General features: G+C 41.9%; 1 protein-coding gene across 1 annotated transcript; it reads left to right on the forward strand.

The window, feature by feature from the left end:
- Nucleotides 1–5357: 5357 nt before the first annotated feature.
- On the forward strand, nucleotides 5358–42825 carry GPR149 (G protein-coupled receptor 149). The gene is made up of 4 exons (XM_048864882.2): nucleotides 5358–6872; nucleotides 7918–8110; nucleotides 12010–12488; nucleotides 39261–42825. Exons 1-4 carry the CDS (start codon nucleotides 5907–5909, stop codon nucleotides 39831–39833), a joined length of 2211 nt encoding a protein of 736 aa, XP_048720839.1. The 5' UTR covers nucleotides 5358–5906; the 3' UTR covers nucleotides 39834–42825.
- Nucleotides 42826–57719: the final 14894 nt, after the last annotated feature.

Genomic DNA, 57719 nt, shown 5'->3' on the forward strand with positions numbered 1-57719 from the left:
TCTATCTTTCTTTATATTTGTGTAATTCAGTGGTTCAGCAAACATGAGAAAACAATTTTAAACTGGCCTGCTGATATTCTGCAGCCTAGTCATGGGTTCTGCATAAAGCTGATACTTTATAGGTCTGCACAATACTGCTGTATCTGTTACCAATGAGCACAGAGGACTTGATTCCTGACACAGCACTGATTTTATTACAGTAGCGAGCATCCATAGCTGGAAAGTAGAGTGACCCTTACACCCAAGTCATTATGCTCCAGGGATTTGTGGCCTTTGTGCAAATTGTCCTTTTGTTCATTCCAAATCAGCACCTGGTGCTTCCTCCAATAACGGACATCTATCCAACACAGGGCAGCTGCAACATAAGTAACACTTAATAGGCAGATTGGAATTTATAAACTACCAAGTGATATCCCACAAGGTGGCACAGGTATAGGGAAAGTGATAAAGAACTTGCAATTTGGCAGGTTAAGTAATGCATGCCATAAATTAAATAGTAAATGTCTTAAGCAACCTACAGAAACAGCCCTTGCCTGACCGTAGTCTGAATCCACAGCACACCCAGTGACGGCTTAGCAGCAGGGGAATTTGCCTTCTTCTTGCTACTGTGTTTTTGAAGCCCAGGAAGATCTTCAGCTCGGACTTCTCTTTGCCATCCTGTGGCACAGAATGTCAGCAGTCCCTTCAGACGTGAGCGAGGACTGCTTGTGCCAGTGCATGCATAGTGTGGCTTCTCTGTCCAGCTCTATCTCTCCCGCCCAGAAGCTTGTCCTAAGATGGATGCCAAAGAACCACCTCACTGAACCTGCTTCGCATTACTAGGAGCTCCCAAGGGACCTGCACTCTCTGATATACACAGATGCCACTTAAGAGGTTAAGAAAGCGATGTGGGTGGTATGAAGATATGTATACTGTTTGTTTAAAACCATAGAAGGAAGCCAGGATGCGGAACAGAAGCTCTACAATGAAGCAGAGAGAGCAAGCGTGCAGTTTTAGGAATAATACTGTTTTTCTTATTCCAGCAAAGTTACTTCTTCAGTGTTACAAACAGGGACTCATTCTGTGAGTCTTTACCATTGTTCCATGACATTGTGTCAGAAGTTGACACATTTTGAACAAGCATCAATAAGAGGAAAAGAAAATGCTAATGTTCATCCTTCCATAAGACTTTCAGTTTTATAAAGCCATGGAGTGACCTGAGTGGAAGATGTGCTTCACCATATTTCAAAGAAAGCTTACCCCAGAGTGACGAGGTGCATATCCGCTCATTTAATTTACTGAGTGGTGAGTGAGGCTGAAAATACTTATAAATTGTTTATCTTTGCTGAGGAAGGGGATTAAAAAATACCTTGACATTGTCTTAAAAAGTCTAATGAGCGTTTCATTCCAAACAGGAATGGAAAATACACGAATGGGGAGTGCTTTTACCAAAGGGTCCAGATGGCCGGAGATAGTGTGAAGGCCCTCTTTGAACAAACAAAGCCGTGTGACTTTGCATTCAGTCAAGAAGTCCACATATGAGATTGTTTGGTAGGTGAGATTTTAAACAAGGAACTCTGAGAAGCTGAAGTTGACAGCTGAGCTAGCTCTGGAACAGCTATCACAATTACTGTAAATGCACATAGCAGAAGCATGATGCAAGAAGCAGCAAAGAAAAATTTACCAAGAGGAAAAAGAGAAGTACCATCAAGAAAGCCTCTTAAGAACACTGAGTTCCCTTGGCAGAAATGTGACAAGAGAGAACAGTGCAGATGAAGTCCACCCAGCCAGCGGGAGCATATGCAGAGAATGTAAGTGTAACCCCCATTTCTTTTTATTATTTCATGGTGGTCAGCCAAAAACACTTACTGCTGTAGTTACAGCTGCTGTTTCTACTGGCTCTCAGACAAAGTGGCAGTAAAGAGCCTTGAATGGCTGCAAAGAAGTAGTTGCTATTTCAGCACGCTACAGGGAGTGTGGGAAATTGTTAACCATGCTCAGTAGTTGTTTTGAAGCTGGTGCAGAAGCTTCATTAAGGGCAGGCTTTCCTGCATGTGCACACGTACCCCGAGAGAGAAGCTGGAAGCTCCTAGCCAATCAGTAGTGAGTTATGTCAGGGGTACAAAACCTACAGCCTTGGTGAGCACTGGTCAGATCCAGCCTAGCCCTGCAGGGACAAGCTAGAGTTGCCAGGGATAACCCAGACAGAATCCATGGGTTGGATCTCAGTGCAGTTGCCTGTAATTTTAAAGAAGTCAGTGGGATTGAGACTGGGACCACACCATAAAGGAGGATCCCAGACTGGATGCCAAATGTCTTCAGCAGCTGCACTACATCTTGAAACCAAACACCGTGTGTGAGCCTAACAGCTACAGTCATTGTCCATTTGTTTTCTTCCTTATTTGAAGTGTTGTTTGTGCCCAATATTGGGGATGATGAAACAACTGGTTATATAGTACAATCAAATGTTTTATTTAATTGCCAGTGTAATACCCTGGGTGAGCTTACGTTAAAGCAGAAGATCTCCCATTGTCAGAAATCCCTGTATTTATTTAGTGTCTGGGCCCTGTGTTATGCTCTTCATTTTAAAAGAAAATAAATTTCTAGTTAGGGTACACTGTAACTGCTGTGCTGCAAAAGAGGTGTATTTTTTACTGTTATTCATAAAAAGGAATTTGAAATTATCAGCTGGGTGCACGCACGTAACTGTCTTGTGATTAAGGCTACGATTTAGTTAGGGGTATTTTTAGTAAAAGTCATGGACAGGTCAGGGGCTGGGACTTTTTTTTTTTTTTATTGCCCCTGACCTGTCCATGACTTTTACTAAAAATACCCCTAACTAAATCATAGGCACTGAGGGTGGGGATGCTCCAGCAGATGCTGCTGCTGCTGGGGGGGCTCAGGGGCCCCGCTGCTCCCCCTCAGGGCAGGGGGAGACGGCACCCTGGGCCCCCGCCATGGCTCCGGGGGGTGGGGGGGACACAGAAACCTGGGGCACCACTACTACCGCTGCGGCTGCTGCTCTGGGCAGGGGGGCATCACCCTGGGGCCCTGTCCTGCCACCACCGCTCCTTTCCCACTGCTGCCCCCCCCCCACTGCTGCTCCACCCCCACTGCTGCTCCTGCTGCTGCTCCGGGCCGGGCGGGCAGGGCCACGCCCTGGAGCCCCGGCACTGCTGCTGCTGTTCTGGGCGGGGAGGGTGACCCAGGGCCCTGTCGCTGCTGCTGGAGGGTGGGGGGACCCAGGGCGCCGCTGCTGCTCCCAGACTGCTGCTCCAGGGCAGCCTGGGACCAGCTGCCTTGGGGCCACCTGAGCAGCAGCCAGTGCCCAGCTGCTCAGGCAGCCCCTGGGGTCAGCCTAACAGGCCGCTGCAGAAGTCCCGGAGGTCCCGGAAAGTCATGGAATCTGTGACCTCCGTGAAAGACTCACAGCCTTAGTCATGATAAAGACTGGTACTGGATTCCTAAGGAGAGAATGAAAGTGAATCCTGTTATAATTTCCACTTTTGGTTTTTGGAGGCTTCCTTTAGAAAATCCCGCTGTAGTCTCTTGCAAAAATAGAAATTCATGTTCTATGCAAAGACTTTGTCAGCTAGAGGAGTCCGGTAGCACAGAATTGATAAGTAAATTGACCTACCTGCCCTCTACATAGGTTACAGAAGAATGAAGGCTATTGAGAGTGTGTCAGTTGAAGTAAAAATGACGGCCCATGCAAGGGTGGGTGGTGCCTATTTCTCCTCCTGTCTTGTGACAGTAATCCCAGACAGACTTGGCCTGTTAATCTCAAGGTTTAGAGAACTGTAGTTGACTTAAAGTTGATTCAGGGTAGAGGCAATTGTGATTTGTAAATACACTTTTAAGGAAAGGAGTCCTAGCCTTTAGTTGGAGCAGCCCAGGTAGGACAGATAAATTGCAATCCTGTACTTTGACAAAAGCAAGGTGTATGCGGCAGATCTAGCGCCTTGCCTGACATAACTTGAGGGTTGTAGAGTGGGGTGTCTGTTAGCCACTTTTTGCAGCTTTCTGATCCTCGGGGTACCAGTTCAGTCCTGAAGAGCAACTCAGGGCATGTCTACACTCCTTATGGTGGCGTGTCAAGTACATTCACTGCACTCACCCCCTAGCATGGGTACAAATAGCAGTGTAGATGGAGAGGCACTACTTAGGCAAGTAAAGCCATGCCAGAACCTTAGAGTATGTCCCCTACATGGCTCTCTGCGTGCCCAAGCAGTGCCTACCACCTATTTTTAGCAGTGTAGTGTCCTGCTCTTTACTGCGGTGTACAGCTACATGTAACCTACACGCCGCTGTTAGTGTGGGCAAGACCTTAGCGTAGTCTCAAGATTGTTCTGAGTTGCTGTAGCCCTCAAGGGGCTGTTCAGTATCTGGGGAATCACTGGACAGCAGCAATACCCCTTTCTCCCAGCCATGCCCTCCTGTGATGAGCAGATCATCAGCTGGCCAGTCAAGTCGTGTTTTCATCTGTTTTGCCCTGCTAGAGCAATACAAAGCCTGTAGAAGAGGCCCTTGCTGGCATACATCACAAGTGAAATGAATGTGGGGGTGTCAATCACATTTTAGTGCCAGTCTACAGCAGTCTTAGCCTTAAACGATAATACAATTAAACAGAGACTGTCTGTCGTGCTATGGATACACCCAAAGCCAGTATTTGAATAGCAGCACTGTTGCTGATCAGAGTGGAGAGGCAGAGCTCTGCAAAAAGGTTGCATTCCACCTGCCTGCCTCCGTTGGCTCTTTACAATACTGTCAATTTATCAGTTTAATCAGCATCACATTTACTAAATGTAAAATATCGGTACATATCCAAAGGCACACGATCTGCTGGTTTGCCTGTACTTAGTCAAAAGACAGTAGTCATTCAGTACTTGATGCTCTTTGTATTTGAATCTTCTATGGAATAAAAGTTTATGTACCCCCCAAACTGATGCTGATCCATAACAAAGCTAGCACACAACTTGCCAATTTTGTGCTGCTGATTGCTATCTGTCTGTAACAACCTTTTGTCAATGTTGTCAATGTATAAATATATAGTTACACACATACATACAGTTGGAGTAAGAATAAAAAGGGAGAACAGGATACACTGTCAGTTTCATCTTTTATAAAAGGCTTTTGCAGCTTTCTCCCTCTCTGTGCTCAGACTACAGAAAACATAGTAAGAATAAAAGCAGCTCTCCAGCTTGTGATGCACAGCTGTGGAGCAGCCCTGGGCTTTCAGGGATGACATTTATGGCTGACATCAGGTCTGAGTATTTGCATTGGATTTTAGTGTCAGCATTGGAGGTGGGGCTTAGCAAGGACTCTGTTTTGTGTTTCTGATCTAGCTAAGAGGCAGCTCTGCCTGGAAAGATACTAATTTCCCCCCTTTCTGCTATCCTGCTTGGATCTGACTCCTCCCTCCTGCAGCTCTGAACAGCGCAGGCTGAATCAAAGAGCCTCTCATTCTCTACTATGTTTCTCCCTGAACCAGTTTGGCTTGAGCATACCTGACATTCTGCCTTCATTTCAACTGAACTCTCGAGTAAGGCACATTGTCTGCTATCTGTCAAAAGTGAATGGTATTTTATTTCCGCAAGAACCCAATTTAATCATCCTCTTGCACTTGGAAGGATTATAAAGAACCAGCTCAACCCCCAAAGTCTGTTTTAAGGAGGAATTGCTTTTTTGTCAGCATCGTGCGCTCTTTGGTACATGTGTTAATGTTTCCTTTGATTTGATGGAGCCTGCTTTTTGGGTGTGAGCTATCTTGGATTTAGAGGACACACACATCTGAATGTATCCTGATCAAGTGTCAAAAAGGAGATTCTATGAAAACAAAGAAGAAACTTGTGATGTGGAGCAGTTCCGATTCATCTGACGAAAACTTGCGGAGTCGGTGAGAAGGCAAAATAAAATCCCTAACAACCATGTCGGTAACATCTAGTCATTTCCCACTGAATGGGACAAGCCTCTTTACTGAAAATCATGGCATTAGGGATATAACCAATGGACAAAGAACTTTGAATATCTTTCTTTTTTGCTTGATGTTTATAATTACGCTCACTACCCTGCTGGGCAGCATTTATTCACTAGTGTCCTTACTGAAAATTCAAAACAAAACCACACTTTCAATGATTGTGATTTCCTTGTCTGTGGATGATTTGATAAGTGTGGTGCCAGTCACTATCTTTATGCTCATGCAGTGGTCAAGCGAGGCACTCCCCCAGCCTCTGTGTACCACATCAGCGCTGCTTTATTTATTTCAGGGCATTTCTAGCAATCTGAAAGGTACTCTTATAGTTTCTTACAACTTCTACACGATCAACAAAACTGTGATGTGGAGTCAGTGGACCTCCAAACAGCCAGTGAGCATGATATGGGCCATTCTCACTATCTGGACTGTCAGCTTGCTGGTGTGCATTTTGCCTCTCTGTGGTTGGGGCACCTATGTTCCCACCTCTTGGGGTTGCCTCACAGATTGCACCAGTTCCTATGTCCTGTTTTTATTCATTGTCTACTCGCTGTGCTTCTGCCTTCTCACCGTGCTTTCTGTCCCTCTAACTTACCAACTGTTGTGCTCAGATGAGCAACAGCGTCTTTATGTCAATTACCAGGAAATCACCAGAGGCTATTTCACCCCTGGGACGCCCCCAGTCTGTAGCACCGCCCCATCCCTTTCTCTGGAGGACCCCGTGGATAAAACCCTGAAGCATTTCCGAAATGCCTGTCCCAGCTCGGAGATAGTATTCAGGCAAAGCCCAGCTGAGCGCTGTGGGCTGGACTCCCATTGCACAAACAGCGTGCAGAGCAGGAGCTACACTGTGGAGTTTGCTCAGAAACGATTCTCGCTGATTCTTGCGTTGACAAAAGTCATTCTCTGGCTTCCAACAATGGTAAAAAGTCAGACTTCTTTGCATATTTGTAATGATTTATTTACACAGGGAGAGAGTTCGTGTGATATTAATTGAAACAGTCATCCAGCAATTATGAACAGCATAAATCACATCCATAGAAGTCATTTCAACTAGAGCTGTGTTTGTCTGGCTTTCATCAGGATTGATACATTCATACAAAATCAGTGCATTTCAAAAATGAAAAGCCAGATTCATCATTGTTTTTCCAGTTTTACATCAGTGTAAGCCACTGAACCCAGCACAGAGCTAGGCTAATGGTAGGGGTGAATCAGGTTTTGTGTTTCAAGCAGTCTGGCAGGCATTGGGTTGACTCTCTGAGATCTGTGAGTTTTACTAAGGCAGATTGTTTTTCCTCCATCCTCACAGTTCTGAGTCACGCCCTTTGCCAGTCATCTCTGGGTAAGAAACTGAAGCTTGTCTGAGAAGTGATGAAGAATGTTTGTATCTTTGTAATTATTGAAGCATTACAACATTTTGATGCAATGTATGGAAAGGATAAATATAACAAAGGATACTTACAAGTGAGTCCTTTGCTGGGCATGTGAACATGTTGGGAATTGTTCAGTGTCATCCTTGTCCTATCAATGTGTATGGAGTCAGCCTCTCAGCTCCTATCCATAAAGAATGAGAATTATCATGCACGTGAAGCCGAATCCTGCCTGGCACTGAGTGCCCTCAAACCCCATTGACTTTGGGAGTGGGGGATGCTCAGCGCCTCACTGGATTGGCTCAGTCATCCCTAAGAATTGCTTGGAATCTGAGCTGCTTCTTTGGCAGACCTCAGGCATCAATATTTATAATTTCATTTGCAGCATAAGGCATTCTGAGAAATAGAGAGAGAGGGAGAGGGACTGTATGAGGACATTTGTCTTCTAGCATCTGTCAAAGTCACAAAGCCTAGCAGGAAATCAATGAAAATCTGTGATCTCTATTTTTGTCACATTAACAATGTGATGTTTTTGTTATTCCTGGAAATACAGTATGTGACTGAAGTGATTTAATTTCTTAATGTTCTGCCTTTCAGATACAGATGGCTGTCCAGCACATAGTTGGTTTTCAAAGCCTTTCCTTTGAGACATTCAGTTTTCTGCTGACTTTACTAGCTGCCACGGTCACCCCTGTGTTTGTTTTGTCAGAACGCTGGATCCACCTGCCCTGTGGCTGCATCATTAACTGCAGGAGGAATGCATATGCCATTTCTTCAGAAGAAAGGAAAAGTAAGTGTGGGAGGTTGAAGGATGGGATATTGGTTTAAGTGATGTTCCATATGGCAACAGACTGTTAGAGTAAATTTTATAGTAGATTGCATAGAAAGTTGTCTGCAACAGTAACAATACTCTGCACTCCTGTAGCATATTTCATCTGAGGATCTGAAAGGTTTTCATGGACATTAATCAAATATGCCTAACAACATACCTATAAGATGGCTAGAGAGCATTATTATGCCATTTTACAGGCAGGGAAATTCAGGCACAGAGAAGTTAAGTGACTTGCCCAAAACCACACAGCAAGTCATTGTCAAACCTTCTAATGAAAACTATGAGTTCAAACTCTGACTCCTCCCCTAACCTCCTCCCCACCCCTAGAAAAACCCATCTGCCAAAATATGACATGCATTAAGAAAATACATTGACTGTGCTAAACACATTTTAAAAACAGGCAAAAACACCTCTGAATTCTGAGTGACTTCATGCCCCGGAATTACAGGAATTTTGTCAATGAGAGAAAAGGCCGTTCGGATCCTACTGCTCACACATCCATCATGCAGCCACTGAGAGGCCTTCGATGTTGACAGGACCTCAAAGCCACAGCAATGTGTTGCAATTACTTTCACATGTAATAATTATAATAGTTTTCTGTATTAGCCATTCAGCAGTGAGAGCTACTTGCAGATGTAGCGCCTGATTATCTTCTCGCTATAAGGGCCTGATCCATAGAAAATTAAAATCGGTAGAAAAATTCTCATTGACATCAACTGGTTTTGGATTAAACTCTTGTTCCCTGTTTATACCGGTGTAACTCCATTGACTTGAGTGGGTTTACGCCTGATTCTCATGGGAGTAAATGAGAGGAGAACAAGGTTCATGATCTTCAGAAAAGCACCTTTTGGTTCAAGTCATTTGTTCTCTCTGAATTGGATTCTTCTTTCAAATCCAGACCATGAACTTTTAACCACTATCCCAAGGAGAGTGACTGCAGTTTGTCAAGAAAACTATTAATTCCAGATACAGCTTTGCTCTGAATCTAATCTAATACTTACAGAGGTAAACTTATGATGATGGTAAAGAAACAATTATATAATAATGTAAATAGTAGGGCTGTCAAGCAATTAAAAAAATTAATCGTGATTAATCGCACTGTTAATAATAGAATATCATTGATTTAAATATTTTTGAATGTTTTCTATGTTTTCAAATATATTGATTTCAATTGCAACACAGAATACAAAGTGTACAGTGCTCACTTTATATTTATTTTTGATTACAAGTATTTGCACTGTAAAAAAACGAAAGAAATAGTATTTTTCAGTTCACCTAATACAAGTACTGTAGTGCAATCTCTTTATCATGAAAGTTAAATTTACAAATGTAGACTTATGTACAATAAATAACTGCACTCAAAAATAAAACAATGTAAAACATTAGAGCCTACGAGTCCACTCAGACCTGCTTCTTGTTCAGCCAATCGCTCAGACAAACAAGTTTATTTACATTTGCAGGAGATAATGCTGCCCGCTTCTTGTTTACAATGTCACCTGGAAGTGAGAACAGGCACTCGCTTGGCACTGTTGTAGCCGGCATCACAAGATATTTACATGCCAGATGCACTAAAGATTCATATGTCCCTTCATGCTTCAACCACCATTCCAAGGGACGTGTGTTCATGCTGATGACGGGTTCTGCTTGATAATAAACCAAAGCAGTGCGCATGTTCATTTTCATTATCTGAATCAGATGCCAACAGCAGAAGGTTGATTTTTTTTTTTTTTGATGGTTTGGGTTCTGTAGTTTCCGCATCAGAATGTTGCTCTTTTAAGACTCCTGAAAGCAAGCTCCACACCTCATCCCTCTCAGATTTTGGAAGACACTTCAGATTCTTAAACCTAAATCTCACATTAGTACCCTCTTTGTGTTTTGTCAAATCTGCAGTGAATGTGTTCTTAAAATGAACAACATGTGCTGGGTCATCATCCGAGACTGCTGGAACATGAAATATATGGCAGAATGTGGGTAAAACAGAGATGGGGACGTACAATTCTCCCCCAAGGAGTTCAGTCACAAATTTAATTAACACATTTTTTTAACAAGCGTCATCAGCATGGAAACATGCCTCTGAAATGGTGGCCGAAGCATGAAGGGGCATACAAATGTTTAGCATATCTGGCACATAAATACTTTGCAATGCCGGCTATAAAAGTACCATGTAAATGCCTGTTCTCACTTTCTGGTGACATTGTAAAAAAAAGAGGGCTGCATTATCGCCTGTAAATGTAAACAAACTTGTTTGTCTTAGCGATTGGCTGAACAAGAAGCAGGACTGAGTGGACTCGTAGGCTCTGAAGTTTTACATTGTTTTGGTTTTGAGTTCAGTTATGTAACAAAAAAATCTGCATTTGTAAGTTGCATTTTCACGACAGAGATTGCACTACAGTACTTACATGAGGTGAATTGAAAAATACTATTTCTTGTGTTGATCATTTTTACAGTGCAAATATTTGTAATAAAAAATAATACACACTTTGATTTCAATTACAACACAGAATACAATATATATGAAAATGTAGAAAAAGATCCAAAATATTTAATACATTTCAATTGGTATGCTATTGTTTAACTGTGCAATTAAAACTGTGATTAATCACAATTAATTTTTTTAATCGCAATTAATTTTTCTGAATTAATTGTGAGCTAACTGTGATTAATCGACAGCCCTAGTAAATAGAAATGCTTTGTTTTTAGGATGTTCGAGCTAAAGGCTATTCTGGATTTTTAACAGAATAATGGTTGAGTTTTTGATTTCACACTTAATACTATCTTTTGAGAAATAGACTCTATATGCTGAATAAAGATACTATTTTATAAATGGTTCTCTGTACTTTGTGTCTTAAAATGTTTTTAGATAGATTTGTGAGGAAAATGCTTTCATGATTTGATAAGAGACATACCTTTTAATTTCTGTGTCTAGTACTATGAAAATGGGAATGCAGGGTGAAGAAATGGAGGGAATTTATGGTAGAGGAGAGAAGTAATTAAGGGGATATGTGGAGGTAGAGCACTCTTACCTTAATTCCTGAACTACTATATCAACTAAAATAATTAGAGTCCTGATGTTAGAATATATTTTTATATGTGGAATGTATATATTGTCTCTGTATGAAAGTAAACTGATTATGGAATTAGTTCACCTACATGATTGTTTTCTAATGTAGAAATGTATTTTTCTTATTTTCCTCTTGGCACTGAAGTACAGTTCTGATTGATTCTCAGAAGTAGAACATAGGGAGGCTGTGGAATCACTGGAGGTTTTTAAGAACAGGTTAGACAAACATCTGTCAGGGATTGTCTAGATAATACTTAGTACTGCCTCAGTGTGGGGGACCAGACTAGATAACCTAATGAGGTCCCTTCCAGTCCTATATTTCTATTATTCTAAGTGTATTTTTCTGAAAGCATGCTATGTTATCTTTTTGGGGTTTGGGGAATTTCTTATTAGCTGAAACTGAGATACACTGTGAAATGAACCATAATTTGGTTATTTACTTCTAGTATAACTTTTATAAGGCTTTGCAAATCCTGTTCTTTAAAAAATGATTGGTGAAACTATTCCTATTTTCTGGCAAAGAACCACCTTCAGAACATAGAAATTCTACCATGCTTTGACAAAGGAATAAATGAGCTAATTACCAGAGTGTCTATAATGCTATGATTAGTATTTAATTTTCCATAATAATTCATATATTATGGATATCAAAAAGTCTGTTGTTAAAAGTAACCAACTTGTATTTTAGTTTTAAATTTACAGATAAAATTAGGCATTTTTAAAATACATTTTCTAACTGTGTTTCTTGTATGTAACTTTTTTATGTTTTAACTAGAGCTTTTCTCTTTCTGTTTAGCAAAAAGGAGGGGTTTTGAATTCAACCTGTCATTCCAACAAGGTTATGGAATCTACAAGATATCCCATGAAAGCCACCACCATGATGATGATGATGATGGTGACGATAACTCTATATCCTATCATAACCTGATGAACTATGACTGTGAAAACACACAAGAATCTCAGAAAGTTAGCAGCAAAATCCTTAAATCTGCCAAAATTGAGTTCAGCACCATACCCATCGAGGATAGCTCCATGTTTAAAGATTTCAGCAAGGGCAAAAGTACGGAGACTAAACAAGAACTTGCCAAGGACAAAAGCATGGACCGTCTTCTTTCTGACAAACTAGGAGCCTTTAAAAGAGAGGAGGTCAGAAACTTTGACAAATCAACATTTTTTGAAGCGCAGGAAAGAAGGCTGTCTCATGAGGAGAGCCGTAAACCAGAACTCACAGATTGGGAGTGGTGCAGGAGCAAATCTGAAAGGACTCCCCGTCAGGTAGAGCATGGTTTTGTTCTTCATTCTTTTTTTCTTCTTTTGAAGAGTTTTAAAGAGTTCTTGTATAAAAGCATCTTAAAATACATTTCTAATTTTGTTGAAAAATTCCCTTCAGCTAAACAGGTTCTAATTCCAAATATTTAAAGCCATATATTTTGGCAGCCTCTTCTCACTTCCCATCTATTTTCTAATTCTGCTCTTGGAATTGTGTCCCATTTGAACCAGTAGTCTATGAATTTTCCTAAAGTGCTACATGTGTTGAGGTGGTACACTATAATAAAAAGTTCAGTGTGAAGGGTTTTAAATGATTTTAAGTTTACATTGTGACACAATGCTCCTATTAACCAAAAGATCAAATTTTCAAAAGCAGTTTTTAAATGTGTGCCAACACTTTTTCATGCCTAAATTTTGGATGGGCAAAAATGTGTAAGCATGAAAAAATGAATATGTAGAAATACGGGAGTGAAGAACATGTGTGCAGAAATTGGTGTGCCTAATTTTAGAAGTTCAGTGAAGGCCCCTATAAAAACTGACCCACCAGTTCAAAACAGCTATAATATATATCAGTGATCTTAGTTGATTCACCTCTGATGTGTTAGTTCTCTAGAAAGGAAAACAAAATCAAACCTATTTGAAATGTCTAAAATGAGCATTAATACATTCTGCAATTCATAATTAAACAATATATAGACCCTTTAATGTTTTGCACTTTTGCACGTGTAGCTTTTCCTATGAGACTCTTCTGTGTGTAAGAATGGATGCATTAACCACACAGGGCAAGATTATGGCCCTTGCTGTATGCTTGTACAGGAGAGTAAAGGACATAAAGAACCCTCTTCTTCTCCTGCCTGCAGCTGCCGTCAGTCTCCTCCCACTCAGATGGGAAGAGAGTGCATGGAGCCTTGGATTTCCCTCCCTTAACATGCCAGCCAATGCATCTGAGCTGGCACAGAGGGGGAAGTAAGCTGAACCAGGAAAAGGACTGGCACTTTTCTTCCCCCATGAAACAAGAGAGGAAAGGGGCTGAACTGTGACTCTGACACTAGTTGTTCTTACTCTGGGCAGACTGTCAGATGGGAATCTATCTCATGGTAGGCGTTTTAGCAGAAGACCCAAATGAAATGTGACATGTCCTTTGGATGACATGCCAGGCATTTATTTATTCATACAACTGAGTGAAATGCAGTTGACTGTGGATTTCAATATGGGTATCAAGATTACCGTTCTTTTGGACCCACAGCATTGCAAGTCTTAGTATGATTATCCCTTTGATTGCTTTATAACTTGGATAGTTACTAACAATGAGCAGTGCTCAGGAGCTGGTTAGTCTTCTAGTGCACTGTGGAATAACTGGTTCAAGATAAACTCCTTATATACGTCATTTTAGTTTAATGATCTACTTAGGTGTCCATAAACTGGTCTCTTATTGTCCTGTAGATAAAGGACCTAATTCTGCTCTCACACTCAATTTACGGTGGTTTAATTTCATTGGCTTGAATGCAGTTAATTATGGCTTAGACTAGAGTAAGAGGAGCATCAAGGGCATAAGATGTATGTCATGTAAAACTGGGCTGGTCCTGATCCTGCAATCTGGTCTGACTCATATGCCTGCAGAGATTCCCACTGAAGTCATTCTAGTTTCTGCAAGGTGGCTGGGATCTGCCCATGTGGATCAGTTTGCATGTTTGGGGCCTACATGCTTCCTCTTCCACGTGCCCAGCACTCATTCGTGTACTCTCTACCATGCTGATGACATATCAAGAACTGTTGAGACATAAAATGTATACTGATCTCCTTAACATGGTGATATTTTGCTATGAGAGCTCGATTCTAATGCCATTGAACCTTCATGGGTGTTAGGGACACAGGAATTTTTGCATTGATTTCTGACTATAATTGAGTTCAGCACCTAAAAGAATTCCTGTTACTGGTGACTACTTAAAGCTGTCATTTGTAACAGTAGCACTGATCATTTGAAATGGGATCCAAAAAAATAAGCACGGGTATAGAACAAACCTACGCCACATTAATGTCTTGTATACTGCATCAAAGACACAGGAGGACTCAGAAATGGGTACGACTATTTGATTTTCCATAATTAATGTGTTTGTTTTAGGAGGGTGGAAAGGCCTAGCAAGAAGTGATGCTGAAGAAAATCATGTTGTGCCTAACAGAAGGGAGAAAATATTTGTTAGCTAGTTCATCTGTATTGAATAAAAAGATCGTTGGTATTGTAATGCAGTCAATGCACACTTGGGTTTCCTGCCTCCTTAAAAGTTCATGATTATGAACTAAAGGCCAAATACTGGCTTCAGGATACATACAACCCTCAACAGCTATATCTATAATGGCACCTGTAGTGAGCAAGTGTTGTGCCTCAATCCTGTCTCCCCCAGGACTGTTGAGTTTACAGTCCAAAGACTCTTTACATGTTGAGCTGTGGAAAACATTCCAGGACAGGTTTTAGGAGTGATAAAGGGTAAAGCATGTGTTGTTATTGCACAGCCCCATGATCTGCCCCTAGCTTGTATACTCCTTCTCTAGCTCGAAGTGGTCATGCTTCTGCACAGCGATTTTTGGCCTGCCTTAAATAATGCCAATAATGATATTTTAATAACCATGAATGTGGCTCATTTTCAAGTTAAACCCCATGGAGGCTCTTTGAGGGGAGCGTTGCCTACGCTGTTTTGTGTCTGATAGTCTAATCACTGCTGTGAATTGGTTCTGAGACACTTTTAAATATCGGTCTTGCCTACTCACTTTCAGATGTCACCAGGCTCCTTCGGTTAAATCCTGAAGGATGTGATCTGACGATGAGATGTCCGAGAACAAACATGGAGCATAGGCAAAAGAATGTAATGCAAAAGACAATACAGAGCTTTCTTCATTACTGAATTACTGGTCAATTTGATCCTTCGTTTTATTTGATTGAAACCTCAGGAATCAGGTCACTTGTTTTGTAAATAACAAAATTTCAGACCTTTATTCTGATTGCATTTGACACTAAGGAGTGCTTAATTAGTTCATTGGCCATAGGAAAAACACCATTTAATCAATAAGGTAGTCTCCTACTGGCTTTTATACAGGGTTGTAATGCTGAAGAAAAACAAGAATCTCTCTCCTTAAATGAATGAGCAAAATATTACACGTAAAATGAAAGACGAGAATGCTCAAGAAAGATGGTTAAAATTTAAAAAGCTGCGTTACTGCATCAGTGACATTTTAGGACACTACTGGGCTGTGTGAATTATTGTAGGTCCACTGCCCTCCAGTGGTCACACATATAAAACGACCAGTTGCCTATCCAAGTGATAGATTCATAGATATTTAGGTCAGAAGGGACCATTATGATCATCTAGTCTGACCTCCTGCACAACGCAGGCCACAGAATTTCACCCACCACTCCTACAAAAAAAACCTCACACCTATATCTGTGCTATTGAAGTCCTCAAATCGTAGTTTAAAGACTTCAAGGAGCAGAGAATCCTCCAGCAAGTGACCCGTGCCCCATGCTACAGAGGAAGGCGAAAAACCTCCAGGGCCTCTTCCAATCTTCCCTAGAGGAAAATTCCTTCCCGACCCCAAATATGGCGATCAGCTAAACCCTGAGCATATGGGCAAGATTCATCAGCCAGATACTACAGAAAATTCTTTTCTGGGTAACTCGGATCTTATAGGAATAAGTGGAAGACTCTGTAAGCTCCTGGAACACATTTCCGGGGTAGGTGATAGGGTTTAATTATCCCACTTGCCAGAAAGCAGGAAAAAAGGGTTAATAAGATTCCTGGGAAAAGAGGAAAAGTACCTGCCATACCCCGAAGGGAATATCTAACTGCCTAGGTATGGAGGGAGGAGATGACAACTGGGTCTGATTAAAAAAGTAGGCTTTTTAAAAAGGCAAGATTAGGTCATGGGTGTGGTCTTGGCTCCCAGGGAGGAATTTGCCTTTCCTTTGAGAACCCTGCCTACAGGAGCCAACGCTCAACAGCATGGTGAGTGGGACACTGATCTTGGACTGTTTGGGATTCGTGGTCCTGTTTGTTTAGCATTCCCTGCAGAATGGGGAATGTGGTGTGAGTTGACTTTTCCAAAGGGTTGGGGTCTAACTGAGAGCTACATTAGGGATCAGGAAGGAATTTCCCCTCAAGTCAGATTGGCAGAGACCTTGGGGGTTTTCACCTTCCTCTGCAATATGTGGCACAGGTCACTTGCGGGTTTGAATGAGAGTAAATGGTGGATTCTCTGTAACATGAAGTTTTTAAACCAAGATTTAAGGACTTCTGTAACTCAGCCAGACGTTATGGGTGTATTACAGGAGTACATGGGTGAAGCTCTGTGGCTTGCGATGTGCAAGAGGTCAGACTAGATAATCATGATAGTCCCTTCTGGCCTTAAAGTCTATGGGTCTGAAAGGCTTTCATTAGGACCTACAAATGGAGGAGTGTGCCATTGTTTGTTTGAATCCTGAAGTCACCTGAAACCCTGCTGGTGCTGCCATAGTGGGCTCAAGTTAAATCAATAGGGGCAGATATTTGGGGCTGGATGGCTCCTACCTGTTCATAAAATAAAGAGACTATTTGAATATGTTGGATTTACTCTCCCTTTTTTTAAAATGCAAGTGTTTGGTCACTTACAGCCTGCAGAGATGAACAGTTGTGCTCTTTGCAAAAAGTAAATGACCATTCAGCAGTTTTAATGCATTGGCCTTTGCTCACGTATCCTGTATAATCTAGTTGACGAAGTCAGATCATGCTGTAATAGGCTTATCACTATCTGTGACTGTCCTTGCGGTAGCCTCCAGTCACTTTTTCAACCAGAACTCCTCTACCATTTTCTTTGGCTGTCCTTTCAAATTGCTCGTCCTGTTGTGACTTCTGCTTATAGCTAATGCCAGCATCTCTCTGTGAAGCAGCTAGCAGTGACTGCATGTGGCTGGCTTCCTTTGCCCTGGAGACTGTGTTTGTCACTTCTTGGACAGACTACTTCACCACTTGCCATTGCCCAGAATCCCAATTTGTGCTCTACTGACATTTTCCAAATTCTAACAGAGTGTGTGGTTGTCAGGCTATTATGCTTCGAAGGTCTAAAGTTCAAGATGCTAGTTACAGGATCTCTTTGTTTCTGACATTCAACTCTAACTTGCAGATCTCCACAATGCTGACATTTGCCCCGTTGGCGAGAAGGGCAAGACAAGGAGATTCCCACCAGGATTAAAAGCAGAATTAAACTGCTGGGATCTTGGGCTGACTTGGGAGAAAGGATTGTACATGATTAATAAAACAACCATGTAGGTTAATTAATATTTGCAAAGTGTTTTGAAAAAGCAAGGTACAGTGTAAGTGCTAAGCAATATTGGGCCAGGTCCTCAGCTAGTATAAATCTGCATATCTCCATTGACTTCAGTGGGGTGGGATCAGCTCTCAGATCTGTAAAGAAGAATTTTAATAACTTAGTACAAGGCACATAAGTTTAAAAGTGAACTTTAAATATTGTTGCAACCAACTAAGTGGACGTACATTTTTATGTGTTGAATGCCCAAATAGCAAAGGACATGGGACACTCAGCTTAAAAACTAGCTTTGGGCTAACTCTTCAAAAACTAAATATCCAGTATTCTGCGGGTTATACTTGTTGGAGCAATGGACCTGAACCATAAGGACGTGGGCAGGTGTTACCTAGTTTTAAAGGGTTTTTTTTTCAATAGCTGTTTCCAAAGATTCTGAAAAACAATAACTGTAGAACTTTCAAAATCATGTAAAGTTATTTGGCGAGGGGAAAGGAAACCACTTATTTGAGCATCTGCTGACTGGCTCTGTCATACCAATTAGTTCCTAGTAACAGTGATGTCTGAGTAATGGATTTTTGGAGCATTCTAGTGATAAGGTATGGACAGAAAATCCATGGATGTGGTTAGCTTTATTTTCCTCTTACAGAAGTGTAGTTGCAAATTTAAAATTAGAGCGAACAAACTACCAGGAAATGTACTGAAGGGAACCAATAATTTAATATAAATGCTGTTTATATATTATATACAATGTTTTAATAATCTGGAGATGTAAGTACAGTACATTGTGATCAGCAGAGATCAACTCTCATTTAGCTTTATACTGGCTATCTTACATTCAGGAGGTGCATTGCAACTGGTCTTCATGCTTTCGTGCTAGGGAGGAGCATGGTTTGCCATGTTGCTTCCTGTCTGCGAGTGGAAAGCATCACATTTCCGCCATTTAACTGGGGAACGTGCTCACAGTGTAAGTGCACATTATCAGACAAGAATGCTATCAGTTCTGTCATATTGTTTTCCTTATGGCCAGGTCAGTGCTGTGCACCAGTTTCAAGGTCTGGATACAAGGTGAGAGAAAAGCAACATGGGGGAGAGAAGGAAGGGGGAGTACACTCAGTTACATACCCATGTTACTTTAGAGCAAAATAGCTGTAAGTCCACTTTGTTAAACGGCAACGCCTAGGAGCCTTTTAAAAAGCACTATTTAAATGCAGCATAGAAATCAAGAATGCACTTCTCTAACCCAGGTAACCTCCTTTTTCGAGTCTACCTTTTAGGGAGACCATTAACTAATTTACCACCCTCATTCTCCCTCACCCAACTAATTGCAGTCAGCCAGTTCCAGTGATTACATAACTGCTCTTTAACAGCACAGAAAGAAATGGTTACTACAAAGGAGCAGGGTATAAAATGGTTACTACAAAGGAGCAGTTTTTATACCCAGAAGCTGGGCCATATATACAGAATATCCTTCCCCTTTATTTAAAAAAAAGGATGGTTTCCTATAATAAAGGTTCAGAACTCTGTGGTCACTCTATAGTAACCTCTAATGTTTCGGGCTGTCCCTGCTGATTATGTATTGCAGTACATTTTATATGGGCTCCCATCAAAATGAACATGGAGTAGATTTGACTGGGTCCTTTCACAGACTGTTGTCTCACTCTATCTTTGAGAGTTGACCTACACCTACTGTACCAGTTTGGGGTCCAGTACGGGGTGGGCAAACTTTTTGGCTCGAGGGCCACATCTGGGGAAACTGTACGCAGGGCCATGAATGTAGGGCTGGGGCAGGGAGTTGGGGTACAGGACGGGGGCGGGGAGTGGTATGCAGGAAGGGGCTCAGGGCAAGGGGTTAGGGTGCAGGAGGAGTGTGGGGTGCGGCAGGGGGCTCAGGGCAGGTGGTGCAGAGTGTGGGAGGGGGCTCAGGGCAGGGGGGTTGGGGTGCAGGAGGGATGCAGCAGGAGGCTCAAGGCAGGAGGTTAGGGGGCTGAGGACAGGGGGTTGGGATTTGGGGTGCAGGAGGGGTCCAGTGTGCGGGCTCCGGCACTGCTTATCTCGAGCGGCTCCAGGGTGGCAGCGGCGCACAGAGGGGCTAAGACCTTTCCGGCAGTAACACCTGGGGGTGGGGTGGGGCAGGCGGCTCTGCCGCACGCTGCCCTCACCTGTGGGTACTACTCCTGAAGCTCCCATTGGCTGTGGTTCCCCATTCCCGGCCAATGGGAGCTGCGGGGGGCAGTGTCTGCAGGCGAGGGCAGTGCATGGAGCCGTCTGCCCTTCCCCCTCTCAGGGGCCGCAGGCACATGGTGCCAGACGCTTCCGGGAGCAGTGCAGGGCCACGGTAGGCAGGCAGCCTGCCTGAGCTCCGCTGTGCCATGGGGCTGGCAATCCTGCGGGCTGGATTGAAAGCCCTGACGGGCCGTAGTTTGCCTTCCCCTGGTCTAATATATAATATTCTAGTCGTACCCTACTCCAGATGTTAGACCAAACTCCTCTCTGGTGTAACTCATTTTCTCTTCAGTGCAATTACCTCAGGGATTCATCTGATGGGTCCATATCACCAGTGCATTGCAACAGCTTTATATTGCTGTAACTCCACTTATTTCTTTTTGTCACAGCTATGTTTGCTGCATGCATTTTCTATGCCATTTTGTGTGAGGATTATTCTTCTTTGAGCAACATTAACAGAATTATAGAATCATCATAATGCCACTAGAACTATGGGTTGAGCTTCAACAATTCTCTTTACTGCATGTGCAGGCTATTAGCCCTTTGGGCCCTATCCTGTGATATTTTTTACGAGCAGTCATGACACCAGTAGACCTAGTGAAGTCAAGTAGTCAGTGCTAGTATTCATGTAAGATGGCAGGTTTGGGCCCCTTACTTAGCTTAACACTACTTGCTGGGTGCAAGGAAGCAAGTCTGAGAGAGCAGGGAATGAAAATGTCTGACAGAACACGAAACGTTTCTTCTTCCACTTCTAAGCCTTCCAGAACAGATAGTTTCAACTAGAAGTAAACTCATCATTGCTTTTTTATAAAAAGTATAATAGGCTCCCATTTTTCAGTCTAACCTCTTTATGGGATTTAGCTCAGGTATATTGGGAATTTGATTTGCAGGCTGTCTGAATTATTGTGAATTTTTATTACTTTAAATCTAATCATGAAGGTTGAGATTTCAAAGCTGAAGAAGTGTTTTTTTCCTACCCACGAAAGCTTATCCCCAAATAAATCTGTTAGTCTTGAAGGTGCCACCGGACTCCCTGTTGGTTTTGTGTATACAGACTAACACGGCTGCCCCCCTGATGCTATGGGACGTAGATGCACAGTTTCTATTGACACTGATGGGAATTGACCACCTAAATCCATGGGCAGATTTGAAAATCTCAGTGGAATTGTGTTTTCTCTGATAGATGGTTCTTTAAAAACAATATTTAGAAATGTTCCCCAAAGTGTTTATTTTGATCATGTCCATGTTTGTTTGCGCAAACGTTCGGGGAATGGCTGTTTTCCCTCCAAATACTTGGATACATATGTGAACAAGGCTCTTCACTGTTTGTTACTCATCGCTCATTATTTTCTCGCTCTGAAAGTTTCCCATGACCAATCAAGGAGCAGAAATAATCCCATATTAAAAAAGCCTATATTGTCAATAATTTAGTCACAATTAAGAACCAGACCAGATCTAGCTCTGTATTGGAATTCATAAATGGTTACTTTAGAAATAAAATTTGGAAATTAAGGTAGGAAGCAGTACGTATTCCTATTTACTTGCCATTTTGTTTAGTAACCGCTTGATAAAGTTTGTGAAACCATGCAATGTCAGAATCGTTGGGCGGCTGAATACAAGGTCCAGCAAACACGAGGTCAGCTCCTCAGCTGGTGTAAATGGAGCTATTAACAAGAAGACTTCCCCACTCAGTGTGGCAGCCTTGATAGCTATAGGCTGAGAATGAAGTAGTTAGTTATGCTTCTGCCAGGCAAAATACAGGTGTTGGAAAGCTAAGGATCTCCAGCCGTACAAAAATGTAAGATATAGGATACAAACACTTAGAGTTGGAGATCCAGATTCAAGTAGCTGTGATGGGAAGGGAGAAAGAGCTTTAGCCTTAGCCTGGAGGGGGGGATTCCTGAAGCTGTAGTGGCTATAATGCACCCTCTCTGCAAAGGGAAGCTGAGCGGAGCTATGTAGCGGCAGATACTTTGGAGCCTCTGCGTTGCCATAATCCCAGTCTGACCCATATCCTGCATGCTGGCAAGTAGGGAGCCACCCTGGTTCTCAGTTCCATACTGCACAGGAGATGTGCGCCCACTGCATTTCCTTGCCCCCCACTTGCACATCAGAACTGAACCACTTTTGGAGCTATGGAGGAGGAGGAGCAAAATTTGTCCCTAAGATGCAATTCATCAAAATAATCTTTAAAAACCTTCATATTTTCAATAAATTAGGGTAAAATAGACTTAGGGCAGCAAGCTTCTCCTGCTCTGGAGCACCTAAATCCTGTAGGAATGCCATCTTTTACGAGCTATAGATAGCACCTGCTCCTATCCTTTTTCTGTATTGTGTCTGTTTAGCATGTGCAACAGGATAGTCTCATCTGTTTGTAAAGGATCCAGCACCCTGCTGGTGCCATATAAATAACAGTAATACAATATTCACTTGCTCCTTTTTGGTCAAATCAGCACCCGGTGACATAGCTGGTCCCCGGAGAGGCAAGCAGAGGAGGACTCAAAATTAAATCTACTCAAAATTAAATCTACTGCGTGGCTCAGGCTCAGAGACCTGTGGGCAGCTGTATTCACAAATTTCCCTATCAGGAAATTTAACCACAAATTAACCTTTTTCAAAATTAATTTTCTATTCAGTCACAATAGAGAGAAATAGAACAATTTCCTTGGTGATTCTTCTGGTTTCTTTAAATGCCATATTTATATAGAGCTCCGTTTCTGGAAACACCCTACTCTGCATGGCCCATTGACCTCAGTGGGACGACTTGTGGAGCAAGGACCTATACAGGATGAGTGAGGGAATCAGAATGTGGCTCACTGTGATCAAGGAACGAGTGGAAGTTATCAGCATGGTAAACTAAATGCTAATCTGATTAATGAGAACATGCATATCTTGTAATACTAGTTCATATTTTATCTATCTTTAGATTGGCATGTGCTCCTATTTGTCACTTCTCATCTATTTATAGGTTTCAGAGTAGCAGCTGTGTTAGTCTGTATTCGCAAAAATACTCCGACACCTCTCTATCCTCTTCTCCCTTCCTTCTCAAGTTCCTTCCTTGCTCCTCTGTCACCTTCTAGTAGATTTGCCTGACTACCTTGTTGCCCCAAGAGCTATGTTTCTGCCTCTGTTTTAACTATGGTAAAATACTAACACAAAAATAAAGCTTCTGTAATTTTTTTTTCTGTAATTTTTTCTTTTCAAGCAAGGTCTCTGCTGAAAAGATATGGATAGAGGCAGAATTAACAGATGCAGTGTTTTGTACTAAATCAGAGTGTAGATGAATCAAAATTATCGAGGGATATCTTGCTTCTCCCACTAATGTTAATGGAAGTCAAGTGGCTAAATCCATACACAGTACATTGAAAATGTACCCCTTTCTGTCTTATAAAACTGTCTAATATATTTTCTTCCAGTTCTGTTCCAATGCAATGTGTGTTCAAAGCTTATGCTGGTAGGTATATGCAGTATTCCCCAAGTCACCAGGTAACTCCAGTCTCATACATTCTAAAATCTTCCTTTTTAACTGGAAAATAATTCATTTTAAGAGACAGTGTACCTTTCCCTCATCATCAAACTTACAGATGTTGAGAAAGGTGTTCTTCCACGCTGCCAGATTTTCTATCTAAAAACTCTGTAGGGAAAGTGCACTGAGTTCTGATCTCACCTCGGTGTCACTTCAGGCACAGCTGGGAATAGCACCTGGGTCACTGATGTGACAGAACCAAGTTTTATCCATTCAGCTACACTGCATCTCAGAATGAATGTGCAAAATCTACAGGCTTGGATATACTGTCTCTAGTCATTGTGCTACCCATTAGATACACTCCCTCCCAAAGACAGAAGTAAAACCCGGGATTCCTGATCTCCAGTAGACTACTATTGTCTAGCAAATAGTTTTGTAATCCACTAGTCAAGTTTGTGTTAAATCCATCTCTACAGAGTGGTCCACCTAGGGGATAACAATTCCTCCTTTAGCTTAGCTAGTAAAGATCTGTGCTGGAGATCTCAGAATATGGAGTTCAAATTCAGCTGATAAGCCATGTGAGGGAATTCTTATTTCTGCAGATGATGGAATTTGTCTTTCTAGTTTTTTAAAAAAGCTAATTCACACAGTGAGATGGCATCCTTAAAAATGGATTTTATAGTTGCACACCATTATCTATCATTATGTATGGTACAGATGTTAAGAACATTTCAGTCCTTTCGTCACATTTTGTGTCATACAGGTTTGAAGGTTGAGAGTCAGACTGTCTGACCTTGCTCTAAAAACACTGGGGGAAAGAAGAGAGGGGAAGCGGAACTGAAAAATAAATAGTGCTAAAAAGTAAAACTGGCTCAAGGGAACAAATGCCTTAATCCAGTAGCTGAGGATATGTAGTTTGGGGTAGTGGCGGGGGTTTGAAGGTCAGAGATTTCCAGGGGCGTTGGAACAATTTGTGTAGTGGGGGTGCTGACAGCCACTGAACCAAACAGTAAATCCTGTATATGATGGATACCACTTCAAGCCAGGGGGTGCGGCAGCACCCCTAGTTCCAGCACCTGTGGAGATTTCTGATCTGTTTAGGTAGCTCTGAACAATGCAAACTTTTTCAAAATTAGAAAAACTATTTTACTGAAGCTGGTGAATAATGACAGTCTGACCGAAAAACAACAAAGATCCAAATTTAGCAGTTCTTTACCAGGCAAAACACCCATGTTATGTAACAGTAATTTTGTCTCAGTAAAGGATTCATCCCAAAACTTTCACAGTTAGAACTGTCATTGCTTACTTTATGCTTGGTCAGAGTTTGGCAAAAATTCTGGTACTACTTCATGTGGACATAACTTGAAAAGAGACTGAACATTCTTCAGGGTACTTTACTGCTCCCCAAGGTAGATAACTCAGGAAGAGGAGCAGGGTAGCATCTCAGACTGTGTGTAATGCTCACTTACCTGAAGTAATTCAAGGACATAAGAAAGGCATGAATAATCCTTTTTTTAAAGCTGCCTCCTCACCTTGCTTGCTGACTCACTCTTCATTATCCAGCGATGCATGTGTAAGGATACCCATTTTAATTTGTATCTTAGAAAGCAGCATTGTCCTTTTTTTGTTATTTTAAGACCCTTAAAGAAAAACAATTTAAAGGGCACCAATCATTTTCATTTAATGTTTTCAAGAAATAGGTTCCAAGAGACTGTATATTGTACCTCCTAGTCAGCATGTTGGAGACTTGGATATGTAGGAGTCTGTTGCCTGATTGTCTTCTCCCTTTTGAAAGTATTGAATCAAAAATAACTCCACTGCTGTTAATGAGAGTTACACCACTATAAAACTGGTGTCATAGGGTAATGAGGCATTCTGTCTTATATATCCACACACTAGCTCCTATAGATGGGTACTGGAAAAGAGAAGTGCTCAAAACAAAAAAGGCTTAGAAAGTTCCCTCCATCGATAGAATCCGTGGAATTGCACTAGTGGTAGTAACAATGAAAAATTTGAAGGGGCTGGGAAGCTGAGTGTAGCCGAGGCTCTAGAGAAACTCTCTCTAGGTCAGGGCTCAGTCACATTGACACAATAGTGTGAGGAAGCCTGTCTTGCATTGTGGCTGCTTATTCTGTAGTTCTTTGGTGAATAAATAAGTGTTCAGAGCTGACACTCAAGAAGCATCTTTTTATGAATATTAAACTCCCACAAAAAAGCACAGAAAAGCATAAGAATACCAAGCTATCGTCAAAATCAAGGTACGCATTTCATCCCTCCACATCTGTATTTGAAGAACTATGTTTGTATACATGAGAGCGAATCTTGCTCCAAGCCACTACTGATATCAGACAGCCTGTTCTGAGTAAACAGACAATACCATGAACGAGATTGATATCACTCTGATGAAATGACCTAGGCTCCTTCTACACTATGGGTATGTCTAAACTTCGAGGGGGGGTGTGATTCCCAGCTCAAGGAGACATACTCAGGCTAGCTCTCATCTAGCTAACGCACTAAAAAATAGAGGATAGCTGTGGCAACAGGAGCACTGGGAGGGGCTAGCCATTCCAAGTACTTACCTGTGATCTCGGATAGGTACACATTCAGAGCAGCCGCACACTAATGATTTTACACACTCTTTATTGGGGTGTGATAAATGGTTTATTATATGATTTACCATAAATACCTAACAGCATTATGAAAGCAGATGCCCAAAAGAAGTGAAAAATGATCAAATTCTCAATTGCTCACCTGAAAAAAATTATGCACGCAGATCGAAATGAGCAGTCCTGTGTTCTCGGTTATTTTCCACTGTAACTGTAGCATGTAAAACGGGTGTTCGGAGTGAAAGTAAATGTCTGTCAAAAACCAGACCTAACACCAAGTCCTGCTGGGCGAGTCTGTTTCTTTACTCAGTGGATTCGGTCCTGATGTCATGCACGCGATTTTGCACCCCTGAACCATCAGGTATTCAGCCAGCAGAAGACCTATTTAAATGTAATCTATTTGAGCTACAAAGATCCTTTTTTGTAGCACCATATTGATGGTTTATAATAATGTTAGCATAAGCAGTGTGTAGTGATAGAGCATCTTGTATTCTGCAGGACATCAGCAATTATAAAATGTAAAGAAACTGAGACCCATGATGAATGGCTCTCGTAAAATTTCACAGCAGGAAAAAAAACATGTAGTCATTTGAATAATATGAAGGTGGTCAAGTAATGGTATCTTGCTTAGTTGAAGAGAATGAAAGAAAACTTTTTGAATGGTGTTTCTTTATCTTCAGTTAAAACTTTCTGTATACAAAATATATCTAAATATAAGACTGAATAAACATGGTCTTGTATTTTGTATAAAACTTTAATTAAAATGTAGATCTGTAGAATGCTGTTGATGAATTGCAAGGGTCGTCTGAAAATACTAGGCCTGATGCACTAATATGTATTTAGCACATAGCTGCTCTAGACCTGGTTTAACTAGAACTGGAGAACTCCCTATGTATATGGAGATCCAGTTGTGCAGCATCTGTGCTGCTCTTCCACATGGTTGGTGGTTTAGGGTGGTTCCTGAGCTTGACTGTTCCCTGGGTGCTGTAGCAGCTGTTGGCAGCTAGTGTACATTACAGCAGTGGCTCTCAACCTTTCCAGACTACTGTACCCCTTTCAGGAGTCTAATTTGTGTTGTGTACCCGTTTCCCCTCACTTAAAAACTACTTGCTTATAAAATCAGACATAAAAATACAAAAGTGTCACAGCACATTACTGAACAATTGCTGTCTTTCTCATTTTTACCATATAATTATAAAATAAATCAATTTGAATATACATATTGTACTTACATTTCAGTGTACAGCATATAGAGCAGTATAAAAAAGTCCTTGTCTGTATGAAATTTTAGTTTGTACTGACTTCACTAGTGCGTTTTATAAACTTTGTAAAACAAGGCAAATATCTGAATGAGTTGGTAGACCCCCTGGGAAGACCTTTGCGTACCTCCAGGGGTACGTATACCCATGGTTGAGAACCACTGCATTACAGTACCCTTTGTCTTATTCTGGTTTCTACTAGGGACCAGGCTGGAACCCAGATAATGTCAGTGTTAGGAGAGACACAAAGGCTCTGAGATGCATTTTGCACTTCCCAGCTATGCTTCCCCAATGCAGGGCATGGCTAAATACCCCCATGTAGCACTATCTAATTGCTGACTATTAAGGAGTGCTGGCTGTTGAGCTCATTCCCTTCTCTTGCAGACAACAGACTACAAAAAGCACAGATGCCAACTTATATTTGTATAGCTCTTATTTTGAAAAAAGAAAAGGAGTACTTGTGGCACCTTAGAGACTAACAAATTTATTTGAGCATAAGCTTTCGTGAGCTACAGCTCACTGAATGCATCCAATGAAGTGAGCTGTAGCTCACGAAAGCTTATGCTCAAATAAATTGGTTAGTCTCTAAGTTGCCACAAGTCCTTTTCTTTTTGCGAATACAGACTAACCCGGCTGCTACTCTGAAACCTGTCTTATTTTGAACAGTGTCTGTTGCTCCTTTTTATATGAATTTGCTCCAAGTACAGATCTGGACAGATTGCCATTGTCCTACCCAATTACTAGTTTCCAAGTCACTTGGGGTGACCTCATCTGTTCCTTTAGCTATCAGCCTCTAAATTTACTGCAGTCAGCCTTCCAAAGGCCAAATTACTGCAGTAATAAATGTTACTGCAGTTAATTTTTATTTTAGGGGATTTGAAGAGAGTCTATTTTAAAGTAAACAGAAAAAACATTGTCCATGAAAAGCAACAGTGAAGGCGTCCGTGGAAACATTCTAAAAATATAGTTCAGCTATAGTCTGCATTCCTTTAAAGTTATTAGGCGCACAAACCTTTTAGAGGTTTACTCAGTTTTATTTTGCCATTAGGGGAAGCAGACAGGGCACTGGCGTAGGAGATCAGGGTTCTATTCCTGGCTTTGCTGCTGGGTGACCTTGGGAGTGTCGCTTCGCCTTTGTGTGCCTCCATTTTTCCACCTGTAAAATGGGGATAAGACTGACCTCCTTTATAAAGTATTCTGACAGCTAGGAATGAAAAGCACTACATAGCTTATATTATTAAGGAGTAGACTCTTTGGGTTTTGCTATGGACTTCAATAGGGCAAGGATTTCACCCTCTGTGTTTAAGTTTATAACTAGCTTTTTGTTACAAACCTATTTTTAACCCTCTGACAGGGTATAGTACCCATCTAGGTCCCAAGGGGGGCAAGTGTGACAGGGTCAGAAAGCCCTGGAGCTCCAGACCGGCAAAGCAAGGGTTAACCAGCAGAGCTAGGAAACAGCTGTATACAAGGAGGTACAAGTCAACAACAGCTGTTGAAAGTGAGGAAGCAATTTGTGATGACAGGCCAAGCTCTACTTCTCACAAGGTTACTGCTTCTAGGGACTTGTCTACACAGGGTTACTCAGAAAATTAATCCAAATAAATTAAGGGTGTGAATTTAAAATGGATTACTTAAATTGCATTAAGTGTCTGTGTGGGTGTTCTTATTCAGAATTAAAGTGGCATTAAATTCAATTAATCCTAATTTACTTCCACAGTTAAAAGATTTTGAGTTTGATGTAGCATACCTCAGATATTTTCTTGAAGGAGGAGAAGGAACACCAAAGACGTGTTCCTAACACGTGTGCTTCCAGTCTGGCTTTATTTTTTGTTTTGAGGAATAAAGGAGCTCTACAAGGCTGTTTTCTAACATTTTGCTATTCCCAATTACTTAATGCTGGTCATAGGTGAAAATCTCCCTACATTATTTTGACAGTGGCTGACTGCAGGCTAGCTACAACCTTTACTCTGTTCATGTGGCTTTGAAGAGGGAGAGGAAGTGGTCTAGGGGGAAACAAACCCCAGGGGCTATTTAGATATGAGACTAGGATGTCAAAGAACAGGGTAGATCACAAGAAAAGGCTCATATGTGGCCTTCTCGAGAGGAGACTGTTGGTTTGTAATGTGATAAAGTATTGATGAGAAACTATTCTAACTTAGCTGACGTCAGTGCAGTTACTGTAGATTTGCATTTGTGTAACTGAGATCTTAGTGTAGTTCTATATGAACTAATGATGAAGCCACTTCTAGAGTGTCCCTGTTCAGTATCATCCGGGTCTCACTGGATGATTCTCCAGTCTGAAACAGGTATTCACACCCAGTGTTTATAGTTGTGTGAATAAATATTTATGGCAGCCAGGCCTTATCCCCTCCTATTGTGCGTAGGTGTGCAAAGGTCCTCAGAATGAGGATGATAAATACAGATCATAGATGCACAGTACATAATGAGGATAAAACAATTTCATTCTTAATGCTGAATAATTTTTGCCTTTAATATTTTTAATGTCTTCTTCTATTTTTAAATTGCAGTTTCTAGCCCTTGTGGTTGTAGAGAAAAAACTTGAAAACATGAACCTAAGGGCTCCAAAACCAGAAGGAAAATTAAAAAGAATCCAGAATGTATTTTTCTTAATCTCCAATTCTTATGCAAACATCGTGATTGGGGGAAGGGCATAATTCATGATTTTTTTGAATGCTTAGGGCTGGCAATATAGCTGCAGTCATTTTTGTCTCACTAATTCACTCTGTCGGAAATTACTTGAGCCATCGTTCAACCTCTGTTTTGTTGCAGAGCACTTTTTCTCTGCTTTTAGCACAAGGCTAACACAAGTATTATCTGGCGGAAGACACTCTTGGAGCAGATTTGACTTTATTCTCTGGATAGAGTGTTTTAATAATCAGTAAGGACATTCAGAGAACGGAGCTGGATTTTTTCCTTTGCCACTATGTAGTTCCTGCTAACAAATCTTTCCTAAAATGCTTCTTAGTAGGAGTTAAGCATGTGCTTAAATGACTGCACAGGGTGCAAGGCAGTGGAGACTCATACCCGCTGAGTTCAGGTTCCACATGTGTGAATAGAATAAGGTCAGTTGTGTTCAGTATAAAATGTCAAATATGCATAGAAAAGTTTCCCTGGTGAAATTGAGGTATATTAATAAATCATCCTCAAACAACACTTTTTGCCTCATTTTCTAGGCTCCCTCTAGCAAAATAAATACTTCATCTCCTCCCAACCCACACTTCTAACCAAAAGTATTTTGCACATGAAGTATAATTCCCACAGGAAGCAGAATACATAATTGATTATAGTGAGATCCAGCTGAGGAGCACAACATTAATGGCCTCACCATGAGGTCCCAAGGTGCTCAGCAACACTTATTTAAATCAATGGAAGTTAAAGGCATATGGTACCTTTTTAGGTGGTGTCTGACACTTTGCAGGAGCAAGCTCTATTTCAGCAGGTGATGATGTTACGACTTCCCTTAACTATGTACTTGCAAGTTAAAATCACTTTATTACTCTTTCATGTGTGCATAACCAACATTTCTTGCAAACGTGGATCGAGTAGTAGTTTTTTGCCAGTTTGCAACGGGAAATACAGCAGAAGATTCTAAAACTTTTTTTTCCTCACGGAACACCTTTATTATGGGTCAGATCCATCAGTTTCTACTCAGGCAACATTTCTAGTGAGTTCGGGCTGCAGAGAGACTAGGCTCCATAAATAGAGCTTTGTTATAACAAGAATTGCAGTTTACGTGTCCGGATGCATCTAAGACTCTGGGGTTTATATTGCAGCCCTTTCTCTTGTGATTTCAGTCAAGTTACTCATGAGTCAGGCTGTAGAATTTGCCATTGTACTTTAGCTTCACTGGAAACAAGCTATACGCTGCACACACCCAGCATTCTTTCTATCTTGGCTTCCTTTGGATATGAAATCTTATGGATAAGGCACGGCCCTGGACTCTTTCCTGCACTGTGATCGGCTCTGCACAGGAGCAAGAGGAAGCCATCAGAGAGCGAGCTATGCCTCCATGTTTCTTATGGTGAATCTGAACCAGTCCTAGACTATTGGTGGTAGAGAAGCTCTAACTTATACCAACAGCTTGGCCATGTGCCAGTTGGCTGTATTGGTAGACCACAGCTGCCCCCCTTGTTCACTGCCTTTGCCATGGCTCCTTGGCCAGGTGGGCATAGGAGCTGGCTATGTCTCTCACCAGCTGAGAGCTCTACAACATGGGGGAATTCTCAGCTGGTGAGCTAGGCTCAGATTCTGCCTGAGCAGCACAAAGTAGCCAGAAAAGGAGGGAGAATCTAACTCACTCTGTATGTGTGAGTGGGGGGAGGGTCATACCTGCCTCATAAAGGGAGGAGTATTTTTGATTCTCCACAGTCATAATAGGCTACAGTGTGTGACTTACATGAACAAAAAAGGATTTGCTGCAGGGATTGTGCAGAGATTACTTGGTCAGTTTAGATGAGCTATTACCAGCAGGAGAGTGAGTTTGTGTGTGTATGGGGGTGGGGGGGATGTGAGAAAACCTTGATCTATGCAGGAAATAGCCCTACTTGATTATGTAAAGAGTTGTCACTTTGGATGGGCTAGCACCAGCAGGAGAGTGAATTTGTGTGGGGGGTGGAGGGTGAGAAAACCTGGATTTGTGCTGGAAATGGCCCACCTGTTGATGACTTTAGATAAGCTATTACCAGCAGGACAGTGGGGTGGGAGGAGGTATTGTTTCATATTCTCTGTGTGTATATAAAGTCTGCTGCAGTTTCCACGGTAAACATCTGATGAAGTGAGCTGTAGCTCACGAAAGCTCATGCTCAAATAAATTGGTTAGTCTCTAAGGTGCCACAAGTACTCCTTTTCTTTTTGCGAATACAGACTAACACGGCTGTTCCTCTGAAACTTTGCTCGGAATGACTTCCATTGAGGTATGAATGATGTATGTGAGGTATGAATACATCTGTTATTTATTCCACTGTAACTTTTCGTTTCTTCGTGTTAAAAAATGAATGTACTGGTATATGTAGTCCTCCAGTGAAAACAACATCCTAGATTCTAACAGACAGGATTGCCTTGAGCTATTCCAGACAGGAATTCATACAGATGAAGAGCCCTGTGGTAAGACATGATGGAAGTACACACTGTTCACACAATAAAATAGAAAATAAAGGGCTTGATTCTGCATACACACTGAGTGCAAGGAACTCCTAGGGAAGTTAGTGTGACTTGTGCACATGGAATTGGGGCCCAAATCTTTATTTTTTACTAAATCATATGTTTCTGGCGTGGCATCACAGATGCAGAAATAACATGTTTAAACATCTTTAAAAATATTAACAATTTTTTTATTTTTCTCAGATCGAAGCACTTACATTTTAGTCGAAAACAAACTTGACTGATCTAAGGTGCACTGTACATACTGCTAGTCAAATTGTTCTTTGTGAAGCAAGGGCCAGATCCTAGGCCCCGTTCTACAACTCTCGTGAGACACTATGCTGTATGTGTCTGATCCTCAAAGGCCTGAACATCCTTTGTTCCCATCAGTGACAGTGGGAGTTGAAGGTGATGAGAAGCTCTTGAAAGAGCTACTCGTTACCACACAGGGAGTAGCTCTTCTGAAATGAATTCAAGTGTCCATTTGGCCTGAAGAGTTACAATAAAAAAAGACTGGTAGTGGCAGCATTTGTTAAGAACACATGCAGATCGGGCTGCTGTGGCCTGCCTCCATGAAACTATAACAAGTCATCATAGAACCAACACAGTGTTAGACTTAAAGAATTTGGAAGCAATATTCTAAATCTTACTCTAGCAGACTATGCTACTTTAATATGCAAATCTAATATACTGCTAGACTGCCCGTATATCATGGATACTAAAAAGCATTTTCACTAGGAAGAGAGAGCTTTTTTTATTTCTAATAGCTGTTCACCCCATGCAAATGCATAATTCCCTGATGCATTCAAATGGATGATGCATTAAGTCAAGACATCTTCAAAATTCTCGCTCTCCGAAGGTGATCAAGAGAATCAGACTATCAGAAGGCTTCCTATTTCTCAGTTAAAGAACCTTTATAATTATGCTTTTAAAAGAGGAGCTGTAGTATATACTGTGTGGGAGCAGTCTGAATTTTAAATTTATTTTAGAAATCATACTCTTTTTGTTGTTGTTGTTTTTTAAGTGTACCATTGTAATATAAGGCGCAAGGAGGGAGGAATGTTGAAAGAGACGAAAGGATGGAGTCTTCCTCCAAAAACATTTTGGGCTTGTGAAGAGTGCCCTTGTAGATTATTCAAAAAGAGAACAGCTGATTGCTTTCAAATTTAATTGTATTAAGAATGAATCCTATCCCTGCTACATCTGCAGATACCATTGTTTCACTCAGATAACACTGCGGGTGGTAAATGAACCTGACTAGAATAAATGGGAGTCCATCACTGAATTACTCAGACAGCTTCCTGCTCTTAATGTTTTTAAATTCAAATTGCATTCAAAGATTTATAATCAAAACATAAAATCAGGTTTACGAAGATACAGAAGGCAAAATTCTGCCTCATGGAATGTACCAGAATCAGGCTTGTTTTGGACAGAAGTCATACTCCAAATGCTGTACTTAATATTGGATTAGTTAGAGGTGCTGAAGTAGAAATAGTAGACCCATAATGGACATCTTTAGAGAAATAAAAAGAACAGCCAGCTCTGATGTAGACAAACAATGACAAGACACACTATTTATTGTTATATCCTTGTAGGCAAACAATACCTTATTTTATAAAGATAATCAAGCTTAATAGAATCCAAGGTCACACTTTGCTCTTATTCATATCAGTTTACATCCAAAGTAACTCCACAGAAGTCAATGGAGTTACTCCAGGTTTACATGGGTGTAGAAAAGACCTGTATCTGGTCTGCTCTCTTGGAGAACGAACAAAGTTCTTCCTGTTCCAAGTCCATTCTCCCTTATATTAAATATGATATGTCAGATACAGTTTCTACTTAGGCTGTTTCATTCATGCATGAGATTTGCAACACAAGCAAACCAACCTAGGTAAGAGATGTGAATCCACAATAGACCTTAACCTTTGGCTCACGTTGTTCAGTGCATTTTCAGTTACAAACTCTACATAAAGGAGTGTCAGATCTTGTTTGCATTACTGAGATCTAAATAGAGGACTAATGGCCTTGTGCTAACTCAGTAGGTTAATCGGGTACTAGATTCCGCAAGTGTTCAAAGAAGGTCAGCTGCTTAGAGGGTTTTCATCTCTGGCTAGCCAGGAGGCTGAAACCACTCCAGGGGACCCCATTTTCCTTCATGGCCCTGTCACTTCCAGGCAAGACTACAGTAATACATTCAAATTAGAGCTGACCAAGTTTCACTAGAGTAGAGCGCAGAAGCACTACTTTTTAATGTGGTCGGCCAGTATGAATATGGAATATCAATACTCAGATCTCTGTCCTAGTTCTCACTTCATCTCCTAGTGCAGTAACAGGTATTGCTTTTATATGTATATTATAGAGAGGGAGAGAGAGCCCAGAATGCTCTGGGATGCAGTTAGTAACCAGAGCTGGCTGAAATTTTTTTTCTGTTTTGTTGAAAAAAAAATTACAATTTGTCAAAACTGAAACTTCATGAGAAAGGATCAGTTCTGAAAAAATTGGGAAAAATGTTTTGAAACTGACAGCACATCCCACTTCAACATTTCAAAATAAATTCTGGATTTTGGTTCACAATGGCTTTTCATTTTGAAATGTGAGTGAATTATAGAGATAGTTTTAAAGTCAACATCAAAATTAAACATTTCAGAATTATCAAAATGAAATATTTTCAATTGATCCAAATCCAACTTATTTTAAAGTTTTTTTCACTTCACAACATTTTTTGAGATTTCAATATTTCATCCCAATTTGGGAAAGGGAAAAAAGTTTGAAATCTCAAAAATGTTCTTGGGATGGGAGAGCCATTCTCTCCCCAGCTCTATTAGTAAACACTATGGGACAATATAAGGCCTATTAACTTTATTTAGTACTAGGTTGATTTGGAGTTTTGTCATAATATTTTGCATTTTTAACATGTTTGTTTCAATAACATTTGCTCTGTTAAAGCATGCAGGGGATAGATTACTGGCCATTTAAGTGGCAGTTTGTGAGTTTATGCTTTAAATTCTGTGTCTGCTACAGCTGTAATGGCTATAACGATTAATAATATTTATTGGCCATTAATACACAGGTAAATTATGATGTAACTATTGAAATTATATAGTTCATTGAACACTGGAAAAACATAAATTTGGCATGAACATTTGGCTACTTAAGATGGATGTTGATCTCTTACTCAAAAATAAACTATGCAGAAAGAGCAGCGAGAACTGTGGCAGTGGCAATTACTCATTCTGTTCAAGAAAGAATTCACTCTGAAGGCCTCAGATTTACTCGGTCTTTAAGACATCCAATTTTACAAATTAGTAATATCTTAAACGAGAATCTAACCTTACACTTAATAGGTGCTAGCATGTTCAGTCCTTATTGATCTTGTTTTTTCATACACTCCAGATGTCCTTCACAACCTAAGTGTGTTTTTTAGAAAGTACTCCAGACTCTGAACCAGATTAGCTGTCAGAAATGCAGACACTAATAGACCCTTGAACAGAGAACTTCAAATGGTGCGGACTAGGAGCTTGCACAGCACAAAGAAAGTAGCTAGAGCCAGGGCTGAGAATTGAGTCCTAGGTCTTATCAGTTATTTGGAAATTAATTTATGAACTACTTCACTCTCTGTCCTACTATCGTCCACTGTTGCAAGGCACACCGTTTCTGCCCTCCCTATGAATTCAGTTTTACACTGTGAATTGAATCTGGCTTTCACACACTTATAGACAGAACTAAAAGTTGGACCCAGACACAGAACATCAGCTGCCTCTGTTACTTAATTTAAACTGGATGAATTCTTGACAAATTCTTTCTCTGACAAATCTATAAAGAAGGCAAATATTATTTTTATTTCCTTCCAGCAGGGTAGGCCAATTTCTGGCAGGGCAAATCAACTTCTTTTCAGGCTAGTTGCTTTGTCCAAGCACCAGACTAGGCCTGAGTCTAATAAGATTCTCTTGCATAATAGGATCCCATTTTTCTTTGCAAGTGCAGCCTTTTCATATCTGTGTTAAGGATTCATACAACTTGATTATCAGCATGGCAGCCCTGTAAAACTCCTGACTCATTCTACCAGGTTGCATCACAAGATCTTTTCCTTAACAAACAGCAAATAATTGCCTTCCTTGCCCTCTCAAGAGCAAATTTACCTTTCATGTCAATGGGCTAAGCTGCTTTGATACTAAAGATTTGCTCAGCTTGACTGTGAAAGAAGATGAAAATCAAGGCCAGTGAAAATGGAGGAACCCTCTTTCAGTTCCCAAGTAATCCCAATACACATCCCTGCTTCCATTTATTTTACCTGGTTCCTTTCTAGTAGTTAGCCATTAGACAGAATATGGCCCCTCTGCTAGCATTAGCTGAGAGAGTGTCCCTTTGACTCAAGCAGTGAAGGCCTGTGGTTTTTGGAACTGAGGAACTAGGGTTTTACTCTGACCTCTCCACAGTGTAGGATTTATCCAATATTCATGTCTGCCAGCTGTACGTGGCTTCATCACAACAGTAGCACAAATCAGAGGGAAATTCTGCTGACCTTGGAGCCTTTCCATCCAGTCCCTTTTTAAAGCCCTCCCTTGGGAAGGGTTAGAGGGCTAGTAGGTGCTGCCCCCACTCTGCCTGCCTTATAAACTTGTTCCATGTCTTGACAAATTTGCTGACATCGCTCTTTTTCTGTCCATTTCTTTCTGTCCATTTTCTCCCTCCAGTCCTGGTTGTCTGTTTGTTTGCAGGTTTTTCCCTTCTTGACATCTTTTTTCTTTCTGTTTATTGCCAGCCCCCTTTTAGCTGATTCTTCTCCTCTCCCTTCCTCCTCTGGTTACTTCATTCCCCTCCTCATCCCCCAGTTTACCAAAAGGCTAAGACTACTGCATTGGAGTGGCGGGAGGGGAAGGGGCCCAGAGAAGAGACACTGGGGCTGGTGGTTGATTATTGAACCTTCAGCCTTGTGTACAGCAGCTGCTCCTGTAGCCAGCTATGTTGGACCCATAACATGAGCAGGGAGGAAAGCTGGGTGACTCTCAAAGAGCTACCTGAGGCCTTGCCTGCAGAGGGGGCAGACCCTTAAGGTCTGTCTTCACTGCAGCTGGAAGGTGTAATTTCCAGCACAAGTAGAAATACCCGCACTGGTTCTGACTGAGCTAGCATGCTAAAAATAGAAGGGGTAGCCATTGTGGCAAGAGGGACTAGCCACCCCTAGTACAGTCCCATCCAGGACCCTAGATACATACTCAGGGTGACTAGTTCCTCTCACTGCTCCCGCTACCAGGGTTATACGTCTGTTTTTAGGGTGCTAGCTCAATCAAAGCTGCTGCAGGTACATTTGCTTGGGCTGGAAATTATACCTTCCAGCTCCAATGTAGACATACCTAAGTGTCTGGGGGTGTGGATTTGTGCTCTGCAGCTTTCCAGAGTCACAGAGATCTTCTCCTCTGCCCTGCATCCCTCCTCTTAACTATTCTGTCACCTCCTCCCAGGGTGGCCCACTGCAAAATTCCCAAGTATTCATCTGCCTGAGACAGTCTGCCTTGGGCAAAGCTCCTCCTGCCTTGGAATAAGGCTAATTAGAGATGCTGACCACTGCCCCCCTGGGGACACTCCAGGCGCAAACTGTAGCAGATCTGCTGGAGAGCAGGAGGTAGAGAAGCCCTGCAGGCAGGGGCAACTCTCCAATCCCTGTGTTCCAGGTAGTTCAGTCATCTGTAGCTTTGCAAGGAGTACGGTTACTACTGTCACAGTTGCCAGCATGCCCAATACCAGGGATTGAACTGGAGACCTCCAGAGTTAAAAGACTGAGTCTTCGCAGTTTGAGCTAAAGTCCCAGGCTCTGAAGCAAGGAGCTGTAATCGATGATCCTTCTCTGTGGATCAGGCACAGAGGGGGACACAAAATATACAGACGAACCCCAGGAGGCTGTGCTACTTCAGTCCATATAGAAGTGCTCAATTTCTTCTAGTGCTTTTCATGCAGATTCTTTCAATGACTCTCTTTGTACCTTTTCTAACATGTTTTTTGGGAGGAATGTAACCTTTGGAGAGACTTTTCTCTGTGTAAACTCAAATACAAATGCTAAGAATTCCTAGCTGCAGCTTTACACAGGGTACCTCAGGACTGCAATGGAGTTTATTTTCAAATGGTTTTAACATCATGACTGTTCCTCTGTTGCAGGGGGGATTGCAACCCTTTAAAATCCTGTCTTGCTCTGGGAGCAGAACAGTGGTCGTTACTGTACAACCACGTTGAAGCATGGTAGTTGCTAGCAGGGTTCTAACACAATTTATCTGTAACCAAGTTAGTTCTGTTATAAATCTGATCTACAGATTGGCAGAATTTATCTAGCACCCTTCTGACCATTCCCTCTCCTTCCCCCTCGGCCCATACTGGCTTGGGAAACTGACAGAACCTCCCATTACCAACTGTGCTTTAAATATGTTCATAGCTAGCTCAGTCCTGATCCTCATGTGGACCAGGCTTTGATGAAATTTGAATCCTATAGAAATCTTATAATTAAGACCTTTGTGACCATGCATATAACTGAGTCATAGTCACTTTTATAATAATAATCTTGCCTTTTATATTAAAATGCATCATAAAGAGCCTTGCTCACTTTAAAGCACCTATTGTTTTCACCCTTTAAAAAAGTCATACTGTTGATTTAAATACCAGGCTTCTAATGTTCACAGTAGTGAAAGCAAGCTAATAAACTAGGCATAATTGGCTTGTTTATAATGGATTTTGACTTCAGAAATGAACATTAAATAATGGCAATTCTGTTTCTTTCCAGCGCTCAGGTGGGGCCTTAGCTATTCCTTTATGTGCATTTCAAGGGACTGTATCTCTCCATGCACCCACGGGAAAAACTCTCTCTTTATCTACCTACGAGGTAAGCACTGAAGGGCAAAAAATAACACCCACATCAAAGAAAATTGAAGTATATCGATCCAAGAGTGTTGGTCATGAGCCAAACCCTGAGGATTCTCCTACTACATTTGCAGACACAAATGTTAAAATTCATTTAGAAGTTCTTGAAATTTGCGACAATGAAGAGGCCATGGATACTGTATCAATCATCAGTAATATCAGCCAGTCCTCTACCCAGGTCAGATCCCCGTCCTTGCGTTATTCACGGAAAGAAAACAGGTTTGTTTCATGTGATTTAGGAGAAACTGCTTCCTACTCTCTCTTTATACCATCAAACAATCCTGACAGCGATATTAACATATCAATTCCAGATACCGTTGAAGCTCATAGGCGGAATAGTAAAAAGCAGCATATGGAGAGAGATGGTTATCAGGAAGAAATACAATTGTTAAATAAAGCATACAGAAAAAGGGAAGAAGATGGCAACAGCAATTAAAAGACACTTAGAGTAGTAAATCTGATTTGACTGACACTCCTCCTCTCATTCAATCGATCTATCAAACACAATGACTTTTCTCTTCTGTAACATGAAATTTTATTTTGTTTGGCTATACCAATGGTTCCCAACCTGCGACCAATGGGCTGCTTGCTCATGTGACATCCTCAGGGCCATACAGATACACTGTATGGATGAGGCCCAAATAACAGAGAGCTGCATACATGGCCCACAATGGTAAATAGGTTGAGAACCACTGGACTATACCAATAAGTAGGTTTTTTAAAATGTATGGGTGGGAAAACATCAAATAGTTAATTGCTTTTATAATATTGATTAGAGAATTGCAACACTGGTGGTGGTTGTGTTTTAGCTTTTGGTTTTTGTCACTATAATTTCTAAAACCTTTTCTGAATAGAAGCTTAGAAGCTGCTTTGGTTGCTTGTTGGCACTGGACAATCTACCCATGGAAACCTGTGAAAACTGAATGATCAAACCATTCCCATCCAAGGAAAGATTCTTAACATTTTTTGTGCTTCTGTCACAATTCTGCTATGACTGATGTCTTGTGCCTGAAGTATTTATCAGAAAACAGTAGCTAAAGTCAAAAGCTGAATACAGCATTTGGTTAAATACAGGATTAAAAGAGGCCTAAGTGCTTTAAGTTTCCACTGTTATGTACACAATTCCAATGTACCACATAAGTAACTAACCATTATAATATCAACTTTTGAATCTGGGTAGCTGAAATGTAAGCATGCACATTCTGTAGATATGGTAACATGTATTTCAACAAGGTTCTAATTGCTCAACATTCCTGTGTACACGTGTATCAATGTTCAGTTTACTTATCCCATGGAATCTAAGGAACCCGCTTCCTGCCCCCACCTTCTCTTCCCATGTAAGAAAAAGAAGCTTTCCAATCTTATAGGGTGTCCATACTTGATCCAAACAAGGGTCATGTTGGCAACATGCCAGGAGCCATCCCATCATGCTTAATTTGCATAAAATGCAGCTGCCTTCATCTTTAAAGGTTATCAAGGCCAGAGTCATCCCCATGCAAGTGCTAGCATAGAAAGTGTAGGTGACATGCACTCCACCTCTGCAGAGGCTGCCAGGGATGGTGCAACCCATGGCACAACCCTGAGAGTTGCCCTAACTTGCACCTTTGTTGCGATAGTCCCTACATGCCATTGCAGGGTCACAGTATGGCTGAGGTGAAGGTCTGTCCCAGCCACACATCCTCCTTCAAGAGGTCTGTTATCTCTCCCTCCACAGCCCCCAGTACTACCGGAGGGAGGAGCCTGCTGCAGAGCTGGTAGAGCCAGAAGGGAGGGGTTACACTTGTTCTTTGACCCCTTTGTATCAGTCTAGCAAACGGACTGTAGCAAAATGATGCATCAAGCCCTTTTCTTCCATCTGTTTGTCAGGCATTTCAGTTAAATAGGGATGAACAAAATTAAGAGTTTTAAACAAAAATCACATTCCCTCTCAATCAGCTTTCATTTTCATGTTATATGTGATGCCCTAATCCCTTATAGAGCTAGAATGATCCCAAATTTTCCAGGAGAGAAGTCTAGAAAAGGCCTGAATTTCTAGGGGATGGGGGGGAAATAAGCAGAAACCCTTTCAGACCTTCTTTAGAGACCACAAAGAAGCAAAACAAAACATGGGCTGACTTTATTTTTCTTTGCAGTTAACCCTCAATATTGAGGTGTGAACTCAAATGACCTGATTCCCCTCTCAGTTACACCAGTGTAAGTTAGAAATAATTCAATTGAAATCACTGGGTTTACACTGGTGTAAATCTGAGGAGAATGAGGCCCAAAGACTGGAGGTTGCTAAGATAGAGATGGATCACGCTGTGCTATGAGTCGTGGTTTAATGTGCTGCCCTTCTACACTGAAATTGAGGGTGGTAACACTATAGCTGCTTCTTCATTTCAGATTTAACTAGAAACTATATTGTTAAGAAAAATCCATTCTAAGATCTATTCAACTATATTTTTTCTACAAATTGTGAATAGGCACCCTGCTATTTCTGAAATTACTGCTTTCTGCTGTCTTCTACAGAAAGCAGGTAGAAGGCAGTGTAGGAGCACAGTTTGATCTGATAAGCCCTTCTCAGTTGAATTCCAGTCTAAAGCACCAGATCAAAAGATTGTAAACATCTTGCTAGATGCAAGTCTTGGGGCCCAACAAGAAGACATGGCATTCTTTAAAACTGGAATGCTTGGCTCAAAAATGAGATGGCAACTTTTCTCACAGCCTTGTTCAGCGCAGGAAAAAAATCCAAACTAAGTTGAAGCAAGTGCTTTCCTCAGAGCAGCCATTTATTAATCTGTGGGCCACATTACCCCAAGCCCAGGACAACAGGAAATGAAGGGTGAAATCCAGTAGCCAAGATTGAAAAGCAATACACAGATGAAGTTCTCTTAACGTGGCTCCACTTTCCTTTTGCTTTGACTTGTTGGTATGTTTTGCTCTTGCCCACTGGATGCCATCTGATTACTTGAACATGTGTCCAATGTGTTCCTGGATATATTTTAAAGTTTTATTTATTTGCTAAATTCAGCACCCATATCCTAGGTAGTGTCCCAATTGGGGCAACATACCCATAGGGAGAGTGGGCTAGGGGGCAACATTTTCCCCCCAGGGCACCAAAAAGGGTTAATCCATCATTACCTTGGAGTCTTCTTTGTTGATTGGTTCTTTTTACCACCTCCTCCCCCTCCCCAAGAGAGATTAGTACTGTGTATAGGAAAAATATTAACTGATGGTGTGTTAACATCTGATTGTATTTAGGAGGTATTCAAATGCAATCTAGATGCAGCCCTCAACTTGACCTAACTGTAAAGTACTATCTTGCTGGTCTATAATAAATACATTTTCTTCAGTGACGATTCTGTAAATAATTTGGTAATGTATTAAACATCTATTTTATGTTTTGTTTTAAAATGGTTGCTACAATTAAACATTTGAAACAGTGTGAACACCCATGTCTTAATTATTCAACAGACACGAGCCATTTGCAAAGTGCTCCAGAAAACTTGCTTCATTTTCTCCTGGTTCATATATTAGGACTTGTCTACACTACAGAGTTAGGCTGCTGTAAGCTGCCTTGCACAGACCTAGTTGTGCATGTGTCTACACTTAACTTGTCTCCCACCGATATAGGTTCCCTGTTACAGTGACACAGTAACATCACCTCCCTGAGCAGCACTGAGCCATGGTTGATGTAGTGAGGTTGACACAGTATAAGTGTAGACACTGTGTTACTTGTGGCAACCCAAACAGTCTCCAGCAGCTGCCCCACAAGGCCCAACACTGCCTGCCCTGGTCACAGTTGTGAACTCCATTGCTTAGAAGGTCACAGACACTGAAAGTCCCTCCCTCCCCTTTAAAGCCCAGTGAATTTTTGAAATGCCTTTTGTGATTCTCCATCCTGGCAAGCCCACACAGCAGGTCTCCATTGTTCTGCAACTGTCCTGCTGACCACGCGCTCCAGATGCGCTCTGGCTTGGAGCAGACAGGAGCTATTGGATCTTCTGGGCCTGTGGAGAGAAGCGGCTGTGCAGGCGCAGCTACGGACCAGCTGTAGAAACGTGGACACCTACGAGCAGATTGCTCGGGGGATGCAGGAGAAGGGGCACGACGGGAACCAGCGGCAGCAGCGCCGCGTGAAAGCAAAGGGACTGTAGCAGGCATAGCAGAAGGCCAGGGAGGCGAACAGTTAATCCAGTGGCAAGCTTCAGACCTGCTGCTTTTCACGAAGAGTTGCATGCCCTACTTGGCGGAGGCCCCACCACCACCCCACAGACCACCGTGGATACCTCGGAGAAGCACAAGTCACAGGCCCCTGGCATGAACAGCGAGGATGAAGTGGAGAAGTAAGAGGAGGAGGATGGGAGACATACGACTAGGAGGTCCCACTGTGCCATGAACCAGGACCTGTTGAGACTTTACTGCAGTCTAGTCAGTCCTGACAGTCAAGCATGGGTGAGCCTGATGCAGGGGAAGGAACCTAAGGTAATTGTGTAATTGTATTTCCCATTACAGTGCTGTATGTACTGATGGTACCCCATCTCCCCCAACTCAGCAGGACACAGCTGACTTTTCATTAATTTACTCATACTAGAAGAGGTAGCAATGCAACGAGAGGTGGAGTTATCTTCCGTTCATGCCTCTGTAGAGTTAGGCAGGGGAGGTCATGTGGAGCATTTTGTTTATGTGCAGAGATGTCCCTGGAATCCTCCTGAGAGATCACAATGAGCCTTTCATTACTCTGCAATCCTCTCCCTACGGCTTTTAGGGATGGCAACCTTATTTCTTCCTCTGTGGTAGGACACTTTCGCATGCCAGTTAGTGATAACTTCAGGTGACACCATTGCAATAAACAGGCTAGCAGCATATGGGCCCGGATGGCTTCGGGATGCGAGCAGCCGCTGTGCTCTCTGTGCTTTTGTTACCCTCAGGAGTGAGATATCAGCTAAAATCACCACCACCTGTGGAAAAAGGTGCCAGTATTCAGTGCCATTTCATGCAGCTGAGCAATTCCCTTGTCATTACCCCAGCCGGAATACTCTCCACGGCTGGTTCTGTGAGTGGTGCTGTGCACAAGCACTCTGAAGCAGAAATGTCAATAGGCATGTCTTGTTTATACTTTAGGGGAGCAAGGGAAGAGAGATCTGAATCTTAACTTTTGCTTTCCAGTGTGACTATACTGACAGTGGTAATTCTGTGTTTTATCTGCAGCCACTCCCATTGCAGCCTTGAGTGGTACCCCTCCACACTGTGGAACACCTGAGCGGGGTGGGGCGGGGGGCAGGGCAGGGGGGAAGAGAAGAAAGAAGAGGACTGGGGGTGACGTGTTCAATGAGACTCTGCAAGCCAGTGCTGCATCAGACCGTGAGAAATGGGTCTGGAGGGTGAACACTGCATACACCCTGGAGAGGGAAAGAGTGGACAGGAGAGAGGCCCAGGAGTCCCAGCAGAAAAAGGAGAGGGAGATGCACCAGGGCATAAGGGGGCTTCTCTGGCAGCAAATATAGATGCTGCAGACACTTGTGGATCTGCAGGTTCTACAATCATGGACTCGCCTCCCTTGGCAATCCATAGAGAACTCCAGCACAGCATCTCCTTACATCCCACCCAACATTCCACATGGCATCAGGGGCCACATCCCTTCCCCTGCCACTCCATCCCAGGGGACATTAAGGACAACCACAGCTTCACATGCACTGACCTGGGAAAGCCACAGTTACAGTATGAGTAGGTAAAATTTTCTTTCTCCTTGTAAATTTCTGTTCCATTAATTTATTACATTTTTAATGTATTTGCTTTTAAATTACACCACTTCTTCTTTGTACTGGTTTTATTATATGAATAAAATTCTATTATTTGGAAAATAATTCATCTTTATTAGTTTACAACATATGCTGCAGAGTGCTAAGCAGTTGTGAAAACACCCACTTGTTATTCTACAATGTGACAACTCATAGAATCAGTGAAAAAACAGTGTAGTAATCATAAATGTACAGCAAGCACTACAAAATGAATAGGTGCATTGACACTGTTATATTCATAGATGTACGTAAAGCACCACACAGTTCCTAACTGGCCCCAAAACAAAAGGGCCAGGTAGAGCACAGACCACAATGATGCAGTACTGTCGCTCACTGTCAAAATGCTCTTTGAAAATCTCCCTGAGCTCCAAGTTGAGCTCTTCTAATAGCACTTGTGTCTGACTGTTCAATCTCAGACAGCCATTCCAACTCCACCCTCGCAGCAACTTTTCCCCCTTTGCTTCGAATATATTATGCAGGACATAGCAGTCAGCTATAACCGTTCGGATGTTTTTTTCAGTGAGATGCAATCTTGTGAGTAAACCATGCCAGCGTCCCTTCTATCAATCAAAAGCGCATTCAACTGTCATTCTGCACCTCTGAACCAGTAGCTGAATCTTTCCTTGGGGATGTCAAGGTGGTCGGTGTACGGCTTCATGAGCCAGGGGAGCAAGGAGTAGGCAGGTTCCCCCAGGATCGCTATTGGCATTTCAACATCATCAGTGGTAACCTGCCAGTCGGGAAAGAAAGTCCCTGCTTGTAGTTTTCTGAACAGTCCTGTGTTCTTAAAGCTGTGAGAGTCATGCACCTTCCCTGACCAGCCAACACTGATGTCAGTGAAGCGTCCCCAATGATTCACCAACACATGCAAAACCAGAGAAAAGGAGCTCATTCTGTTGATATACTCTGTTGCAAGGTTGTCTGATGCCAAAATAGAGATACATGTGCCGTCTATTGCTCCACCGCAGTTCGGGAACCCCATTCCTGCAAATCCATCCAGTGTGTCCTGCACATTGCCGAGAGTCACAGTGCTGCATATCAGAAGGCAATTAATGCCCCTGCACACTTGTATGACAGTGATTCCACAGGAGATTTTCCAACTCTAAAAATGATTTCTCGCTGACCAGTAGCAGTTTGGCATTGCAAGTTTCCACACAGTGATCACCACTCACTTGCCCACTGTCATGGCAGCTCTCATTCTGATGTCCCTGCGCTGGAGGGCTGGGATGCGCTCAGCACACAGATCCGGGAATGTGGCAGAAAAGTTCTGCAGCCTCTGCTCATCATCCCAAGCCTGCATTATGATTCTATCCCACCAGTCAGTGCTCGTTTCTTGGGCCCAGAAGTGGTGCTCCACTGTCTGCAGCTGCTCTGTGAATGCCACCAACAACCCTGACCTGTTTCCCCCTATGTCCCAAAGAAATCTGTTCTCCAAGAAATGATCACATTACTCACTGAGTCAGTTCTTCTTATGGCTCTGCAAATACTAAAGGATCATGCGTCCTGTGTGTGCAATGCTTATTACAATAGTGCAGAGCTCTGCAGGCACCATGCTTCTGTCAGGGATGATGGACAACGAGGAAGGCTGTGCAGGTTCGTGGGATTTTTAAAAAAGGTATGAAGGTTATGGGATATAGATGACATAATGGGATAGAGACGGTTGCATGCTGGGAAGTTGACTCCCTTGCTCCCAGTCATCCCAGTACGACTCATGTAGTGCCAAAACTTCCCAAAAGACAGCGTGCTGGACGATGCTGGGTTTCACACGGGGATATCTACCCATGGTGCACCACACTGTGCATTGACACAAGCACTCATAGGGAGTATGCGCAGCACTGACGCCAGGAGCCAAATATACATGCACCCAAGGTATATATATATATTAACTGCAGTGGCTTTATGCCGATGTCACATGCATCGACCAAAGGTTGTAGCATAGACATGGCCTAGTAAACACTGTACATTGGGCTCACTTATCACTTCTAGAAACCTAGGTGGATTTAATTTTTTAAAACCCTCTTGTAATAACTAGTAAAAAATATTCATATCCCTTTCCAGTTTGAATTTTTTTTCCGGCTGACCTTTCGTGCATCTTTCAACAACAGCTTGACATTTGTGGGCAGAGGGATGGTTGTCAAAGTGACCTTTAGAAGGTGACTTCAAAGAGAAGAGCTCCGTCTCTGAACAGAAACCCAATAAACTGAAACAGAAAAAAAAATTCCTTGAAAAATATGATGTGTGTCTAGCACCTGAGCACCTGTTTGTAACTTTAACTACTGAATAATGCAAAGCATATTGCATTGGAAGCTGAGGAAAAAATATGCAGGGCAATTTCTGATAAACAGTATATTCATTGGGCCAGGTTCTTCTCCAACAACACCAGCCTAAAACGGGAGTAACTCTAAGTTAACAGCAAAGGTGAAGTTGATGCATGTAAGTCCAGAACCAGGTCCTGTATGACCTAGCTCAGAGGAATATGTTTGGTTTTTTTTAAAGGTATCAATCATAATGATGTCAGGTATTTTTACAATTTCACATTATTTTAACATTTATTTCCTGTAAATTGGTAATTAAATGATAACTGCAAATATTTTATGTTTATAGGTTTTGTGTTAATGGGTGACTTCTAGAACTGGCGTACAATAGAACTTCCCGACATTTATCAATATAATGAAATCAAAGATGAGGGTACATGTTAATGTATTGTTTCACTGCCATAATGTATTTTATGGCATTAGACAACTCTTGCAGGCAGACTAAATTTTGCTTTCTCAGACTCAAACAAAAGCTTTTCATATGAATTACAACATCTATGTATAACTCTTGTTGATTTTGAGAAAATCTAATAAGGCCTTCAAATCCTTATAGGGATAATCCTTATACACATAATCTTTATTCACAGAAGTAGTCCCACTGACTACTTGCATTGCTACCTGCATTAGTAAGGATTACTCGTTGTAATTGTACAGTTAGGCCGTTTATTGTCATACCTCCTCATTTTCAATCGCATCTGAGCTAGCATCTTCATTGTACTACAGTAGAACCTCAGAGTTACAAACACCAGAGTTCCAGATTGACCAGTGAACCATACACCTCATTTGGAACTGGAAGTACATCATCAGGCAGCAGCAGAGATTAAAAAAAGCAAACATAGTACAGTCCTGTGTTAAACATAAAGTACTAAAAAAAAAAGGGAAATTAAAAAAAAAAAGATTTGAAAAGGCAAGGAAACTGTTTCTGTGCTTGCCTCACTGAAATTAAGATGGTTAAAAGCAGCATTTTTCTTCTGCATAGTAAAGTTTCAAAGCTGTATTAAGTCAATGTTCAGTTGTAAACTTTTGAAAGAACCACCATAACATTTTGTTCGGAGTTATGAATATTTCAAAGTTATGAACAACCTCCATTCCTAAGGTGTTCGTAACTCTGAGGTTCTACTATATAGACTTGTATGTAAAATTATGTCTTTTCACATTATAATGGTTAAGTATTTTTTCATTACAAATGCCACTTTATTCCATTACAAATGGCACAAACGCCACGAGGCAAAAGAGGCTCTACCTCTCACTTTAAACTACCGAAAGGAATGTATTATCTTTCATCTTTTTAGAATATGCTACTATGCCAGAATCCATCCTGTAGGGGTTCATTCTTTTACATCAAGATAATGTACTATTGAGTTGGACACAAAATTAATATGAACAGCACCCAAAAAAAGGGGCTGGGAAAAGCATGGCAATTTTTCAACTCACTAAGATTATACTAAGAAATGTCTAATTTTATTCAGATTATAAATGCCACTTATGTGTACATGTTGTTATAATTTTAACCACACTAAAAGTCTTTGCATTTTTATTTCATTACTTTTTTTAAAAATGTGCATTATCCTATTTTTAAAAAAACCTGATTGAAATGTAGCAATTTTCTGTATGAAGTCTTCAATCTTGCATAATTTCCAGTGTGGGTTTAAATCCCATTGATTTCAAGCATGTGCTTAGATGCTTTGCTGAAGTGGGGCCTATATTCATCTAAAACGTCAGCTAATAATGAAAAATATCTGCCATTCATGTAACAGAAGAATTCAGTGGAAAATCTAGGCTAGTGAATCTGTGGCAGACCAAAGAATATAAACTAGGATTCCCAAATCCACTCCCCTAACCGCTAGACTTCAGTCTTCCTGGGTGGTTCATACTTTGGTAACTTTAGGGTATGTCTACAATGCAAATGAAGATGGGATTGTAGCACTAGTAGGCATGCTACTAGTTTTAATCTAGCTAGCACAAGTAATAGTAGTGGTGTAGATGTGGCAGCACAAACTTCAGAGTGAACTAGCCACACCAGAGAAGCCCACTAGGAAGCCTGGGTAAATACTGGGGTTGCTAGCTCATGCTGAAGTCGGTGCTGCCACGTGCACGCTGCCATTGTTACCTGCCTTAGCTAAATTAAAGTTAGTGCAGGTATGCCTACCCATGCTATGATCACACCTTTGCTGGCAGTGTAAACATACCCTTGGATACATACAAATTATCACTGAAATGTGTTTGATTAATTGAAATTACAAAAACTACAAAGGGCCTCAAATGGTAGAGAATTTTCTGGTCTTAAGTACTGTCTCTGGAGGTGGAATAAATTAGCGCAAAATAAGAGCTAAGTGGTCTAGGAGCGTAAAGGTAAACTGAATAGCAGTACCATGCCGATGGAGTGGTATTACAAGTGATCTTATTATAACCAGGACTGGGATATTGCCACTGCAATGCTTAGAAATGCCCATGTTCTCTCAGTGCATGTTGAAAAGACATGAAACTATTAGACAGATTTTTCTGCTAACAGTACTGATTTATTCCAAATGACCCAGGGTATAATCATGTGGAAATATTGGGCCAAATGGAGCAACTCCAGTGAAGTTATATGACCATTCTTCCTGCAAGGTGGTGATGAAATCTGAAAAATCGGATTTTTTAAAATTATTAGCTTTGACTCTTCCCTTGCATCTGCTTACATGGAGAGGTTAAGTATCACATTTGCCTGGCTTGTAAATATAAAACTATGTGGTATTTATTTATTTATATAAATGAATTCAGCTATTAATCAATATTTTCTGTTGTGACATGGTTGGGCCAGATGACTATAGGAGAGTAATAAAAGGCAGATATATTAGCCCTAGGCTAAGTAGGTCCCCTTTCCCTGGGTAAGGTAACAGGGAAGGTTCCAGAACAATCAGGAACCTTCTGGAGACCATTAAGACAGGCTGATTAGAATACCGGAAGACAATCAAGAAGCTGCTAGAATCAATTAAGGCAGCTAATCAGGGCACCTGGGTTTTAAAAAGGAGCTCACTTCAGTTTGTGGTGTGCGTGTGAGGAGCTGGGAGCAAGAGGCACTAGAAGCTGAGAGTGAGAACGCAGACTGTTGTAGGACTGAGGTGTACAAACATTATCAGACACCAGGAGGAAGCTCCTATGGTGAGGATAAAGAAGGTGTTGGGAGGAGGCCATGAGGAAATAGCCCAGGGGGTTGTAGCTGTCGCACAGCTGTTCCAGGAGGCACTCTAGACAGCTGCATTCCAGAGGGCCCTGGGCTGGAACCCGGAGTAGAGGGCAGGCCCAGGTTCCCCCCAAATCCTCCCAACTCCTGGTCAGACACAGGAGGAGTCGACCTGGACTGTGGGTTCAGAAAAACGGCCAAGCTGAGGCCTGCCGTGAAGCTCCAAGGCGAGCAAATCCGCCAATAAGCGCAAGACCCGCCAAGGTAGAGCAGGAACTTTGTCACACTGTGTTTTGAGAATAATGAAGTTTGGGTCTATTTTCTGGGCATTCTGATTTGTCATCGAGATATCTATTTCAGAAACAGATGGGGAGATAAGGTAAGTCCTTGTAACCTGGTGGAGTACCCATTCAGCTCCATACAGTCAACATATTCATTGTAAAGAGTCAAAAAGTCCTCCTCTCCTGGATTTAGTTGTATTAATAAAAGTAATTCAAACAAACATGACATAAACCCCAGCCTAGACCTCCTGTCCTGGCTTGGCTACACCTAGGTTTTCTCCCTCTAGACCCTGTTTGTCCCAGCCCTTCACCTCTTTCCAAGAGAGTTAGGTTGTCCTCTCCTGGAGCATGTCTATGCTACAGTGGCACTGCTATGAATCTGTAGCCGTTGTGCCATAGTGTAGACACTTCCCATGTTGACAGAAAGGGCTTTCCCATCAGTGTACCTAACCCTTCTCTCCGAGAGGTGGTGGCTAGGTCAACGGAAGAATTCTTCTGTCGCCCAAGCCATATCTATACCAGAGTCAAACTACAGCACTCAGGGTGCAAAATTTTTCCCAGTCCTGAGCTATGTAGCTAGGTTAATCTAATTTTTAAGTGTAGACCAGGCCTTAGAATCATTGTGAAGTCTAATGAGTCTTTGAGCCAGCAGTAATTAATTGCACCTTGGAGGCTGCCAACAATTGTTTAAAAACCTGGAAGGAATAGAAGAATCCCCTTATTCAAGCCTTATTTATAGGGTTATGATTAAAAAAATTTGGTATCAGTACCTGAGGACATCACTGGTTGACATCATAACAGGCCAGATGAATACTTGCATGTGAAAAACAATCTAGTTTTGTTTGCCTCCCATAAACAGAATTACTTTTTTCTTAAAATCAAAGGTGATTTCTCTGTTCCTTTTCCTTCAAAAACTGGAACCTGTGACTTCTGATTTAAGCAGATCCTGAGGAACTTTCTTTGAATGATGTGAAAGAAATATAAAAACAAAAACAAATAGGTTTCCAAAGGCTTAAACATGCACATAGATGTTTATGCAAGATGTGGCTATAAGTCAAGCAGCATTCAAGAAACGTATTGTTGCCCCTTTTCAGTTGAGCAACTAGTCAAGGTTTGGGGCCCTGAGGATGTTCCTCTTAGAAGTAGAAATTGGTGATAGTCATGTATTTCCCTGATGCAGTTTTCTTTATTTACAAAGAATGTACCAAGTCCTCTGTCTCTGAATGCAGCAGGACCCAAGAACAAAAGGAGCAATTTCTTCGCTTACAGTCGAAAGTCTCTTCAGCCAACAGGTCCAAATAGGGTTGCCAACTTTCAAATTTCTTAAAACCAGACACTACAGCCCCCAACCCCTGGGTCGCTCGCTCCCCCCTGTGCCCCGTTGCTTGGCTGCTCCCACTCCCCCAGTTGCTTGATTGTTCCCCCCGCCCCCGGGACTCACCTGCTGCCTGCAGAGCTGGGCTGGGAGCTGACATGGAGCCTGCCTGCCCATGAGAAGCAGGTAGGAGGTGGATTCCGACTGAGAAGGGGCTGGCATGGGTTGATGACCACTCACCCCCGGGCAGGGGGCAGGCTGGCAATGGCATTTCCAGGCAGTGACCCCCGTTTCAGCACCCCTGCAGGCAGTAACCGGACTTTTGGTATCCAGTCAGTTCTGAGCAGACATCCTTCAGGTCCCCTTTTGACCAGACTTTCCAGTCAAAAACCGGGCACCTGGCAACCCTAGGCCCAAAAGCTTTTCCCAGGGTCACACTGTGCTTACAAGCTCCAGCTTGGCTTTTTCTTGTCTCTTTTCTTCTGCCTCTCTCTGTTCTTGTCTGTGACTTCAGTATCTGCTTGTTTTCTCACACTCCAACACACAGTTACCCAACTTAATACTCAGCCCAAAAGCTCCTGGGCAGGTAGACATACACCTTTTTGTTTTAAGGGACACTCATATTTACGGTTATGTTAACTGAAGGGTGAGTTCACACGTATCAACCTCAATGGGGTTTTAACCCAACCCATAACCCAACCTCAGCTCTTACTAGTATACTGAACTGAACATTGCTACAGGGACAAACAATTTAAGCACCGAATGGTGGTAAGTGCTACAAATGTCCATCGAATTATGATAAATCATTTCCTTTTAGCCCCCCACTGGTTTCAGACTATTGTAGGGCACTTCTCCTGTAGGCTATGTCGATTGATTTAAATCACTGGCTTCTAAATTAGAGATGCACTAATTGTTTTGGTTTATATTCATCAAAAGGCTTAAATCCAGACCAAAAAATCACTTTCACGTCCATCAGCTCATTAGTTTTAAGAGGATGAGGGTTGGGAAGCAAGACCAACATTACAAGGGCATGAAAATTCTTACTGTATACTGTAGCTACCTGAGGGACTCTCCACTGCCTGAGATCTCAGATTAGCTAAATAGCTGTTGAAAGGTCATAGCTGCACTGTATTAGAAGAAGCAAGAGAACTTCCTCTTTGTCATAGGGTTGGAACTGCAAACTGTCGCACTGCACAAACAAGCTGGAGAAGATGGGGTATACAGATCCCTTTCTCTCTGTCTCATCCCTTCTTTCTCTTCCTCTCAGGAGAATGCAGCTGTGGAATTCTCTTTCACTAAACACATAACCATGTTGGTGGCGTGTTTCACAAATGAGCCCTAAACTTTTTAAAATTCCTTTTAAGAATTCTCAGTGTTTATTTTGTGTGATTTTATTTGGCTATTTTCTGCATGTCTATTCAGTGTGCCTTTTTAAAAAAAATTGGCAATCTATTCCCTCCAGAATTTGTGGCCAGTTGGGGATTCTTTCAAGAATTCAGGTTTCAGAGTAACAGCCGTGTTAGTCTGTATTCGCAAAAAGAAAAGGAGTTCTTGTGGCACCTTAGAGACTAACCAATTTATTTGGTTAATAAATTGGTTAGTCTCTAAGGTGCCACAAGTACTCCTTTTCTTTTTTCAAGAATTCAGTGTATTCATCATAAATTTGCTGTGAGATGATGAGTGCCTCCTGAATAATGCTGAGCCCCCTCAGCTCCCATTGATTTCAGTGGGAATAGAGGACATTCAACACTCACAGGCTTAATAGATTGAATTTGTACTGAACCACACAAAAGCCTCACACATGAGCACTTAACAACTATTACATATTCACGCTATAGAACATATTTACATTTGGCAAATTCATTTGTCCATCTCAGAATGGGAGACAGGGACACCGTATCATCCCCCTGATAATGATAAACTTGCTCCCTTGTAAAATTTTACCAAATTACCAGCTATCTCAGTATCTCCAAAGAATGATTTGATACTACACGGATTTTTGTGCATCTAGGTGAAAAAAGAAAATGGCCAATAGGTAAGTGGGAAATTACTTAGTACAATTTGCAGAGCATGATGACGCTCCAAATCATGGACATCACAGTGCTATATTATTTTTGGCACAGTTTCAGCTTTGGGAAAAATTCTATTAGTGCTTGATTGTGTTTGAACATACTTCCTCCTAGGCACCACTTTGAAAATTTCTCTCCCATTAATTATAAGCAGAAAGCTTTGTTGTTTCTATAGCCAATCTTATGATCGTACATTGGAAGAACATGTACAGATTTAAAATAAATCTTTTTTCTAATTTTCTCCTCTTATTAAATCTACAAATGTAGTGTTCATGAGGGACACCAGATTGGCAGTGCTGGAAACTACAGTCCAGTGGCTATCAACTGAACAGGTACAGTATGGACTAGACCTGTGTAATCTATGCCAAGATGGACCTAAACTGTGCAGCGTGTCCCCTGTTTCCATGGCACCTCAGTTCTGAATTCTACAGAAAACTGGACGTTCTGTCTCAGATTCTTTAGTTTGAGCACTGTACATGTTGGGAAAGGGGCTTTGTGCATCTTTGCATTCCCACAGTCTTGAGGAAAGACTGCTCTACATTGTGCTCTGCTAAACCGGGGATCGGCAACCTTTGGCACATCCGCAGGCTCAGCTGATCACAGCTCCCACTGACTGCGGTTCACCCTTCCAGGCCAATGGGGGCTGCGGGAAGCGGCGCGGGCCGAGGGATGTCTGCTAAATCGACTGCCTATGCATTGATCGCTGCAGCGTCTATCCTCCGGTAAGTGTAGACAAGTTTTAACTCTAGTGTGGGAGGAGAGCACAGCACAGTTGAAGATGAAGGTGGCTGAGAGTTGCAGTGTAATGAGCTCCCCCTGGTGTTCAGTGATCACACAGTGCTTAAGGTACTTGCAAGAGCTCTGTTTTATTCTGTGTCCAGTTCCAGCTGGCTGTGCATGAGCTTCACAGCCTCTCTGTCAGGGAATCTCAGCTCCTAAAGGCACATTCCCAATGCCATACCCATTAGCTGGGTTGAAAATGTGTGTGGCTTGAGAGAGGCAGGTGGAATAGGATTTGAAATAAAGTGCTGTTGTGGTGGTGGATGCTGACTGTTGTCAGCTTTAGGGAAGAAAAATGCTGCAGTGTCAGGGCTCTGGCTATATTAAAATTAGTTGGATTTTTAAATAATGTGCTCTCACTTCCATTCCTTCAACTCCCCCTCAATTCACCCTTCCAGGCCAATGGGGGCTGCGGGAAGTGGTGTGGGCCGAGGAATGTCATGGCCGCCGCTTTCCGCAGCCCCCACTGGCCTGGAACAGTGAACCGCAGCCAATGGGAGCTGCAATCAGCCGAACCTGCAGGTAAACAAACCGGCCCACCAGCAGATTTCCCTGATGGGCCATGTGCCAAAGGTTGTCGATCCCTGGTCTTACAGTGATGACTTTGAGCACTCTCACTGCCCTTGTCAAGACTCCCTTTTTATTTAATGAAGGGATATATGACTATAAGAACTCTGAATATAGAGATCTCAAACCCAGTGCTCCAATAGTTCTTAAACCATGAGCTGATAGATTGTGCCCAGAGTTTCTTCCATCACAATGTAAAGCATGAACCAGTACAAGAGAGGGAGAGAGACGGATTCAATTATGCATTCGTCTGTCCCAAACAAAGGGCGGTGGGTGGGTTAAGCATGTAGTCAAGCAGCTGCCCCCATTATGTATCTGTGTTTATTTTCATCTTGCTTCCAGAGTACTGTCTTACTATTATTTTATGTAACCAAGTGCTGGAATTGTAAGATTAGATCGGGGTAAACTGTAGCATTGGGACTTGCGAGGGAAATTAGTCTACGAGAACAGAACTGTTTTAAGAGGCGGCTGTTAACATGAAACAAATTTGAGAACTAGTGCGCTGGATAGTTGGTATTTTGGAGAATCAGACTTCAAAGCATATGCTGTGAAGAGTGGTAGACTGACAACAAAGCAGAGAAGGCAAAAAATGCTATAGAGAAATGAGAGTCAAGAGCCATTTATAGCAGGGATATTGTGATGCTATAAACCAGGGATCGGCAACCTTTGGCCCGCGGCCAGCCAGGGTAAGCCCCTGGCGGGCCAGGCCGGCTTGTTTACCTGTCGCGTCTGCAGGTTCAGCCAATCGCAGCTCCCACTGGCTGTGGTTCACCGCTCCAGGCCAATGGGGGTTGCAGGAAGCGGTGTGGGCTGAGGGATGTGCTGGACACCACTTCACACAGTTCCCATTGGCCTGGAATGGCGAACCACAGCCAGTGGGAGTTGCGATCGGCCGAATCTGCGGACACGACAGGTAAACAAACCGGCCTGGCCTGCTGGGGGCTTACCCTGGCGGGTCGTGGGCCAAAGGTTGCTGATCCCCAGTTTATAGCATCACAATGTTACTCAAGGAAACAAAAGGAGTATTAATTTAATTAACAGTGAAAGATTAATAACCTAAAAGAATTAATTTAACATTTCAGAGCTTGGACAAAATTTACTACATAAAGCAGCAATCAACACAGAATATCCAGAACTAGTACTAGTCTAAATGTAGATAGACTATAAAAATCCCAATAATAGAAACACCCATCCTGAGCCGTGTTTTTTTATAAGATTTATAGTTTAACAATAAATCAGAGAATCACATTGGATGTTGCTGCTTTCTCCACAGTCATAATAGCTACTGCCTCAAGAAGGGAAGGGCAAATAAAATCTTTGGTTGAAACTACAGGCACATTTTTCAGTTGATGTAACTACTCACATTGGTATTTAGAGATGACATGGGGGTTAATACCCATACTCTTGTGAAAAATAAGACTGAATCTTTTCTGACCATGGAGTATGGATTGTCTTTCAAACAAGTTGGCTCTTCTGAAAGCACAGCACCATTTAGGACTATTCTGGGACACTGGTTTTCTATGGTCTTAGAGGGAAGTGTGTCACCTATAAAGAACAAAAAACACTTTACAGGGTGTTTTTAAATGTTTGGAAATCTTTAAGTTGACTTCAGCTGTTGGAGCAGAACATTTCTAAAACAAAGACTGTCAGAAATTCATATGAAAAGTAAAAGGCAAATATCTCATCCAGAGCTCTAAGCCTGGATTTTAGACTAGTTGGCCAAGATGTTTGACTAAAACTGTCCAAATAAATCCCTCAGCTAACCATCCTGCTTCCATCAGCCTAGGTCATTTAACAGCAAGGCTAACCAGCCAGAATATGTGCTTTTGCTATTTTCTCCTTGCCTAATTAAAGCATTCTCTCATTTTCCTTCTGCTAAATAGTGTATGGTGACTTCCAGTGCAATAGAGGATCCATTATGATAACCTGATGGACCAGAATAGATGTCTATTGTTTTCTGCCCAGATAAACTGGCATCTCTCAAGCCACTGTACTAAAGCTGTTAGGCCTGTCCCACATTTTCAGGACATTAAAACAACCCTGAAACCT

The sequence above is a fragment of the Caretta caretta genome, chromosome 9 (assembly GCF_965140235.1).
Source record: "Caretta caretta isolate rCarCar2 chromosome 9, rCarCar1.hap1, whole genome shotgun sequence".
NCBI classification, from domain to species: Eukaryota; Metazoa; Chordata; order Testudines; family Cheloniidae; genus Caretta; species Caretta caretta.

Coding starts and splice junctions, on each gene's coding strand:
- GPR149 (XM_048864882.2), top strand. CDS start 5,907: ATGTCGGTAACATCTAGTCATTTCCCACTGAATGGGACAAGCCTCTTT. Junction 6,873..7,917: donor TTCTCTGGCTTCCAACAATG/GTAAAAAGTCAG, acceptor TCTGCCTTTCAG/ATACAGATGGCTGTCCAGCA. Junction 8,111..12,009: donor TTCTTCAGAAGAAAGGAAAA/GTAAGTGTGGGA, acceptor CTTTCTGTTTAG/CAAAAAGGAGGGGTTTTGAA.